At 42.8% G+C, this 72089-nt stretch overlaps 3 protein-coding genes across 3 annotated transcripts; 2 read left to right on the top strand and 1 right to left on the bottom strand.

Moving 5' to 3' along the window:
• Nucleotides 1-1401: 1401 nt before the first annotated feature.
• On the top strand, nucleotides 1402-5176 carry LOC141270993 (keratin, type I cuticular Ha4-like). Its single transcript, XM_073681089.1, has 8 exons — nucleotides 1402-1911; nucleotides 2132-2214; nucleotides 2300-2456; nucleotides 2886-3047; nucleotides 3132-3257; nucleotides 3767-3987; nucleotides 4283-4326; nucleotides 5082-5176. The coding sequence occupies exons 1-8, from the start codon at nucleotides 1402-1404 to the stop codon at nucleotides 5174-5176; spliced, it is 1398 nt and encodes a 465-aa protein (XP_073537190.1).
• A 2364-nt stretch (nucleotides 5177-7540) lies between these two features.
• LOC141270992 (keratin, type I cytoskeletal 19-like) lies at nucleotides 7541-12532 on the top strand. The gene is made up of 8 exons (XM_073681088.1): nucleotides 7541-8159; nucleotides 8477-8559; nucleotides 8690-8846; nucleotides 8967-9128; nucleotides 9573-9698; nucleotides 10302-10522; nucleotides 11066-11100; nucleotides 12471-12532. The coding sequence occupies exons 1-8, from the start codon at nucleotides 7593-7595 to the stop codon at nucleotides 12530-12532; spliced, it is 1413 nt and encodes a 470-aa protein (XP_073537189.1). The 5' UTR covers nucleotides 7541-7592.
• A 14121-nt stretch (nucleotides 12533-26653) lies between these two features.
• Nucleotides 26654-35299, bottom strand: LOC141270991 (keratin, type I cytoskeletal 19-like). The gene is made up of 8 exons (XM_073681087.1): nucleotides 34822-35299; nucleotides 33276-33358; nucleotides 32910-33066; nucleotides 32448-32609; nucleotides 32195-32323; nucleotides 31274-31494; nucleotides 30387-30418; nucleotides 26654-28580 (listed from the first exon to the last, which is right to left on the bottom strand). The coding sequence occupies exons 1-8, from the start codon at nucleotides 35287-35289 to the stop codon at nucleotides 28498-28500; spliced, it is 1335 nt and encodes a 444-aa protein (XP_073537188.1). The 5' UTR covers nucleotides 35290-35299; the 3' UTR covers nucleotides 26654-28497.
• Between the last annotated feature and the right edge of the window lie 36790 nt (nucleotides 35300-72089).

The raw sequence follows: 72089 nt of genomic DNA, 5'->3' as shown, positions 1-72089 counted from the left end.
AGGTAATGTCACTGTTGTGCCAAATTTAAGCCACTTTTTGATGACTGTCTTCACAGTGTTCCATGTTATACTTAATGCCTTAAAGATTTTTTTTACCCTTCTTCAAACTGATAACTTTAAACAATGAGATAGATCTCTTTGCTGTGTTTTAAGCTGTTTATGGACCATGACTTTTGCTTTAAAATATAGTAAAAATATGTCAGGAAAATCCTACTAGAACAGCTAAACTTTATATTGAGTTAATCAGAATCACTGTAAATGATGACAGCTATATACTGATCACTAATTTAACATGAGTTTAAATGTGATTGGCTAATTCTGAATAAATCCACATCCCCAATTATACGAAGATGTTCACATTTACGCAACCACATTATTTTAGTTTTATTATTTTTATTTTCCGTCTTAAAATGATTTCAGTTTGTTTCTTAATGGATTTATATACATTACAGATCACATTAAAGGTGGAAAAGGTTCTAACATGATTCTTCCTGGTATGATTTTTTTACATGAATAAAACCTGGCATATTTATATCCACTGTATAAAGCTCTGCCAATCGTTGACCATACATATGCAATTGTTTTAGTTGTTTTCTTATTTCACTAATAAATTGGTCAAGGATACATATTTATTTCAATAGGAAGATGGAAATATTGTAAGTTCCTTTTAAAACCCTTTTTATGTATGCATATCTCCCATAATGACGGAAAAATAAGACCCAATATTTTTTATCACTCTTTTGCCCAGTCTCTAAGCCATCTTTGGATATAAGGCTCCAATACACAGTTGGGTTTTTAGTTTTTTTTTGTTGTTTTTTTGTAAAAAAGTGGGACCTTACTGGTCATCATAAGAAGGCTCATGTTACAACAAGATTACCAGTGTAACCATATACAGAATTAAATAACATATATCTATTTAGCTGGTAACAGGGATTCTACATACTGTACATAGTCTATTGGTACTTGTATATTTGCTATAGCCATCATTGCTCAAATAGTTAAAAGGGATGTTTGTAATTATCAACCATTAGCAATATGTGAATGAAATCTTTGATGCGCTAAATACTGAAATCGATAGGGTGGGTCAAAAGTTTACTTTTTTTCTATTTTATATAATTAAGCTTTAAAGACAATTACAACAGAAGACAGTCATTGATGGCCATGCCTTTTTTCTCTGATGTTCTAAAAATTGTTAGCTAGTCCCAATTTAAGTAATTTTAAGTAATGTGCTGACATCAAGAAATGACAGAGAATTTTAATAATTGTATGGAAATTGCACATCTTTTTAAACACCCCATAGTGACCACATCATATAAAAGGGAGACCTGTACACGGCAAAACATCAACTTCTCTTCCAAGGAAGATACACCGAGGATCAATCAACAATCCAACTTCATCAACATGAGCCACAGCCAGCACAAGCAGACCCATTCTCTTTCTGGACACTTTAAATCAAGTGTTCATCTTAGTGGCCACTCTCCTAAGCTTCCCAGCCATATGTCCTCAATTCATCATGGTGGTGCCCATTATGGAGGATACCATAAGGTTCACCATGTATCTCATAGTGCTCACAGTGGACCGATTAAACCAATTGTCTTTTCCAAGCACTCTTCCTTCAGTCATGGAAGCAGCTATGGAGGTGGACACAGTAGCCATAATCTTGACAATCACTTTAACAACATTGGCAGTCATGGTGGTTGGAAGAATGAGGGATTTTTCAATGTCAATGAGAAGGAAACAATGCAACTTTTGAATGACCGTCTTGCTACCTATCTTGAGAAGGTCCGTTCTCTGGAAAAAGAAAATACTCAACTTGAGAAGAAAATCTGTGAGTGGTATGATAAAAATGCTCATGCATCACTACCTGATTTTCAGCATTACCACAAAACCATCGAAGAACTCCAAAATAAGGTAAGTGATATCGGCATCTGAAACTATTTATTGGAGGAGTTTTAGGTCTACTAACGATAAATATCCCATAGAATTAGTTCTCAAAATTTTAGTTGATGTAAATTAACTAGATATGCATCTCAGATATTTGACAGGTGGTGGGAAATTAAAGATTTGCTGTCTGTAATAAATCTTGTAAAATATACTACGTGAAACTTTGATCAAGCTTTCTTCATAACAGATCTCTGCAGCATCCGTTGAAAATGCCAAGATTGTCCTTCAGATTGATAATGCTAGACTAGCTGCTGATGATTTCAAGAACAAGTAAGTTCAACCAGATAGCTGTAAAGTGAAATAGTAAAAGAACTTTAGACATTCATTTTCAATTGCTTTTTGTGTTTCCCCCAAGATATGAGATGGAGGCTAGACTTAGAAACTTTGTTGAGACTGACTTGAATGGACTGCGCAAAGTTCTTGAAGGCCTAAACATAGAGAGAGCAGATCTGGAGATGCAATTGCAAAGTTTGCAGGATGAATTGCTTCAGATGAAGAAGCACCAAGAAGAGGTATGTTTAACAGATTACTCAATGTAGTTGAGGCATAGCACATTTAACAGGTGTTTACCCTTTAAATGGAAAATGAGCTTCTTGTGATGCCCTCATTTCCTCATCTATGCAATATTGAAGCCTGTGATGCTAATGGCTACATAACAACCAAAATGCCTGGAACTTGGAAGTTAGCCCTAGTTAGCAGTTGTAAAACTTTCTGCACAAACTGTTGGCTGGTTCACGACATCATAGCTTCTTTGTCAAGTCATGGGAAGCACAAACTTCACATACTAACTGCTAGAGGACATAAATGGATCTCCAAAATGCCTCCCATCCTTAGTATAAGCCAACCTCATGTAAATAAAAGCCGCTGAGTAAATGTGACTTTGGTCCTCATTGTTCTAAGGCTTTTGGGAAATAAGATTTCTTTATCTTGTGTCTTGGAAGGACATTACTTCTCTACGCAACCAACTAGGTGCCAGGATCAATGTGCAAGTGGATGCTGCTCCATCTGTTGACCTTAACAGAGTTTTGTCTGAAATCCGAGAACAATACGAAAACTTGATGGATAGGAACCTCAAGGAGGTTGAGAACATGTTCCTTGCCAGGGTAAAGTAACCAATGTTTCTTAACTTTTTAGAAATACCTTACTCTCATGCTGATCATTTGTGACTGTATATCAATTCTTTTTAGAGTGAGGAATTAAACCGTCAGGTGGCTTCTGGGTCCGAACAACTGCAATCAGTGCAAACTGAAGTTATTGACTTGAAGCGATGCCTGCAAACCCTGGAGATTGAATTGCAAAGTCAACTGAGCATGGTACAAATAGTTCTTCAAGAAAATACATAAAATAATTTGTCGATGTAAGGTATATTTATTGATAATAGAAGTTTATTTATTGACCCTACTAAAAAACGTGTCTGGGTGTAATACCGCTAGTTGATTTTCTTATGATGGTTGATTTGGTGGGTTCAGATATATCTAACCGGTATTACTATTTAGGCGTGTCCTATGGATTCCTGGTAGTTAGAGGTTCTCATGGTGGGTGCACCTTATATCATTACAGTTAAACTTCTCTAAAGACCACTTCTTTTAGAAGATCACTCTTCTAGTAGGACCAGATTTTCATGTGATAAATTATTAATCCCCTTAGATTTTAAAAATATTAGACTCTTCTTTAAAATGACCTCCCCCTTCTAGTAGACCATATTTCCAATGCAATTTTGGGTCTTGATGTGTGTGTAAATTCTGATGGATTCATCAAAAAATCCTGCTTAGTTAAAACAAGATTGGGCATTTTTAATTTAAATATCTTCATCTGTTTGCAGAAATCGGCACTTGAATGTTCCTTGGCAGAGACAGAAGCAACATTTAGTTCTCAGCTTTCCCATCTACAAAGCTTAATTGACAACGTAGAGGACATGCTCTCGAAGATTCGTTCAGAACTAGAACGCCAGATCCATGAGTACAAAATTCTTATGGATCAAACCACCTATCTAGAGATGGAGATCACCACATACAAAAGACTACTCGAAGAACAGGACATCCAGTATGTGAAATTTTCATAATGTCATATCATATCATACTGCTTCAAATATGAAACTACCAAAGAATTAATTTGCAAAGGTTTATCATAGGTTGAGGAAACTAAATAAGTACCTTCAGCAGATCATTATTTGATGAATTTACCTTGGAGAAAAAATTTAAAGTACTTTAAAACACCCCGACTAGCCAAATACTGAGGAATTAAAGACTGCAAATAAAATAATATTTACATTTTCTTACAATGATCTTGATGAATTTTTACATTGCACATTTCAAATATGAACTATTATTTGTTGCAGCATACCTGAGCATCGCCATCATGATAATAAGATCAGCAAAGAGCGTAAGTATCAGTCACGTCATATAAAAATGAACCTGTTAATGATAGCATTCCAGTTATTGCAAGTATGAACAATTTAATAATTTTATAGTTATTTCCATCTTTAGAAGTTATGACCTATCCGTTGGGTTATTACCTATCCTGATAACTAAAGATAGGCAAAATATTATAGAATAATAATAACTGATAAGTTCTGACATTGCATAATTAATAATTCTCATATAAAAGTTATAGTGATATTTATGGTCTTCAATTGGATCAGTACACGATAATATTTGACGCAGACTAGACTAATATTCAATATTCCCATACATTCCTCATATTAACAGTGTACACAAGACCTTCTTTCTCATTGTCATGGAAATCTGTTTGATAGGGCCCCCCCAATAAGACTGCTTTGTAATGTCCTTTGAGATAACTTTTTAAGATTCACCCTTTTTTGCATACTAGTCGCCATCAAACATTATACTTGAATGGAATTACTAAAAAACGTACAAGAAATATCCTCAAAAACATAACACTCGTCAGTACTACTGAACATGTTTTGTCCATCAAAAGAGTAACTTGAAGCCCCGGGACCTCAATGTAAAATCGATGTGTCCAGACTTACCATTTGTCATTAATCATACTGCTATTTTCTTATGAGGCAGATAGGCTTTGCTTCTTCCCCATGAAACTGTTACCTTTTAAATCCCTAAAGCTACACCACTGATGGTTATGATTTAACCATGCCGAAACCTTATTCATTCTCATTGCAGTGTCACTCAGCCTCTCAAAAAAACATGTCAGTTCCCATGAATCTGACCACGGAAAAAGTCACCAAAGCAAGGATCATGGTCACCAATCCAAGTAATCATCCAATCACGAGGATGCAACATAGAACAACGTGAACACCAGTCGGAAACCTGATCCAGTGTAGACTGAAGATGGGATGGGCTTTATTCTGTGAGCTTTTGATGTCCATGTACTGTATAATGGATATTTACAATTATTTGTGTTAGTATGACTGTCTGGTGAGTTTTACGTGTCTAGGGTCTTGGGGCTAAAGTTAAAATTGTCAAAGGGAAATAATTCTGCCATCCTCTCATCTAACAATATCCTTTATGATATCTTCTTACTTCAATAATAAGCTTTTAGTATTTGGCATATGATACAAATGGAAATATTTACAATGAATTTACTGCACAAGACTGACAACAGTCACCTTACTGTATACCAGTAAAATGATAGGCTTCATTAGCATTGTTAAAGAAGTTGTTTGGGATTGAAAAATGGCGCCACTCTTATTTAAAGGTAGTTTCTGGTATTGCAGCTCATCCTTAATCAAATGAATGGAATTGAGATATTATACTATACATAACCATGGACAAGAGTAGTCCATGGTTATGTTCTGATCCCAGACAATCCCTTTAATAGCTGAACCCACAAAATATCTGCTGTTTTGGGTATAGTTATCTAGCTCCTTCACTTATACATTCAAAATGATCATAATAGTACCCAATACTGGAAAAGCATGCTAGTGCATCATCAGTAACGGGAACTATGGCCTATTGTTTGCCTCCATGCCCTAAAGTCATTGATTATGTTATACCTAACTAGTATTTGTGTTGTATAATATTGTATATTGCTGCCATTTGTCCTTTTAACACTTCATAAATAAAAGGTTTCTTCTGCCTATTGCATATTGTTGTGTTGTCTGTTTGTTCTATGTTCCTATAGTTTCTGAATATAACAGGGTACAATTAAATAGGCTACATGAGATTAGGAAAAAAAGTAGAATACTTCAAAGTGTTAATTCACTTAAATGAATTCTGCAATATAAGGCACAGTCCGCATACAAGACTGGTGATGTTTTATGTCTACCTTTACTTTATAAATTTAAGTCAGAATTTGTGAGAGAATCTTTAGCAAAATTTGGTTTCCCCATATTATTGATTCTTAAGGGATCTTCTAGACTTCAACATGAAGATTTTGGCCCTCATAAATACATAAAAAGCAATGTGTTTAATCCATTTCCTCGTTAAAATAAAGTTCTACCTTTGCAGTTTCCTTAGTGTTGTCAAGAAAAAATTGCTCCTTTATAATGAGTGATTGTGGGAAATTTAAATTCCTCATGCCCTGATTTAGAAAATTCAATCTGTCGATTCAGTACCTCCATTTTGTCCTGACAGACCTTTAAAGGGACAGCACAGAATGACTATTTCCACTGCTCGGTGCATCACGGCTGGGGCAATCATTTACATACCTTCCCACCTGCTTGTTTTCCCTCAATCTTCACCCCTCCTTATTTGATTAACATCTCTGGCTTCATAGAGCCTGAGAAGGGAGCCGAGAGATGGAAACCAAGCAGGTGGGAAGGTGTATATAACTGATTGACCACGCCATGAAACATCGAGCGCCTGTACTTGATTTGAACAGTCATTTTGTGCTGACAGAGTCCCTTTAATAACAATGATCTATGGTATTTGAATAAAATTGCATTACACAGGTAAATTGTATACCCTCTAATTGACTTTTTACTGGCGACTATTGCCTCATTTACTGTGGCTGATAATTGGGAACAGGTAATGCTAGGAATGCTCATTTCTCGACTATCCGATTGTCTAAACAAGCTTAGAAATCATCGTTTTCGGCAGCATATTATCCTGTGAAACAGCAAATGCGCTGCCTAAAATATGATGTTCTATGCTCACAGAACGATCTACTAATGATCGTTCTGTGCAAATTGGAGTGTGATCGGCCTTTCTAAACGTGTCATTAAATGACTGTGAATCGGCTTGCACATACCCGATCGATGGTCGTTTAATGGCCAGTTGGTCTGTCTAAATGCAGTCTAAACTGAAGAAAAGGGATTATCTATATATTTGCAGCGACTTCATGTGAATTTTTTGTCCAAAGCAGTTTTGTAAATTTTCAGTTACCAAAAAATAATATTTTCAATATATATCAATAGCTACGAGGAGTCTTTCATGTGTCCATAATGCCGACTCCAAATCTTTTGTTCTAGCTCGATAGGTGTGGTGAATATAACGCTGTTGAACAGCTCTATAATAAACTTGTCACAGTCTCCACCTTCCTTATGATCTTTCTTAAGCAATCATACAAATGTCTTCTATATAAATCACATCAACCAGCAAATGAAGCAAACTATGATGCTTGTAAAGCATTTAACTTTCTGCAACACCCCCTGTGCTTTTTATAAAATGAGCTCTTACACTTGGGTTTTCGAAGAAGCTGTTGTGTAAGCTGATTCTTGCAGATCTCTCAACATGAGCCATTGTATTAAGTCAGGTCATTCAACAGCTGGGTCCATCAAGGGAACCAGCCTTAAGATCACCAGTCATGTCTCAACTCTCCACCATAAGCTTCATCATGGGGATTCACATAAAATATCCCATCATGGACCATCTCATGGGTCTCTTCATGGAGGATTCCATAAGTTACATCATGGGAGCTCAAGTCTTTCACATCATGGAGGTCACTACAGGACCCCAAGTGTCCATGGAGGATCTGGAGGGAAAGGAATCTCTATTTCCAAGAATACTTCTATAGGTCATGGATGCGGATTTGGAAGTGTGCATGGTCACAGCACTCACTTTGGCAGCTATGGAGGCCACAGTGGCTGGAAGGGTGATGGCCTTTTCAATGTCAATGAGAAAGAAACCATGCAACATCTAAATGATCGACTTGCATCATATCTTGAAAAAGTGCGATCATTAGAACAAGAAAATGCCCAGCTGGAGAGAAATATAAGAGAATGGTATGACAAGAACCAACCCAGCTCTATTCCTGATTTTAGCAGCTACTTTAGGATCATTCAGGATCTTCAAGGCCAGGTGAGGATTATATAATGTGTGGCATTCATAAACAAAGGCACATGCATTGTAATCACAAGTATTATAATATATATTGTAATTTTAAATAATATATTCTAAATGTACATGTAATACACCACTAGGAAGCTTTTAACAGTAAGTACCATCTATATATATTCAGACATAGAACTTGACTAAGGTGGCATGGAATATTGGGACACTATATAATTTTCAACAATTGACTGGCTGTACTAGATTATAGATCTATGATGTTAGGAGTGAAAATACTATGGAAGACCCCTACTAATCTACTATCATTTTTTTTCTATTTTTTTTAGATATCTTCTGCTACTATTGAAAATGCCAGAATTGTGCTTCAAATCGACAATGCCAGGCTGGCTGCAGATGACTTCAAGAATAAGTATGTTACTGACACAGTAGACTAAATCAGAATTGTTGAATATGTTAGTCATCATATGTAGATTCAGTTACTGGTGACCCTAAGGCTGTCCTAATCTTAATTCTGGAGTTTGTAATGTCCTTTTCTGTAGGTATGAGATGGAACTAAGACTCAGAAACAATGTTGAGTCTGATGTTAATGGCTTACGTCGTGTGCTAGAAGAGTTGAACCGAGAGGTATGTGACTTGGAGGGTCAAGTTCAGAGTCTACAAGAGGAGCTGCTACAGATGAAGAGGAACCATGAGGAGGTGATGGCTCACTTCTGTTTGTCATACAATGCTACCTTCTATGGGAAAATAAAATTCATCTGACAATAGACACAAGGATTCTTACCATTTTTCTAATCAGTATCTGTTTTTTTTTTGTAGGAAGTAACCTCTCTACGTGCTCAGTTGGGTGCTAGAGTCAATGTGGAAGTGGATGCTGCTCCATCAATGGATATGAACAGAGTATTGTCTGAGATCCGTGAGCAATATGAAAACCTGATGGAAAGAAACATGAGGGAAGTTGAGAGCATGTTCCTTCAAAGGGTATGTACTTTTTTTACTACAGGTCTAAAGATGTTTCATGCAAACTGAATGTGAAGAAACATGGCTAAACATAGCAATGTGAATGTAGCATGTGTTAGTTGCAAAACTGTGAGATAACAGGAAAATGAAATTGTTCATAATAAAACACCTACATGTTTTCTTGTAATTCCATGCCGAACCACTTGGTGTGCTGTTAATTCAAAACATCTCTAAGGACACAGCACATTCCTTTATTAGTAGTGCCATTATGCGGTAGAAATATGTAGCAAAATTATCTCAATTTCCTGGTCTGAAAAATACACATTATATGTTGCATATGTTTCTTGAACTCTACATTGCCCAACACATTACTATGCCATAAAGTTATATATATAGAATATACAGCATATGTATAAATATGTATAATGAGTATTCATTTAGCATTTTATGCATCCCATTTACTAGAGTGAAGAACTGAATCGTCAGATGGCATCTGGTTCTGAACAACTGCAATCTGTCCAAACTGAGGTCATTGAATTAAGACGCAATGTCCAGACCCTTGAGATTGAACTACAAAGCCAACAAAGCATGGTAAGTGTAGCACCACAAAATATCAGTAAGCAATTATTTATACCAGATTTAGGGTAGGCTCACACTGACGCAGGTTCTCTCATTCAAGAGAATCAGATCAATTATGCTAATGACACTCGGCTCAAACTCTGTCAGAGTATGATCCGAGTGTCATCTGAGTGTGATATGATTCTCTCGAATGAGAGAATCGTATCACAGGTGCGGAGAACACAGAAAACGTAATTTCTCCATCTTCTCGATTGTTTCTGTGAGCATACATAGGACTGTACTCGGTTGACATCCGAAAGCAGTCCAATGTTTCACACTCTCCCGTAGACTTGTATATAGCGGAGCCACTCGCAGCACGCTGGGATTATTTTGTCATGCAGAATCGGCAAATCTGCACTACCCCGTAGTAAAACATTGGGCTGAGTGCTATTCGATAAAACATTGGATAGCACTCGGCCGTGTTATACACCAGTGTAACCGAGCCCTTAAAAGCAGACTGGTCTATCAGAGTACTGGGGAAATCACTGGTAGGCCCAGGTCTGACACAATAGTACACCCAAAAGATCCTGCAGAAGACAATCTGCACCTCATTTCTGTCTTCATTTCATTCTACAGAAATCAGCTTTGGAAGGTACATTGGCCGAGACAGAGGCCACTTTCGGTTCCCAGCTTTCTCAGTTGCAAAGCATGATCAACAACATTGAGTCTGAGTTGTCACAGATCCGTTCAGACCTAGAACGTCAGAACCATGAATACAAGATCTTAATGGATCAGAAAACACATCTGGAAATGGAGATTGCCACATACAAGCGCCTTCTTGAGGGTCATGATATCCAGTACGTAGTAACAATTTTATTTTTACAACAATTTCTCATACTTAGGATATGTTGTCAGAATTCACAAAGCGAACTACATTCATTATTGATTAGATCTCTAAGCCTTGGTGATGTTGGTGTATTTTCTTTGGAAATTCATGTCAGAATAGCAATATATAATCCTTTATGCAAGTTTTTCTGCTGGATTTAAAATGAAAATTTTAGTCCAGCTCTAGCTAGAATCATAATATAATGATCCTAATATCAGAATTATATAGCCATGCCGATTGGGATTCTCAAAGTAAGTACACCTGCCTTGCCAGGTCAAAGGGGTTTATATTAATTAACAATGTATTGTGAAATCTACTGACAGATCTGTTTAATTCTGGAAGCTCTTCATATAGATGAATAATTTGATGTGTCTGTCCCTTTGAAACTGTATTTGAACTCTAAATATTAGAGGGTGATTTTATCTTATATGACTTATAGAACTGATGAATTGACTGTCCTTATTGAAGAGGTGGTGTATAAGATTTTGCCTAATTTCTATTTTACCCTTTCCAGTGTTTCTGGGCACCACCATTCAAGTGCCAAAGAAGGTAAGTTTAAAAAGAACTGCACTATATGGTGCCATCTGGGAACAAATATTGTATCTTTTCTTCTTAAAGGCATTTTTTAATTTAAAAAAACTTTTTCCCCCAAACTTAAATGTGACAATACATTTCCCATAGATAGTCATGTTAACTGACATCATCCATTCTTCAGCCTCTGCCTCCTACTGTAAGGCCCGTTCTCTCCTTCTCCAAGATGACTGCCACAGAGGCGCTGTAAAAAGACTGCACAACGCCTTCCCTGCCTTTCCACTGGTTTTGGGATGAGCCAATGCCAATGATGATGATGCTGTTTCCATCATTGGCATGGGAGGTGTGGCTCAGACTTTTAAAGGCATTCCCCACATATCTGCGGTGGCCATCTTGGAGAAATGAAGAATGGGACAGTGCGAGAACAGTAGCCACCAGATTGTGAATATATATGGAAAATGAATCATCATATTTAGGTTTGAGGGACCATGTTGGCTTTAAGCTATATTCTTACATTAGATTCTGTTCACATATAGTCAAAGGCGTACTACAGGTGCAGGGTTTGCAATCGCACTTGGGTGCTGGAGCCAAGGGGGTCCAAAAAGTCCCTTTGGTCCATATGAAAAGATTAATACTATTAAAGACTTGCAATAATTGGGGGCTCCATTGGAACTTTTGCATTGGGGCCCATGAGCTTCAAATTACACCACTGTATATAGCATGTATGCTTGAGCAAATAATCGCTAGGGTTCAATATCATAGATCCAGCGGACTTCATGTGCCATCTTAAAATGTGTCTGTGAGGGGTCATATTCTCCCTGGTAGTAATGTTTTTGGAGAGAATGACGTGACTCTGTATGAGGCACACAGACCTATAGTACTGGCCATTAAGTTTCTATATGTGCAAAGGCCTGAAATTAATGGTGGTCAATGTGAAAACTGTGTTGGAGGCGCCAAGAAAAATTGGCAGGAAGTTTGACCCAATACCTGAGCACTGGCATACCCAAACTATTTCTCTGTAGTTCTATTCCCACCCAATGACAATATTTAGAGTGACTTGCAACCCTTTGGGAAATGTAATTAAAAAAGTGCCAGTTAAGAATAGAGAATTTGCTCAATCAGGTGCATAATTTTAAGTATTTAAAGGGCTCTAAAAAGTGAGAGCTGAAATCTTATTGGTTGCTCAGCTTATGTAGAGGCAGCTTGACCCCGGGCTAAAGGTGTAACTTGAAGCAATTGTGTCCCCAAATATAATAATAGTGTCTGCTTATGTGGCAGAGGGGACTTTAGACCCGCTCAGGCACCAGGGCACACATGTAACAGACTTGTCTTAAAAAAATATATAAATGAAGAGTTAAATCCTGTCTTCTTATTTCCTTCTTCTACAGTGTCTCACCATTCTGTGAAGATCATCCACACTCCTGAGCATGTCCACCACACCAAATGTTAGCATCTCAATTGTCAGAAAGTCAACATTAGGATGAAGATTTCCTAAATGACAAAAGCGGGTGTCGTGATGTTGATATACTCATTGCGGAATTCTTTGCTTCTTCTTCTAAGCATTGTTTTGGGTTCTTTACTTTAATAAAGATCTTTCTTGTGCAAAACTAAATGTTGTGGTCAGTTATTTAAATGGCATTGTCACATTTATATGCAAGAAAAAATGAGCATGTTTATGTATGTTTTTCACAGACAGAACACGTACCCATTATAATCTATGGAGCTGTTTATATGTTGGTGTTTTTTGCGGACCGCGAGTCCACAAAGAATCAGAGACGTGGCTGTTTCAGATCCGCATCACAGATCAAAATTACCCATGCAAGTCTATGGGTCCATGAAAATTATGGACAGCGCAAGGACAGCATCATTGATAACATCACAATGAATAGGAGAAGATTGACAATTTATTTATCAATTTTTTCATGCGTGAAAAATCACTGATGGTGAAAACTGACTCACTGACCAAACACTGGTGGAAATCAGATGATAGCATTTTTTGCGTAGGTAAAAAAGTTACTGATATCTGAATGAGGCCTAAGGGAGGATTAAGTGCCACCATAAAGAAAACTTTTAATCAAGCAGAAACCCCCCCCCCTGGTGTTATCCCATTCCGCCCTCATAGTAGGCGATCAGCTGGACGAGTTTGCGCAGTTCCTGTCATCAAAAGAGGTCCGACTCCCTCAACCCCCCTCCGCCAGTGTGCACAACATATTCTCCCTCATACAAGTCTGACAGAAGTGTGCCAGTGAGTCTCCCAACCCCTCTCTGGGTGAGATCATCTGCTCCACAGACCTGTGAGTGCGATTGCAGAAAGACACTACCTGCACTTACAGATCTGTGAAGCAGAACGATCTCACCCAGAGTGGGGTTGGAAGACTCCCTGACACACTTCTGCGCTTTCAGGAATCTACTCCCTGTGCTGTCTGACGTGTGACGAGAATACGTTGTGCACACTGGGGGTGGGGAGTTGGGGGGAGTCGGACCTCTTATGATGACAGGAACTGCACAAATTCGATCAGCTGATCGTCCACTATGAGGACGGAATGGAATAATGACAGGGGGCGCTAAGGAGCATACATCAGAAAATAAAGGCTTGGTATTTATTGAGTGGAGCATAATTTTTAATAAATGTAAATTACAAAACCATTTATTTCCACCTTTTCTGCTTGGTTAAAAGTATTCTTTATGGTGGCACAACCCCTTTAAGGGTGCAAGATTTTTTGCTGAGTTTTCAGAGTAGAAACTCTCCAACTTTCCAATCAAAACTTGTGGCTTTTAAACTCCTAGTGGTTTTTAAAGAGTTTACCTTCCAAAAACTGAGCAAAAAATACTCAATGTGAAAACACCTCAAGGGCTCGTTCACACTGGGGTATAAATCAGACAAGTGCAATCAGACCAATGTTATTTAATGAGGCAGTGCAGATCTGCATATTTTTTTTCAGCTGTATTCGGTACAGTGCGAGAAAATAAAATTGCATGCCGCATGGACCATCAGTTTGGCGTCTGATTTTTACAGATGCATTACAATTCTGCAACATAGAAAACTGTAAATGGTCCTGTAAATGATCAATAGCTGCTGAGTAAAAAATCAGATTGTATACGGACAGCACACGGATGACAAGTGAGAAAAATTCATCCCACTCTCCTGGATGAGAATGGGACCGATTATTTATACGCAAGTGTGAACGAGCTCTAAATCTAGGCAAAACTGATACAGAGGGTCTAAGAGACCACCAGAGCTGCAAAGCAATAGTGCTAACCATGGAGCCACTTTGTTGTCAATGAAGATACTCTTTCTTTCATCCATTTAATCTTAGCGCCTCTTTATCCCTTAGCTCTTCCTGGCAGTAAACTCAGTAACAGAGCTCTTCCTGAAAATCTTTGAAAAAAACATGATATTGTCATATGTTGTCAGATCATATTTCTGATATTTCTGTCTATGGCTGCTGAGTGGTTGTGAATTGAGGAATGTGGAGACTTTGACTAGCATATTGAAATACTATATTGAATTGAAATCGTAAAAAATAGGATTCCTAAAGAGGTTCTCTGGAAAACAAATAAAAGATATAAATGAAAGTATCTTTGCAGATTAATTATTAATAGTGTTGAGCGAGTATTTTCTATTAACCCTTTCGCCGAGTATGCTGGGGCCGAGCTCCGAGTATTTATAGCTGCTCGGTGATATGGTTGAATCGCTCCCGTGTGCATGATTTGCAACTGTTTGACAGCTTTATTACATGTGAGGAATGTCTATTTCTTACACATTCCTCCCATGTAATAAAGCTGTCAAACAGTTGCAAATCATGTACACGGGAGCGATTTAACCTTATCACCGAGCAGCTGTAAATACTCGGAGCTCGGCCCGAGCATACTCGGACCAGAACATACTCGCTCAACACTAATTATTAACTTAGCAATAGATGTTTCTTTTGTCTCAAAAGTAAATTCTGTTATAAATAAAAAAGGCGGTCATTCCTGTGCACTCTGAGAGACCCTTTTTAGAATGTAAATAAGTCAGATTTGTTAGGAATTATGGCTTTGTGCTCCCATCTAGGAATGGATCAGGTCTGGTACTATGCTACTCGAGTCACAGGCGCCGCCAATGTCCTGACTCTAGAGGTGGAGCTACTACGCGTGCAGGGAAACCGTCCCAATCTTATGGAGCATCGCGTTCTGATGTAGGATGTGTGAGGACGTGGGATGCTGTGACTCTCACTAATTTCCCTGGTTGCCAGGTAATGAAGGACACTGTTGTGTTTGGCACTAGGCAGTGGTGGGATGTTTTTCATTCTGCTGTGTAAGCTAGCAGGGAGTGATTTCTGGGAATGATTGGGAGGTATTCAACACCTGATCATTAGGCGGGCTATTTAACCCTGTTCCCTGCTCAGTCCGTTGCTGTTTATTGCGGTTCCTATGTGCTGTGGTTGTGAGTGGAGCTAGCAGTAGTGTTGCCATCTTTTCAGGGGTTTTCTCATTTTCTCTTCTGGTTTTACTCCCCGGAGTAAGAGTTACTCACCTGGTCCTGGACTTGGCACCAACCACGTCACCAGACGCCAGCTGACCAGCGATAATGGGACTGGGAAGGGCTCTGCCAAAGTCCCCTTTCATTTACAGGGAGTTGAATGAAGAGTATTCCCGACTCTCAAGGGCTCACCTAGCTGGGCAGCTTGCGCGTCTGTGGCTGCTCCTTGGCTTGTTTGGTGCCAGTCTTGCTGTGTCTCATAACATAATAAATAGCCATATATACAGTATATATATATATATATATATATATATATATATATACAGTACAGACCAAAAGTTTGGACACACCTTCTCATTCAAAGATTTTTCTGTATTTTCATGACTATGAAAATTGGACATTCACACTGAAGGCATCAAAACTATGAATTAGCACATGTAGAATTATATACTTAACAAAAATGTGTGAAACAACTGAAAATATGTCTTATATTCTAGGTTCTTCAAAGTAGCCACCTTTTGCTTTGATGACTGCTTTGCACACTCTTGGCATTCTCTTGATGAGCTTCAAGAGGTAGTCACCGGAAATGGTTTTCACTTCACAGGTGTGCCCTGTCAGGTTTAATAAGTGGGATTTCTTGCCTTATAAATGGGGTTGGGACCATCAGTTGTGTTGTGCAGAAGTCTGGTAGATACACAGCTGATAGTCCTACTGAAGAGACTGTTAGAATTTGTATTATGGCAACAAAAAAGCAGCTAAGTAAAGAAAAACGAGTGGCCATCATTACTTTAAGAAATGAAGGTCAATCAGTCCGAAAAATTGGGCAAACTTTGAAAGTGTCCCCAAGTGCAGTTGCAAAAACCATCAAGCGCTACAAAGAAACTGGCTCGCATGAGGACCGCCCCAGGAAAGGAAGACCAAGAGTCACCTCTGCTTCTGAGGATAAGTTTATCCAAGTCACCAGCCTCATAAATCGCAGGTTAACAGCAGCTCAGATTAGAGACCATGTCAATGCTGCACAGAGTTCTAGCAGCAGGCTCATCTCTACAACAACTGTTAAGAGGATACTTTGTGCAGCAGGCCTTCATGGTAAAATAGCTGCTAGGAAACCACTGCTAAGGACAGGCAACAAGCAGAAGAGACTTGTTTGGGCTAAAGAACACAAGGAATGGACATTAGACCAGTGGAAATCTGTGCTTTGGTCTGATGAGTCCAAATTTGAAATCTTTGGTTCCAACCACCGTGTCTTTGTGCGAAGCAGAAAAGGTGAACGGATGGACTCTACATGCCTGGTTCCCACCGTGAAGCATGGAGGAGGAGATGTGATGGTGTGGGGGTGCTTTGCTGGTGACACTGTTGGGGATGTATTCAAAATTGAAGGCATACTGAACCAGCATGGCTGCCACAGCATCTTGCAGCAGCATGCTATTCCATCTGGTTAGTGTTTAGTTGGACCATCATTTATTTTTCAACAGGACAATGACCCCAAACACACTTCCAGGCTGTGTAAGGGCTATTTGACCAAGAAGGAGAGTGATGGGGTGCTACCCCAGATGACCTGGCCTCCACAGTCACCAGACCTGAACCCAATCGAGATGGTTTGGGGTGAGCTGGACCGCAGAGTGAAGGCAAAAGGGCCAACAAGTGCTAAGCATCTCTGGGAACTCCTTCAAGATTGTTGGAAGACCATTTCCGGCGACTACCTCTTGAAGCTCATTAAGAGAATGCCAACAGTGTGCAAAGCAGTCATCAAAGCAAAAGGTGGCTACTTTGAAGAACCTAGAATATAAGACATATTTTCAGTTGTTTCACACTTTTTTGTAAAGTATATAATTCCACATGTGTTAATTCATAGTTTTGATGCCTTCAGTGTGAATGTACAATTTTCATAGTCATGAAAATACAGGAAAATCTTTAAAGGAGAAGGTGTGTCCAAACTTTTGGTCTGTACTGTATATATATATATATATATATATTTTTAAAAATGAATCAAGTCAAGCAGCTTCCTGACCAGATGCAGAGTCTTCTGGGAATGTTCCAGGAGGGCACTGTGAAACAGCACAGTCAGACCTTGGCTCAGGGAGTTCCCCCCACACAGGAAAGTTCTAACCCCAGTCCTGCAGCGGGGGTCATTCCCATAGAACCAAAGGTGCCACTTTCTGATTTTTTTGGGGGCGATCAGAAACAATTTAATAATTTTAAGGAGGAGTGCAAATTATATTTCCAACTTCGCCCTGTTTCCTCTGGGAACAAAGGTACTCAGTGGGTCTTGTTATTTTCCTTCTTAGAGGGGATACCCAGTCTTGGGCATTTTCATTACCCTCAGGTTCACCCATACTCTCGTCAGTGGATGAATTTTTTAAGGCTATGGGAAGATTTATGACGAACTGGACCAGGTGGCCTTAGCTGAATCGCATCTTAAGGCAATGTGTCAGCAGGACCTCATTGCGGAGGACTACTGCTTCCAGTTTCGTAGGTGGGCCATAGAGACTGGGTGAAACGATGCCACCCTTCGTAGTACCTTCCTGTCTGGACTTAATGACCATATTAAAGGTATGCGAGTGCACCACTCTCCTCCCTGGTCGTTGGAGGCCACCATGACATTAGCTGTGCGACATGATTGGAGAAGGTGGGAAATATGTCAGGAGAAATAGTCACTCGGGTGGAGTTCATTCATACCGTCCGCCGGTCCTGAGGCTGAGGGAGAACCCATGCAGCTTGGTGGAGTTGGTACCTCTCGGGAGTCAAGGCTGCAAAGATGGCGTCGGAGACAGTATCTTCTATGTAGTTCCTTGCGCCATCTGGTTTGTGAATGTCTATGTCTGGAGCTGGCGGGAAACGACTGCACCCAGCTGGGTTCAGGGATCAGTTACACGCTCACGTACCCCAAGAAAAAAAATTACTCTTACCTATTGTTATCACATTTAGCGGTAATAGTGTGGAAGGTTATGCTTTTGTTGATTGCGGGGCTGAGATACCTTTTTTGAATGCTGTCATGGTCAAGGAGTTGGAGGTTGCTTTCATCTCCTTGGACGCTTCTATAACATTATCTTCTCTTGATAATTCTCTCCTTGCCCAGAGTATAGGGGTATCGCACCGCCAAACCAGGAGCTATTGACGCGCCCCCTGTGCCGTGGGGTACTCGGCAGCGGGCCTCTGGTTGCTGGGGGATATCACGGTAGCTGGTCCGGTCCGTGACCCAGGGCGGTCAGTAAAAAGGGGGAATATTTATAAGGTTTTTGGGAAAGTTCATAACACCACCTGTGAGATGTGGCTAAGGGGTGCCGCTGCTGCGGAGCAGTCCTCTGGAGCTGGTGTTGCGGCAGCAAGGATGGTGTGGCTCTCCACAGGTAGAGCTTGCTCCAGGGTAGCGTGGGGTGTAATGGATGGTGGTGCAGGGGAGAGACGGCAGGACGGTCCCGGAGGAAAGACGGACACTAACGCGGGGGTAAGCTTCAGTACCTTTACTGGTGATGTTGCAGGCACGGTCCAGGGTACTCCAGGTGAAGGGCGCACTTTTAGACTCTCCTTAGTGAGCGGGTATAGGGCCTCCTGATCCGTTGCTTTATTCTCTAAGCTTCTGAACTGCCTGGAGCTAGGCCTAGCTTGGTTACTGTCTCTCTTTGCACCTGCTGACCTGGTGGTAGGGCCTTCTCTTTGGAGATCACTCTCCCTGGATGCTGGGGCCTCTGTGACTCCTAGCCCTGGTACTGTAATCAGTGTTTGGTGAACCTGGGACCTGTAGTCCTCCAGGGGTTCCGGTGGTTCCTACTGGGTGTAAAGGGTCCCGGTGTCCGGTATATATATCGGGGTGAGCCTGGTATGCTCCTCTGCCCCCTCGCTACTTCTTCCTTTTCCTCTCGCCTTCGGCCACACTCGGGGCCCTCACTAGGCTTCAGTGTGTGCTGTAGGCCTCAACTTGCCTCACACAGCAGCCTGCGTGCTGCTCTCTCACTGAGCACACTCAACTCTAACCTAGAACTGAGCTGCCTGGCTCCACCCTCCCTATATATATATCCCTAACGGGCTCCCTCTGCTGGTCTAAGGTAATAGGGTGGAGGTGTGTGAATGTAGTGAGGGCCTCTTGTGGAGAAGTCCACCCATGCACCCTTCTGGGTTCTGTGGCACCAATGCGCAGCAGGGCGCCACACTATCACCACAGGCTGTCTGAATAAGGAAGAGGCATGCTTTTTTATTTTACAGAATCTTCCTACCGCTGTGGTGTTGGGTCTTTCTTGGCTTTGCACTCATAACCCTATCATTGACTGGCAAAGGGGGGGATATTGTTAAGTGGTCCTCCAACTGCCAATCCCTTTGTATCATCAAGCCTCCTAAGGTAGAAGGTTCCACCTTCCAAGTTCATATGGTAGAGTTCCCACAGGTGTTCTCCAAAGAGGCCTCCCAGAAATTATCTCCACATAGAACTTATGACTGTTCCATCCAGCTCCTTCAGGGGGCAAATTTACTTAAGGGCAAAATTTTAAACCTGTCAGAACCCGAGAGGCAAGTCATGAGGGAATATAAACAGGAAAATTTGAAAAATGGGTTTTTCCGCCCTTCTAAAACCTCGGTTGGAGCAGGGGTTCTTTTTTGTCGCCAAAAAGGATGGCGGTTTGAGACCGTGTATTAACTATCGTGAGCTCAATCGCATAACTATACGTAATCAGTACTCTCTCCCACTCATCCCTGACCTCTTTAACCAACTGGTGGGGGCAAATTGGTTTACTAAACTGGATCTCTGGGGGGCTTATAATCTGGTTCATATCAAAGAGGGGGATTAGTGGAAAAAGACCTTCAATACCCCCTAGGGTCACTATGAGTATTGTGTTATGCCCTTTGGGCCCTGTGATGCTCCAGCTGTTTTTCAGACACTTGTAAATGATATTTTCCATGATCTCTTGGGTGTTTGTGTTACTGATTACATCGATGATATCCTCATCTTCTCCAGGGATGTAGCTGCACATAGGGACCATGTGCGCACTATCCTGAAAAGATTCGAGGATCATTATCTTTATGTCAAAAAAGAAAAAAGTGTTTTCAAAGTGCAGGAGTTGGAGTTCCTGGGACTCAATCTGTCCCCCACAGGGTTTTGGATGGACCTCGAGAAGGTGAGGGCGGTGTTGGAGTGGGCACAACCTGTTTAGCTCAAGTGATTGCAGTGTATTTTGGATTTTGCCAATTATTACCGGAGGTTTATTAAGGGTTTTTCCAAGGTGGTGAAACTTCTCACCAATCTTACCCATAAGGGGGCAGACGTGTCTAATTGGGGACTGAAAGCCATTAAGGCCTTAATACACTTAAGAAGGCCTTTTCCTCCACTTAAGTTTTGGTCCAGCCTGATGTCAATAAGCCTTTTGTGGTGGAAGTGGATGCCTCTGAGGTAGGGGTGGGAACGGTGCTCTCCCAGGGTTCCACCACTCTAATGCATTTGAGGCTTTTTTTTCTTGAAAATTCTCTCCTCCAGAGCTCAATTATGAAATCGGCAATCGTGAACTTCTTGCCATAAAGTTAGCTCTGGAGGAGTGGCGGTATCTCCTTGAGCGAGCTAAGCACCCATTCACGATGCTTACTGACCATAAGAATCTGTTTTTTTTAGAGAATGCTAAGAGACTGAACTCGAGACAAGCCCGATAGGCCTTGTTTTTTTACCAGATTGAATTTTTCGATCTCTTAACTCCCTGGGACCAAGAATGTTCGGGCAGATGCTCTCTCTTTGTTCTAGTGAGTCTGAAATTACGGAACCTGATTTCAATCTTCCAAAGGACATTGTAGTCTCTTCTTTCAATTTAGCATAAGAGGTGGTTAAGGCTCAGGAGATGGCTCTGGCCAGCACACCTCATGATAAATTATTTGTCCTGGAGCAGTTACGGGTGGGCTCACTCAGAGAATGTCAGAAAGTATTGGTGGCTGTACTTGGATAAGGATGTTGAAGCATATATTAAGGCATGCGAGGTCTGTGCATAACAAGATGGGGTGCAGAGTGTACTTTAATGAGAAAAAAATTTACTTTTTAGAATTTACCAAGTGGCTGAAATGAAACAAAGAGTGAAAAATTTAAAGGCGTCTGAATACTTTCTGTACCCACTGTATAAAACCAGGGATTGAAGCTTGGAGAGGACAATTTGCATATTCCAGGTGCCTTCTGGGAAAAGCGAAGAGTCTCCTTCAGCTAGAAGATCGTTGGGTACAGCCGGGACCAGCTGCTTGGAAAGCATCGCCAAACCAGGGATTGAAGCTGGAAGAGGACAATTTGCATATTCCAGGTGCCTTCTGGGAAAAGCGAAGAGTCTCCTTCAGCTAGAAGATCGTTGGGTACAGCCGGGACCAGCTGCTTGGAAAGAATTTGTTTAATTTGTTTATCCTAGGGTATCACAAGAAAGAAGACAGACATCAAGTCAGCAGGGACAAGGAGCAGCATGGCAGATGTGACAACCTACATGGTGAGCTGCAACATGTGCTACATGTTCACAGATCGACCAGGAGCTGAAACCAACTTCACCTGCCAGAAGTGTAGACTACTGGCTCTTTTAGAAGAAAAGGTGCGGGGACTGGAAGAAAGAATTGCGACATTAAAACTCATCAAGGAAAATGAAGACTTCCTGGACAGAACAGAAGCGTCATTACTGGTCACGGAAAGTGAAGGAAGCGTCAGAGAACCTCCAGAGGCAGACAAGTGGAGGCAAGTGACCAAAAGAAACAAGAAGACCATGGAGACACCACCAACCACACAACTGAGAAACAGATTCCAAGGACTTGTGGAGGACGAAGATGGCACACCTAAGGATGAGGAACTACCAGCAAGCAAAAAAGAAAAGAGCACCCAGAAACACCCAGAAGCGACAAGAAAAAGGACAGCCAAGAAGGGAAGAAGAGTGGTGGTGGTGGGAGACTCACTACTGAGAGGATCAGAAGCAGCTATCTGCTGGGCAGATAGCTTTTGAGCAGCTGCCCAGTGCTGGGCAGCTGCTTAAAAGAACCCAAGGCTGCTGTTTTTTGGCACAAGTTTAGAGGAGGCTGGGTTTTTATAAAGCTGGGAAACTGGCATCGCCTGGCCTTTGCTAATGATGATAGTGAATAAGTCATAACCCTAACAGACTAATTAAGGTCTGAAACCTTAGTCAAAGTTATCTGAGCACACAAATCTCCAAGAGTGCCCAAACTTTTGCATCGGCCCATTTTCCTTTTTGTAATTTTTAAAATTAAAAAAAATTAATATATGTATATATATATTTTTGTCTAAAATACAAAGGAAATGTGTCATCCTTAATAGTGTTTAGCGAATTTGTTGGGCATTTCAAATTGGGGTTGGTGTTCTGGGTTCCGGCTTGTTTGCGCCAAAAAAATTGGCTCTGCCCATGAACATCCCTGATTTGCCACGCTGTCACGCAGATAACAGATAAAACTAAATTTAGTGTTTTAGACACTTTTTTCCAACTTGCTCAACACATGGAGTGTCTTTATGGGAAAAGGCTTGGCTCAATGGAAAGAGGCATGGCTTATGATTTGACGATGTGAACAGAATTGTAGCGCAAATTTCTGGCACAAAGTCAACTAATAATTGATGTAACCAGACAGTCTAAAAATACACCAAATTTATCAAGTAGCATGAATCACCGTGATAAATTTGATGCAGTTACAGACCATCTCGTCAAAATTTACATTACTTAAAAGTTGATAAATATGCCTTAGGCCTCTTTCACACATTAGTGTCTCCGGTACGTGTTGTGACAGTTTTCACACATACTGGAAACACTTACACACGTAGACCCATTCATTCTGCGCACATGTCAGTGTGCTTCCATGGACCATGTGTCCGTGGGCAAAACACACTGACATGTCCGATTTTTGCACACCGCATGGGCTGCAAAATGTCCCACACATGTGCACACTGATGACACACGAATGACATCTGTGTGTCATCAGTGTGACATGTACTGGCGCCTGGGAATCAGCGGTACAGTTAGTGCTGTTCCCAAGTGCTGGGTGCTGAAGGAATCTCTCATCATTGTCCCCTGCTGGTGCGGCTGGCACATGGACACACGGACACGGATATCACCTGTACTGGTTTTTCCAGTACCGGAAATATCAGGACGTGTGAAACAGGCCTTTGTAAATTCTCTTATAATTATTTTTCCATGCAACATTATCTGAAGTATTCACAAAATAAAATGAATCATATGGACACTTTCAGAAGTAGTCATTTTTATTAAAATAAATGACAAACTAATATATATATATATATTGTGATTTCAAATTTTCAAAGATTTAAAGGGGTTTTCCCACGAACAAAAGTTCATTTTAAAAATTGGGTGTGTCTGACCGTGTACGGAACATACCACAGCTCCTGTGCAGGGGAGGAAGCAAAAGAGTATACAGACATGGCAGCAGGGGATCACAGAGGATTCATTTTGTGAGGTAAAATATTTCACTGCCCTTAAACAATATTTTACTTCACAAAATCAATCCTCTGTGATCCCCTGCTCTAATGTCTGTACACTCTTTTCCTTCCTCCCCTGCCCAGGAGATGTGGTATGTTCTGTACACGGTCATACACACCCAATTTTTCAGATGAACTTTTGCTCAAGGGAAAACCCCTTTAAGGTAATACCTAGAAACTAATGTACAGTGTATTCGATAGAATCATTCATTAAAACCTTCCCAATTAATCATATCCTATATAAGAAACTTTTTTCAAGATCTCAAGTACCAGTGCTACATTAGTTTAAAATTTCTGGTGCTACAGTTCATTCAAAGACAGCAAAGAAGTCCAGATAAGTCGTCATCCCTCAGAAGAAAAGATTGTTGTACAATATTAAGTATATTAGCAATCCATAAGAACTCCATGACTAAGCCAAGCTGAGACATAATATAATTGTTTTGAATTTATACTTTGATATATAGTTAGTAGCTAATATATGATATCCTTATACAGTCATGGCCAAAAGTGTTGCCACCCTTGAAATTGTTCCAGAAAATGAAGTATTTCTCCCAGAAAATTACTGCAATTACTGTACACATGTATTGTTATATACATGTTTATTTTCTTTGTGTGTATTGAAAAAACAAAAAAAAAGATAAAAAAAGGCAAATTAGAAATAATTTCACAAAGAACCTCAAAAATGGGCCAGACAAAAATTGTTGGCACCTTTCCAAAATTGTGGGTACACAACTTTGTTTCAAGCATGTGATGCTCGTTCAAACTCACTTGTGGCAAGTAACAGGTATGGGCAATATGAAAATCTCGCCTGAAACCAGATAAAAAAGGGAGAAGTTGAACCAATCTTTGCATTCTCTGTCTGTTTGTGGCACACTAAACATGGAGAACAGAAAGAGAAGAAAATTGTCTGAGGACTGGAGAACCAATATTGTTGAACAATATCAACAATCTCAAGGTTAAAAGTCCATCTCCAGAGATCTTGATGTTCCTTTGTCCATGGTGCGCAACATAATAAAGAAGTTTACAAACCATAGCACTGCAGCTAATCTTCCTCGATGTGGAAGGAAGAAAAAAATTGATGAAAGGTAGCAACACAGGATAGTCCAAAAGATGGATAAGCAGCCCCAATCAAGTTCCAAAGAAATTTAAGCTGTCCTACAGGTTTAGGGTTCATTAGTGTGAGAGTGAAGTTCAACGTTTGAATGAAATGAAACGCTATGGCAGGAGACCCAGGAGGACCCCACTGCTGACACAGCATTAAAAAGCTAGACTGCAGTTACCAAAATGTATGTGAGTAAGCTAAAATTCTTCTGGGAAGGTGTCTTGTGGATAGATGAGACCAAGATACAGCTTTTTGGTAAAGCACATCATTCTACTGTTTTCCGAAAATTGAACGCGGTCTACAAAGAAAAGAACACAGTACCTACAGTCAAATAAACTGGAGGTTCAAAGATGTTTTGGGGTTGTTTTGCTGCCTCTATCACTGAGTGCCTTGACTGTGTGCAAGGCATCATGAAATATGAAGATTACCAAAGGATTGCGGGTCCCAATGTAATGCCCAGTGTCAGAAAGCTGTGTTTGCATATTAGGCCATGGGTCTTCCAGCAGGACAATGACCCCAAACATACTTCAACAAGCACCCAGAAATGGATAGAAACAAAACACGGGAGAGTTCTGAAGTGGCCAGAAATGAGTCTGGATCTCAATTTCATTGAATATCTGTGGAAAGATCTTAAAATTGCTGTTAGCAGAAGGCACCCTTCAAATATGAGAGACCTGGAGCAGTTTGCAAAAGGAGAGTGTTCCAAAATTCTAGCTGAGAGGTGTAAGAAGCTTGTTGATGGTTATAGGAAGCGACTGATTGCAGTTATTTATTCCAAAGGGTGTGCAACCAAATATTAAGTTGAGAGTGCCAACAATTTTGTTCAGCCCTTTTTCTTTGTTTTGTGTTGTTCCAATACACACAAAAGAAATAAACATGTGTATAACAAAACATGTGTAATTGCAATTATTTTCTGAGAGAAACACTTCATTTTCTGTAATTATTCCAAGGGTGCCAAAACTTTTGGCCATGACTGTATATGTGGTCAATTAATTGGTATCATTGTTTAAAGGGGATGTCTCACAAAGTTCGTTTTAATTAAGTTATCTTGGAATAAAAATCTATTTCACAATTGAATGTGTTAAAAAAATGTTCCTGTGCTGAGATAATCTTATAAATGTGCCCCTGCTATGTACTGTGTAATGACTCCGTCTTACCATGCAGGATCATGGTCTGATCGTACCACAGCTCCTGATTGAGAGGGAGCTAAAGGGAGTATACAGACAGGACAGTATGGGTTTGCAGCTGATTCATTCTGTGAGATAAAACATTTCCCTGCCTGATTAAAACAATGCTTTACCTCACAGAAAGCAGCTGCTGCAATCCCATGCTGTCCTGTCTGCATACTTTATTTTGCTTTCACCCCTGCCCAGGGGCTGTGGTATGTTCAGACCATGTTCCTGCACGGTCAGACACAACCATTACACAGTACATAGCAGGGGCACATTTATAAGATTATCTCAGCACAGGAAGATTTTTTGTAACACATCCAATTGTGGAACCTATTATTATTCCAAGATCTTTTGATTAAAATGTACTTTGTTCATGGGAAAACCCCTTTAAAGGAAATTTTTGAAACAGACTATAAACCAATAAGGAATGTCATAAAATTCAGCCCATTGGGTTCAGGTTTCGACTGAACTGTCCAGCAAAGGACCAAAGAATCCTATGATGTGCCTTAGCTTTGAAATTTTAGCAAAAGTCCCATAAGGTTCCGTACTGGACACGAGCTGATGCTGGACTACATTACTTGTATACATTCCTAATTTTTATCATGTGTTTTCAATAGTAAAAGGGTATATGCATGTGGTCTATAGAGTGGGATATAAAAAATGTCCTCTGATGGCCCAAATACATCAGTCTGACACTCAAAGTGGGAATCCACAAGTTAAGCCCTTCACAGATCTTAAAAATAAGCTGGTCAACCTTATATTAGTTGGGTGGTGGAAGCACATTAGACCTTACTTTTTCTGTAAACTTATGGGGCACAAACTTTGAGCCCTCTACCAACAAGACTTTTATGAGAAGTCTATATAACAGGAATAAACCATCCTTAGACTCTCAAAAATTAACATTCTTTATCTTTCAGTATTCTTGAACCTTTCAAGGCTATCCTATTGCAACCACTCTTGCCCACATATAACTAGTGGAAAGATTTATGATGTTCTTCGTGTTTTAGTGTACACAGTATATAATTTATCTTTACGTGTATCAGGGTCTGACTGGCACAACAGAATACCAGAGAAGGGACCATCAGTCAGACAAAATAATGGGCAACAAAGGTCCGTCAAAAGGCAATGCCCATTGGAGGTGATTCAATCATTTGCCTTTAGGGTCTGATTTCTGTGGGTTGGTTGACAAATAATTTATATGGCTTTATTTATGCTGTATGATGTGTGTGGTGATAATAATAATTAAGTAGATGGCTTAATTATAAGTGGATGTACCCATTTGTTATTCAGATGGAAGGTGAACCCTCAGAATTAATTGCTTCGATGGTTAAAAGGAACATTAGTCCAAAACTACAGTTATTATATTCTGGAACATAAACTTGTCAAAGCAACTGCATAATAATTAACAGGATGAAGTGTAATAATAAAGGGATATAATGAAAATGTAATAATAAAATAATGATGCACAAATTTACCAGTGTTCTCCACAAAAATCCAGTTTTCTAGTGTCCTAAAGGACGCAGTATGCTACCTACTCACTATGATGTGTAGAGTAAATGTGTTTTTTGTTAGCAGTGCAGATTAGATGGTTACTATGTCTTGGTCCATAATTTCAGGATAAAAGTGCACTAGTGACAATGACAGATATAATATATAGTAAAAGTCACTCCTTGTTTAAGTTGCCACCCATCAGCAGAGTCATGCCTCTCATAATTCAGCCTCTCCCATAGATCAAACTATACTCATAGTAATGATGCATTTAATGGATATATGTGTCGTCGTAATTGAGATTCTGTCACCTCATAAATATATTCCTAAGAGAGTAATGTGAGATGACTATCCCCATCTTTATAATACAAAATATATATTGTGTTAAAGGAGAAATGACACCATTTAGAATAAAGTATTGTCTGTCAGCCTTGGTTGTGACAAATGAAGCCAACCTATGAACAGGATAGGACTGGCCCACCAGTGCATTCTCTGGTAGACCCAGGCATTATCACACTAATGAGCCTTATAAGTCTAGAAAACCCCATATGGTGGAGGTGGAGGTGACTTTGGAGCCAAATAGTTGCCACTTGGGTCTATTTCTTATGAGTTGATCACAAATAACCCATGTGTACAACGAGAACACCAAATATTATAATGCAATTAGATGTGTACACTACAGACAGTGGCCATCAAAAGCATTTCTTCTGGTCATTCCAAGGAACCTCAGTCTGACATGAAGTGGCAAACATTTCTAATAATTTTCTCTTGGCGACATAATTTTTCTGCTTTCAATTTCTTCTGTTACGGAGACAACTCTTACAAGCTTTGGGCGAACTAAAAAAAAAATAAATTTTATTTAAATTGAAAAAGGTTTTTTAAGGCATTTTAGATGCTATTAACTTGTTTATTCCTTCTATTAAGGGTTTTTCTCAAGTTATAAAAATTGCTTTAATTAGTTAGACAGCATGGAAATAAGCAGGTCTACAATTAACTTGCTCTTTCTATCTGCTATCATTCTCCTGCAATGAGAGCTTTTATTTTACATAGTGTACAGTTGGTTAACATACAGCTCAACCCCCAGTACCTGGCTGAATGTGTGCAGTAGTTACATTCCAGGAGAGGAGTTAACTCATAACATCCCAGCTACCCCTATACGGCCTATTAATTTCTATATAGCACCTGCCTCCCCCTCTCTCAGCTCCTGACAAGATGCTCTTATTAGTTCTAGGTAATCATAATTCCCTGGCATCCAACATCACGGCTTTCACTGTCCAGAGCTGTATGCTTGTTAAAAATGCACTGTTACATGTATTTGTAAATACAGTGATTGCAGTGTAGACTCAGGAACAAACACTGATGGCTGAATGTGTTACAGCAGAACTTGTGCTGAGACTTCTAGTTCTACTATAGCTCTGCTACTCACTAGAACTTTCATTCAAGGAGGAAAGCCCTCCCTGCTAGAAATCAAGAAGTGAGGAGACTAAAGAGACTACATACCTCTGAGCTTCTCATGAGACAATTTAAGAATACCAAATTAAATTTTAAATATTCCCCTCTCGTAATGGTTGGAAAATAGCAGCCACCTCATGCAAATACTGGGGGCAAGAATCTTGATTGGTAACACTAGTGAAACATAATACTATAACTTTTATAATATAAAAGATGACCAGGGTAGTTAATGGTTATCTTCAAACTATAGGGATCTAGGTCTTTGATTGCATAGACTATGACTAAAGTTTTTCCATTAATATTCCTGCTTTCAAGTTATCCACAAAATTGTATTTTAGCATTTGTCATTTGCGTCTTTCTTTTTTTTTAACTTGTTTCCTTTTTCGTTATTTTAATTTCCTTTATCTTCCTCATTATAATCTTTTCCTCTTAGTATCTACTATCTATCATATCTCTCTTCAAATGTTACAAAAAGGAATGGAAGAGAAAACTGGATGGTGAAGGCCCCTATGCGACTTGTCACTTTTGCCTTCTCTATGATTCAGCTTTGATACACTCAGTGTGGTTAAACCCACTCTTGCAGTGAAGATATTTTTTCACCCTAAAGAAATCTGTCACCAGGTGCTTGCTACTTAATCTGAGAGCTGCATAATGTACATATAGAGACCTATATTCCAGCGATGTGTCATTTATTATGCTGCTCTCCATAAATTTGAAAAAATAAGTTTTATCAGCAGCAGATTATCACTAGAAGACTAGTAAACCTGTTGCCATTTAGCCTTCCAAATTCATGAGCTCTGTATATCCCTGCCCCCACCACTGATTGGCAGATTTCTGCCTATGCACAGCGTATAAATAAAGCTCTCAATCAGTGGTGTCGATGGGGTTACATAGAGATCAGCATTCAAAGTACTGGTAGATCTGCAGCAGACAAAACCATGATTTTATCAAAACTGCAGCAGGCAGCACAATAACTAATACATCGCTAGAATCAGTGTCTAGGCTTCTACATTATGCTGCTCTCTGATGATGTATCAAAAACCTGATGACAGATTCCCTTTAAAATAATAACCGCCTTTAGACTTTCTTTTGGCAAGCAAAAACAAGCTAACCTAACCATTTTCTCATATTGTATAATATGTATGGCCATTAACAGTAACATTGTAAAGCATATCAGTTGATTCTACTCACCTTCAGATACAGGTGGTGAAAACTTTGTTGCACTGCAAAACAAATCAGAATGTGTATTAGAAAACATTATAATTGATCCTTGGGCTACATTATATCTCTTCTATGTTATGTAAGTATTCCAGGTAGAAAAGAGCGAATCGTTCACTGGCTCCAGCGAATTTGAACAGGTTTGCTATTCAATTTGTGTAAATCACCATAAATGCCTGCTGCTATTTTACATAATGCAGAAGGTTGCACCAGATGAACTTGGGCAGGACAGGGACGGGCTTCCCAATAATGCCTAGCAGCCAGCACATCACATAGTATTCTATAACCATTACACTGGATAATACATAACATAATATAACACAGCTTATCGTAGCCTGTATAAAAGCCAAGTCAAGGAATGCAGCATAGCTACCATTTTGGAGTGAATCTTTTTAATAATAATAATAATTTTTATTTCTATAGCGCCAACATATTCCGCAGCACTTTACGTTTTAGACAAGTATGAGCCAAATATACAGAACGTTTGTGAATTTGAATCCTAAGCAATGTAGAAAAATCAAATCTACTCTCAATATTGATAGTGATCATAGTAGTAGAATTGAGAGTAATTTTCGTAATTGAATTGATAACTGGTCCACGGAAGAGAGAGATGTAGTTGAACAGTTGGGTAGGAAGGGGGAATATACGGTAACTTGTAATACAGGTATTACATTGTATTTATTGTCTATAAGTACTGGATTTTTGGTAAATGAGGGCAATTTCATACTATTTATGTGATTTTGAAAAAAAGAAGGAAACAAATGTTATTAAAAAAGTTAACTTCAAAGCAGCTTAATTTCTTATTTCATATTTTAAATACATTGGAACAGTAAAAAGTTAATTTAAGATTATTCACTTACTGTGTGTCCTGATTATCAATTAGTAGTCGATATGTAGAAATTTCTCTTTCCAAGTGTGTAGTAATATCCATTAAAGTCTTGTGGTCTTCATTTTGGCATTCCTGCTTGGCTCGTATCTGTGACAGATTTGCTTCCACCTGGTTGATGAGGATTTGTAACTGTGACAGCTGGGATCTATAACTGGCTTCTTTTTCCGATAATGTGGTTTCAAGTGCTAATTTCTATAATGGTAAAAAATTGTTTATTGATAACACATTTCCAATAAGTGTTACAAAAGTATTCTTGCTTGGCTTTTTTTGGAATGCTCATAGATATAAAATGATAGCAGAGCATCCTCTCCATTCTCAAGACATAACCACAAAACATAGGTTCAGTCTCGAGATAAATGGGATCACAGAGGTAGGAAGGAACCCAATTTATTAGCCATTTGTGGCATATCATGTGGATATGCTGTACACATGTGAGATGGACTAACTTTTTAAAGGCAAACAAACCTGGTATTTATTGGCATTCTGCTCTGCACATAAATATTGCAGAGCATAATATTAGTCAAGTCAAGACAACAGCGCGTTCACTGCGTTATGAGTGGTAACTGTTACAGCACCCTGCAGCGTCCTGATAACTGGAAACGTGTGGCTGCAGGGAGAATATGGCTTCATTTTCTCCCAGAAGCCTCACTTCCACTTGGACACCTGTTCATGTTTAATGGTATTTTTTTTAATATTACCACTATGTCTGCAGGTAGATACCATTTTTTTATTCACAGGTCCCTTTAAGGTTAATTTGTAACCTGTATGCACTCTCTAGTGGCCGAATGCTATCTTTCATTTACTTCTAAGGGTTTGGATTTGTATTTCCCCTTGATTTTTTCTTACTCATCAACTCTGTTATGTGTCAATATATTTCAGGTTTAGAATTTACCATGCTTAGTTGGCTTTGTAGATCAATATCCAAAGTCTGAACCATTCTTTTCAATTCTATGGCCTCACCCTGGAAGGTAGGAAGGTGTTCAGAAGAGCCAGATTCTACATCCCGTTTCAGTTCTTCACTCTAGAAATTGATAAACAGGGTTGAAAAGTCTTCAGATCTCTTATAAAGGCTCATATTATTTCTTATATTATACCTATCACTAACTAAGTGAATATGTTTTAATAAGGTGAAGAATAATACAAACTTTTGCCAGGAACCATTTTTCTGCCTCTGCTTTGTTATTTTCCATCAGAACTTCATATTGATGACGAATCTCGGATAACATTTTGCTCAAATCCATTGTCTCGGGGGTGTCCACTTCCACAGTGACTCTAGCACCGAGCTGATTGTAAAGGCTGTTTATTGCCTGTTAGTACATAGAAAAAAGTAAATGTGTTATCTAAAGAACAGGTAATAAGCTGGTAGGACCATGCACCCCAAAATGTTAAAACAGGTGTAATATCAAACTCATTTCCACAACCCACCAATTTAATTTTCATTTTTTGAAGACTACATCTATTTTGTCTAAGTCTTTTTCCCTGAAATGACTTGATTGTAAAACCAATGAATTTAACAGACATTTCTTGGTTCCAATCTACAAGTTCTTTATAAATATATTTTGCCTGATCAATATTGTAGTCCCTAATATTTTACAACACTACATTACATCTTGATTGGTCTTCTTCTTCTTAAGCATGTCTTGCTGAAGGTTTTGATGGTAAACGTCAAGATCTTCAACTTCTTCCTTGATAGCCTCTAACTCAAGGCGAAGAGCCTTCACATCCAGTTCAACATCAGTTCTTAACTTGACCTCCAACTCATATCTTGGAACACATGAAAGAAAAACAAAAAATAATGATTTATTCCTTCAAAGAAATATGTATATTGAAATAATGGTTTAAAGTATTGGCCTCCTCATATGTGACATATGTACCTTTTGGGGGCTGTGAATGGCTTCTACCTCTGCACCTCAAATAACTAAGCACTTATGCTGGTCCATGATTAATATGTATAAATATAAAGATATACTTACTTATTTTGGAAATCATCCACAGCTAAGCGAGTATTGTCAATCTGTCGAGAAAGCCTTGTGTTGTCCATTGTGGATTTGAAAATCTGAAAAAAAAATCTATTCATTTGTCTTTTACATGTCATAATTTAGCCCCAAAGGGCACAAGTCTTTAAAGAATTGCCATATTATATGACTGATTTATCCAGACACTTTATACAACTTTTAAGGTACATTCATATCAATTTAAGGATAAGATCTGGTAAAATTTCATCCACATTGCTGGTAATCTGAAAAACTCTTAAAGTAAAAGAAAAGTTTTGTAGATACAAATTACATTCTGTAAATCGAAAGAAAATGTTCCCATAATGCAATGACTTTATGTCATCTTCATTATAATTAGTAACATCAGTTCCTGAGGAGAGGCTTACAGTCTACTTTCCTTATTTCAGAAACTAGGGCCATTTTATTTATCAAAATGTTTCTCGGATATAGGCGAAAACACAATTGCAAACAGGGAGAACAGACCACCTCCATGCAGATATTGACCTAAATTGCACCCACACTCAGGACCCTATTGCTCCAAAGCAACAGTGCTGAATATACCTAAATATAAAATTATCTTTATTGGAATCTAAAAATAATAGAACTTTTAAGATTTATTTAACTTTCCATTTTGATTAAACAGTAACACTATCACTTGGAACTATTTTTATTTTAACCATCACCTAAGATGTGTGTTAGCTGCACTTTGTCACAGAGTTTTTTGAGGTGTATCTTGTAGCAGGAATGCTCCAAAAATGTCTGAAAAATTGTATAAAAAGCACTTGAAAAACATTTCCTATTGAATTTCTATTGTATAACCATTTTGCTGTTTTTATGTTCAGCATCTTGAGTGTTTTTTTTCTGCTTCAAGTTTTGAAAAACTTATGGTGAGAAAACAGAAAGTTTATGTCTTTTCTTTGAGTAAAGACTGGCATGCACTCAGTCGTGGTTCAAGGTTCTGTTGGAACGGGATACACAACCCCTTTAGCAAGGCAGGAGACATTCTGCCAGACTTAGGTACAGGAGTGCCTTATGGATCATAATCTCCTAAGCGACATTGTGATAAAGACCCTGCAGGGGTCGAAACATCATCTATAACATTGTTGTAAATCTCCCAGCACCTTTTGCTTTTTTTCCATTTGTCTGCTTTCACTGATAATAAAGCTTCTTTGCATCAACTGAAACAAGAGTGTGGGGTGAATTTCTTCTGCCTATCTCTTCTTTCAAGCGGTTCCTGATGGAAACACTCCACACTAGACACTGTCTAATCAAAAGACTGCAAATAACACTATAGGGAAAAAACTCTTACAAGAAACTTCAATACCACATGAGGAAACTAAAAGCTTCTCAAAAAACTCCTCTAAGAAAGATCATTTGCCTAAAAGGTTTCCACTAGAATACTCAATCAAACAACTTCTCATACCTTCCTAACTTTTTATTGACAATGCCATTTAAAAAAAAGGAATTTTAAAATATACTATCTGACTAGTACACCAAAAAAAGAGCAATGTTAAATTTACCTTACCTTGCTTTGAAGCTCTTCAACTGCTCCAAAAAAGTCGTTAAAATCAGGCAGCATCTGAGGATGATTTTTATCATACCACTCTCGAATTTTCCTCTCCATATGAGCATTCTCTTCCTCCAAGGAACGCACCTTCTCCAAGTAGGTTGCCAGTCGGTCGTTCAGAATCCTCATGGTATCTCTCTCATTTGTGGGGAGTAAATTATGTTTCTTGGGGTCTCTGCTAGGAGATCTTTCCCTAATGAGGCTTCCATGTCTTTGCCCAAAGGTAGAACAAACATGAGTAAATGAATTGTGTTTGGTAATGGGACTTCCAGTAGGTTTTGTTCTGAAACTAATTGGTCTCCAGCTACAGGCAGTAGTGGATTTACTGAAACCTCTGAGGTTAAGTGAAGTTATCTGATTGAAGATATGTGGGGATAGACTCCCTTTGAGTTTTGCTGGTTGAGACTGTTTGGAGTTGTGGCTCATGGTGTCAGTATAGCAAATATTATACTTGGCAGGCTTGACAGTACAAAGAATGTTTTTACAAATTTAAGACCTCTTTTAAGAAGCATGGTAATGGGTGTGATAACAACGCATCTTCTTTACAGGCAATGTAATCTGATCATTTCCTTTCTTAACTCGGTAAGTGGATTTGTCAGACAATGTAAAAAAACATCTAAGAACATGGGGGTGGCAGGTCAGATTGTAGACATTTACAAGTTTAAAATGCTTCTTAGGTGATACTTTGACACACCCAACTAAGCAACATGGTAAAAAATATCATCTTTAAAGCAAAGAGGCTTACACACCTCCCATAATATCCATAATTGGTAGACTGATTATCACAAGATACATAGACAACACGCATCTAAATAGCAGCTCATAGCACAGTGATTCAGAAAAAAAGTACACATAAACCTACAAATTAGGCCTAAATCTGAAAATGTTCAAGTCATTGAGTGAGATACAATCAAGTTTATAGTGTAGGGGTTTAGAATTAAGTGAGCACTAGCCATTTGTTTAGCTTTTTTGTATCTTACATGTTTTTATGTGCAATGTGATACGGTAAGTATGTGAGGTAAGAGGAATAGGTGGCTTCTTGGGTTATGTTGAGGGTTGTTGTTATTGGTTGCCGGGATTAAATAAAAAAATTGAATGACTTTAGAGAACTTGCATACGTATATTACAGTATATAACATAGACCTACAAGGTCATCCATAATCTGTCTCTTCTGCTCCTCTGTATATCTCAGAACTGATCTCCCAATATCTTCCAACACGTAACCTCCAGTCCTCCCAAAACCTCTACTTCTCCTCCGCACTATTACGTTCCTCACTCAGTCCCCTCCAAGGCTTCCCCCGAGTAACCCCCATCCACTGGAATTATGTGCCCCAACACTTACGATTATCCACTCCACCTTATTCTGAACTTTCAGACAGAACTTGAAAACGCATCTCTTCAAGAAAGCTTACTGCCTGCAATAACCCACCCACCACCACCAGAGCTGCCGCAACCCCCCAACCTACTGTCTCCGATGCGATCATGTGTTGTGTTCCATGGTGGAATGCATAACTTATGGTTTGTCACTTCCGGTGGCTCAGCTATAATTACAGGCCAGTGGCTGAATAAGCCGTACCAGGGACACTGACCACGGGCTGGATTCTGCTTGGACCACAGGACACTATGCCACCAAGCAATCCTGCAAGCTAAGTCATTTTGAAAACTACCAGCTAATTGCAGCATACAATTAACGTTTACATGCTTACTGTCAAAACAAAGTTAACTAATTGTGTATAGATTACATTGTTAAGTAGAGTGCAGTTTATCTAATAGTGCACAATCCATGTATGACAAGTAACACTGAGCACTTTATTGATCAAATTTGTGAGATATTATACACCTGAGACAGCACAAAGCACATTATTACATGCAACAGAAATTGTCAATGTAACTATATGAAGTGTTCATTGTTGTGACAGTACACTTTAGTTGGGTATTATTATACTAGATGGTTGCCCGATTCTAACGCATCGGGTATTCTAGAATATGTATGTGGCCGACCGGGCGCGACTAATCAGCGAAGCAGTGTTTAAATGGGTTGTGCACTACTTTAAATTAACCCCCCAATGTATCCCCCCGGGGCCCCTAATGAATTTTGTAATTACGTCATGTTGTCAATACTGCTTGTGACAACATCGCTGACCACGCACAGCCAGCACGTAATTCCCCCGGCTGCAGCCGACTCTTGCTTCCGCTTACATCACGACTATTTGCGGCTGCAGCCAGGGGTCTCCTGTTCCGCGTACCACGGTGAATGATGGGCTGTAGGCGGGGTTATCCCCCATCGGGAGCGGCGCTGCCTGTGCGGGTACTTCCGCTGCGAGCAGCCGGGAGATGACCGGCTGGCGCCGGTCATCTCCCGGCTGCATCGCTGCTGACCTCCATGCGGCTACCGTCAGGAGATCAGCGGCTAGGGCCGCTGATCTCCCGATCGGCAAGTGTGAAGGGAGGACCGGGGAGCGGCGCCGCCTAGGCCGCTGGTCGGGGTACTTCTGCTGCGAGCAGCCGGGAGATGACAGGCTAGCGCCGGTCATCTCCCGGCTGCATCACCGCTGACCTCCGTGCGGCAGATGAGCCACTAACGGCCGCCATCTTGTTCTGAAATCCCGCGTCGCTGATTGGCCGCGGCCGGACCAATCAGCGAAGCGGGATTTCCTGGACGGACAGACAGACGGGATAAGCCGATTATATAGTAGGTTCGCTTGTAATTCCTGATGAACCTTTGAAAACCATCAAAGGGGAAACGCGTCGTTTTTTCATTACATGTTTTACCACTAGAAAGTGTGGCGTTTAGAGCATTTAATATTGGTTGTCCCAGAGTAAAGTTACAGGCTTCTAACAGACATTGGTATACAAGGTTGCTTAGATACCAACTGTGTTGTCTTTGGTTTTAACCATAGTATTTTCTGACTTCCATTCCTCTCTCCATTTACAATTATCAGGTGTGTTTGTGGTTACAAATAGGGCCTACTAGGGTCAGAGTAGGGTCAGACAACGTTGAGCAGGGACACCATTTGCACTTTTAGGGTGCCAACCTCTGCGACTAGGCAGAGTATAGTTTCTCATTAGGGCACCATAGGGCACCCTAGGCTACATTCTCCAAACTTGTCCAAGAGGGGTTTCGGACATACCTAGACAGATATCTAGATCTTATCTCTATTTTGGTCTACCTAGTAGACTTTTAATGCATATCTTACAAACTTTAGGTTTTATATGTAATATTTTTTTCTTCCTGTGAACTATATTTAGGAAATTAGCCAAAGATACCTGGAAAGGGCTTTGAATGGGAAATAAACACCAATCACTTCTATCTTCATGGTCATATTTGCCACTAAACAGTGTTCCAGTGCCTTGAGTGTCAGTTAGCGGAGGGTGGCACAAGTGTGAAAAATATTTTTTTTATCTATTCTTCCCATCTCCAGACCAAATAGCAAAAACATCATTTTTGCAGACAGTGGGGGAAGGTGTGGTTTGGAGGTTCCTTGTATTTATTTGTATTCATTATAGATGAGAGGATCTGGCAAAATTCTAATTTGCCTAATCACCAGATTTTCACAGTAACGTTGCTGCAGTGGACACCTCTTCATCTTACTGCTCACGTTGCTGCAGTTCCACAAAGGCGGCTAAGACACAGGAAGCAGGAGATGGTAAGCACTCTGCAGTAGAGCTGTAGATACAATATACTTTTTCCTGCAGACTTGGGGGGTTATCATTAAGCTAAGTGAGTAACTGTGTGAGGACACTGCATGTGAGGAGGCAGCAATCAAAATAAGGGATAGTATGAGGGCACAGTATGGGTAGGAGGCAGTATAAAGAGTGAGGGACAATGTGAGGGCACCATATGGGAGGGGGCTGTATACAGAAGGAGGGATAGTGTGAGGGCACCACATAGGAGGGAGCACTATAAAGACGAATAGTTTGAGGGCACTGTGTGTGTGGGCAGTATACAGAAGAATGACAGTGTGAGGGCACATTATGGGGGCCAATATACAGAAGGAGGGATAGTGTGAGTGTACAGTATATGATGAAGTGTGCAGAAGGAGAGCTAATGTGAGGGCATAGTATATGAGGGAGTCAGTATACAGAAGGAAAGATAGTTTGAGGCAGAGTATGACAGGGGATAGTATACAGAATGAGGATAGTGTGAGGGCACAAGATGGGGGTGTATACAAAAAGAATGACTGTGTGAAGGCATAGTATGGGGAGGTTAGTATACAGAAGGATGGACAGTGTGAGGGCACAGTTTTGGGGCAGCATACAGAGCAAAGAATTGTCAGAGGGCACAATATGGGAAGAGTGCAGTATACAGAAGAAGGGCTGGTGTGAGGGCAAGGTATGGGGGCAGTATACATAAAGAGGGATATTTTGAGGACACACTATTGGAGCAGTATATTGAAGGAGCTATAGTGTGAGGGAAGAGTATCAGGACAGTATACAGAAAGAGAGACAATGTGAGGCCATAATATAGAAATGGGGCAGCAATGAGGAGACAGTGTGAACATGGGCAAAGTATGGAAAGGGGGCAGTGTGGGGGGTGTGCAGTGTGAGAGGATAGTGAGAAGAGACAGTTTAAAGAAGTGGCACAGTTTGTAGAGGGGGCAACATGATGGATACTGAAGATCGGGATAGCATGAAGGGTGACAGCATGAGGGAACAGTTTCAAGATAAGGATAGCATCAAGCGGAAACAATATAGGGGTGTTAAATCAGAAGGGAGGATGTTGTGGCATGATAGTTCATAAATCATAAGAGGGGCAATGCGGGGATCGTTTTTTATGAAGGGAGCACGGTGAAGGGCAATTTTTTATTCATGGGTGCAGTGTAGAGCTTATTTAGGGCACTGAACTTTAATCAGGTGGCACTATAATGGCACTGTTGTATTTAAGGGCACTATGTCGGGATGTGCTACAGAAGACCAGTGAAGAGAGAAATCTGTGAAAAAGTGACTGTGAAAAGTCAACTTGTTATCTGGATCAGATGAATTAGAAAGGGATGATAACGAATGCAATCAGAGAAAACGACACTTATAAGATACCTCATTTTGTGCACATAAAATAGCATTGTTCTCAGACAGGAATGCACACACAGTGGCGAAGAGATGCAGTAGAAAGTCATAGACTTCCTATGCGTTTCTGTCTCCTGAGCTGTGCTCTTCTAAAAGGTTTTTTCAGTGATTGGTGGGGGCTTCAGGACCCAGAAGCCCACTACTCTGCTGAGAATTAAAGGGCTTACAACTAGTGTTGAGCGATACCTTTCCGATATCGGGAAATATCGTATTGGATTGGATCGGACCGATACCCAAAAAATATCGGATATCGCCGATTCCGATACCGGAAACCAATGCAAGTCAATGGGACACAAATATCGGAATGAAAATAAACCCTTTCTTTCCTTGTAGGTTAATTCTACATGAAGGAAAACAACTAAGAATAATGTAGAATGTATTACATGAAAAGCCGGCAATTCAGCAGCAGCATACACCGGTACCCGACAATTTAGAGCAGAAAGAATAGAGCATCACACATAGATTAGATAGATAGAAACATGGCAGTCACATATATATGAAGTACAGTGACAGTATTGCTTACTGTACTTGTCATTTAGTGTTAAAGGACATATTAAAAAAAATAATAGTGTTTTCATGCACCGTCTCTTTAAAAAAGCCGGCCGGCAATTCAGCATCGGTACCCGACAATTTATAACAGAAAGAATAGAGCATCACACATAGATTAGATACATAGAAACATATCAGTCACATATATAAGAAGTACAGTGATAGTGTTGATTACTGTACTTGTCATTTAGTGTTAAAATAAAGGATTTATTAAAAAAAAAATTGGTGTGGGGTTCCCCGTAATTATAGTCTCTAGCGGAGGTTAAGCAGACGGCTGGGGCAGATGTTTGAAGCCTGGGAAGGGGGTAATACCCACGGAGCTTCCCAGGCTACTAATATCAGCCCCCAGCTGAATACCTAGCCTTTACTAGCTATTAAAATGGGCGACCCCCAAAAAAATGACGTGGGGTCCCCCCTATTTTAATAGCTAGCAAAGGCTAGGCAGACAGCTGGGGGCTGATATTAATAGCCCAGGAAGGGTGCCATGAATATTGGCCCCCTCCCAGGCTAGAAACACCAGCCGTCAGCCGCCCAATAAATGGCGCATCCATAGGATGCGCCAATTCTGGCACTTAGCCTCGCTCTTCCCACTGCCCTGTAGCGATGGCAGTGGGGTAATAGGGCTGGGGTTGATGTCAGCTTATAATGCCAGCTAACATCAAGCCCAGGTTAGTAATGGAGAGGCGTCTATAAGACACCCCCATTACTAATCCCATAGTCAAAGTTAAAAAAAAAAACACAGCACCCAGAATAAAGTCCTTTAATTGAAATAAACACACAATTCTTTATTGTTCTAAATTAAACCATACTTACCATCACACCCATTCCAGCTGAAGCCAACGATCTCCAGCAATAAGAATAAAATAATAAACCAACATCATCCTTACCTTTCCATGGTTCCCAGTGCGGCTCTAGCTCTGCTACATTGACATGACAGGCTGGATCGCAGCCGAAAGCTGTCATCCAGCTTGCCATGCCGCAGACACCGAGAGGCGCAGCCATGCTTGCGCTCCTCAGTGTCTGGCTGTGATGGCATCCAGATAAGCTGAGATCATGTCCAATGAACTCAGCTCACCTCATGCACGTCACTGACAGCGTGGGAGAATTCTCCTGTGCTCATGGCAAGCGCAAGCGCAGGAGAATTTTCCCACGCTGTCAGTGACGTGCATGAGGTGAGCTGAGTTCATTGGACATGATCTCGGCTCATCTGGATGCTGTCACAGCCAGACACTGAGGAGTGCAAGCATGCCTGCGCTTCTCAGTGTCTGCGGCATGGCAAGCTGGATGGCAGCTTTCGGCTGCGATCCAGCCTGTCATGTGAATGTAGCAGAGCTGGAGCCGTCCTGGGAACTATGGAAAGGTAAGGATGTGGTTGCTTTATTATTTTACTTTTATTGCAGAAGACATTGGCTTCAGCTGGAATGGGCGTGATGGTAAGTATGGTTTAATTTAGAACATTAAAAAATTGTGTGTTTAATTCAATTAAAGGACTTTATTCTGGGTGTTGTGTTTTTTTTAAATACTTTACTAGAAATTCATGGCGGTCATGTCTAATATTGGCGTGACCCCATGAATTTCGGGCTTAGGGCCAGCTGATAATACCAAGCTGGCCCTAACACCTTTATTACCCAGTGAGCCACCGCACCAGGGCCCTGGATGAGTTGGGTACAGCACCAGAAGATGGCGCTTCTATGAACGCGCCATTTTCTGGGGTGGCTGCCGACTGCAATTTGCAGCGGGGGGGGGGGGCAGAAAGCTTGGGCCACCCTGCACTGTGGATTCCAGCCCCCAGCTGCCTAGTTGTACCTGGCTGGACACAAAAATAGGGCGAAGCCCCACGTATTTTTTTTTAAATTATTTCATAAAATTCATGAAATAATTAAAAAAAAAGGTCTTCCCTTTATTGTTGTGTCCGGCCAGGTACAAATAGGCAGCTAGTGGTTGGGGGTAGCCCGTTCCTGCCTGCTGTACCTGGCTGGACACAAAAATAGGGCGAAGCCCCACGTCAATTTTTTTTAAATTATTTCATACGTGTACTTCTTATATATGTGACTGACATGTTTCTATCTATCTAATCTATGTGTGATGCTCTATTCTTTCTGTTCTAAATTGTCGGGTACCGATGCTGAATTGCCGGCCGGCTTTTTTAAAGAGAGTGTCTTCTGAGCAGTTTGTCAGCTTTTGGAAAAAAGAATTGATTAAAGTGCTTTTCTCTGGAATCAGACCTCTGCTATGGGCCATACAGGTATGTATAGATTTACTTTTCTATACCCTGTATGGCCATATTAGAGGTCTGATATCACCCAGGGGGGTGACAGATTCCTTTTAATAGTGTTACTGATTGCGTCTAATCAGTACTGTCGTTCCTATATGGCCTGCAGTCTGATGATGGCTGTTATCAACAACTTACAGCATCTTCTGTTAAAAAAACACTCCTCCCATCAAACTTTTTATCCTCTTAATATATTGTAGTCATCATATTATATACAGTACAGACCAAAAGTTTGGACACACCTTCTCATTTGAAGATTTTTCTGTATTTTCATGACTTTGAAAATTGTACATTCACACTGAAGGCATCAAAACTATGAATTAACACATGTGGAATTATATACTTAACAAAAAAGTGTGAAACAACTGAAAATATGTCTTATATTCTTGGTTCTTCAAAGTAGCCATCTTTAGCTTTGATGACTGCTTTGCACACTCTTGGCACTCTCTTGATGAGCTTCAAGAGGTAGTCACCAGAAATGGTCTTCCAGCAATCTTGAAAGAGTTCCCAGAGATGCTTAGCACTTGTTGGCCCTTTTGCCTTCACTCTGCGGTACAGCTCACCCCAAACCATCTTGATTGGGTTCAGGTCTGGTGACTGTGGAGGCCAGGTCATCTGGCGTAGCACCCCATCACTCTCCTTCTTGGTCAAATAGCCCTTTTGGTCTTTACTGTAGCAGTGTGTACTTACAATTGCTCATTTTGCCTTTTTACCCAGTTAATTCTTCTCTTTTCCATTAGGTTTATGACATCACGTGATTAACCCCTTAATAACATCTGACGTACTAATACGCGTCTGTGCCCTGGGACTTAAGAGCCAGACCCGTATTAGTACGTCATATCTTTAATGCGGCACCGCGACTTAAGTCGCGGTGACAGCATTACAGTTACGGTGCCATCTTACCTCCTGGTAGATGGCGTCATCATCCCGGGGGCTGTCGCCGCCCCCCCGCACCAGCGATCGCTGTGATTGGCTGTTCAAATCTGAACAGCCAATCACAGCATTTCTCACTGTTTCCGGCAATGTGATTGCCGGAAACAGTGATCTGCAGCCTAGGATCGGTGCTCCTATTAGCACCGATCCTAGACTGTTGCTAGGACACCCCAGCCCTGGTCCCAGACTGCTATGATCGGTGCGATCGCCGATCACATCGATCGCACCGATCGTAGCGCGACCGCGCGGTGACAGGGCGGTCATGGGGCGGTGACCGGCTTGTGACCTGCCTGTCACCACCCCATGACCCCCTGTAATGTGATTTAAGCCCCCAGACTGCTGTGATTGGAGCGATCGATGATGACATCGATCGCTCCAATCAGAGTACCTGAATACAGGTGACCAGGCGGTCCCAGGGAGGTGTCACCCCTCTGTGACCCCCTGTGGTGCGTGCTCTGCTCCAGCCATGTCTGATTGGTGCAATCAGTGTCACCAATCAGATGGCTGGGGCACAACATGCACCACAGGGGGTCACAGAGGGGTGACACCTCCCTGTGACCGCCTGGTCACCTGTATTCAGGTACTCTGATTGGAGCGATCGATGTCATCAATGATTGCTCCAATCAGATTACCTCCACCTGTTACCACCCCATCATCACCCTGTGACCACCCTGCAGACCCTCACATTTGGTGAGGATTTCTACAGAGCGATCACATCTGATGTGTCTGTGCTGGGCCTTGTAGTGCCACAGAATATTCTGTGACACCACAAGACCATCTTCTCACTGTTCCAGTCGCTGCTGCTGCCGCTGCTCCTGGATCTTCTGTTCCAGCGTCCTGGATCTTCTGCTCCAGCTCCTGGATCTTCTGCTCCTGACCTGCTGTGGTTCCTGCTCCAGAGCCTGTTGCTGATCCTGCAGAGAAGACTTTGGTAAGTCTGTTCTCCCCTCATCCACCCCAATCCCCCCTCCCCCCTCTTTTTACCCCCCCTTACCTTTTTTTTCTGCGTCCTGCAGCGGTCTCCAGCTCTGGTCCGAGTCTCCAGCTCCACTCCCGGTCACCAGCGCCGGGCTCCTGGTCACCAGCGCCGGGCTCCTGGTCACCAGCGCCGGGCTCCCGGTCTCCTGCTCTGGGTCTTCTGTTCCAGTCCTGCTGACCCTTTGGTAAGTCCATCTCTGATCTCCCCTCATTCACCCCAATCCCCCTCTTCCCACTCCCCTGTCTTTTTACCCCTCTTCCCACTCCCCTGTCTTTTAACCCCCCTTCCCACCCCAGTGTCCGTGTTAATTCTTTTGCTTCTGATCTCCAGCTCCAGTACCGGTCTCCTGCACCGGGCTCCTGGTCTCCTGCACCGGGCTCCTGGTCTCCTGCACTGGGCTCCTGGTCTCCGGCACCGGGCTCCTGGTCTCCTGCACCGGGCTCCTGGTCTCCTGCACCGGGCTCCTGGTCTCCTGCTCCGGGCTCCTGGTCTCCTGCTCCGGGTTCCTGGTCTCCTGCTCTGGGTCTTCTGTTCCAGTCCTGCTGACCCTTTGGTAAGTCCATCTCTGATCTCCCCTCATCCACCCCAATCCCCCTCTTCCCCCTCTTCCCACTCCCCTGTCTTTTTACCCCTCTTCCCACTCCCCTGTCTTTTAACCCCCCCTTCCCACCCCAGTGTCCCTGTTAATTCTTTTGCTTCTGATCTCCAGCTCCAGTACCGGTCTCCTGCACCGGGCTCCTGGTCTCCTGCACCGGGCTCCTGGTCTCCTGCACTGGGCTCCTGGTCTCCTGCACCGGGCTCCTGGTCTCCTGCTCTGGGTCTTCTGTTCCAGACCTGCTGACCCTTTGGTAAGTCCATCTCTGATCTCCCCTCATCCACCCCAATCCCCCTCTTCCCACTCCCCTGTCTTTTTACCCCTCTTCCCACTCCCCTGTCTTTTTACCCCCCTTCCCACCCCAATCCGCCTCACCCCAGTGTCCCTGTTAATTCTTTTGCTTCTGATCTCCAGCTCCAGTACCGGTCTCCTGCTCCGGGCTCCTGGTCTTCTGCTCCGGGCTCCTGGTCTACTGCTCCCGGGCTCCTGCGCCGGGCTCCCGGTCACCAGCTTCGGGCTCCCGGTCAACAGCGCCGGGCTCCTGGTCTCCTGCACCGGGCTCCTGGTCTCCTGCACCGGGCTCCTGGTCTCCTGCTCCGGGTTCCTGGTCTCCTGCTCCGGGCTCCCGGGCTCCTGCTCTGGGTCTTCTGTTCCAGTCCTGCTGACCCTTTGGTAAGTCCATCTCTGATCTCCCCTCATCCACCCCAATCCCCCTCTTCCCACTCTCCTGTCTTTTTACCCCTCTTCCCACTCCCCTGTCTTTTTACCCCCCTTCCCATCCCAATCCGCCTCACCCCAGTGTCCCTGTTAATTCTTTTGCTTCTGATCTCCAGCTCCAGTACCAGTCTCCTGCTCCGTGCTCCTGGTCTCCTGCTCTGGGCTCCCGTCTTCCTGCTCCGGGCTCCCGGTCTCCTGCTCCGGGCTCCCGTCTTCCTGCTCCGGGCTCCCGATCTCCTGCTCCGGGCTCCCGGTCTCCTGCTCCAGGCTCCCGTCTTCCTGCTCCGGGCTCCCGGTCTCCTGCTCCGGGCTCCCGTCTTCCTGCTCCGGGCTCCCGGTCTCCTGCTCCGGGCTCCCGGTCTCCTGCTCCGGGCCCCCGGTCTCCTGCTACGGGCTCCCGGTCTCCTGCTCCGGGCTCCCGGTCTCCTGCTCCGGGCCCCCGGTCTCCTGCTCCGGGCCCCCGGTCTCCTGCTCCGGGCTCCCGGTCACCAGCGCCGGGCTCCCGGTCACCAGCGCCGGGCTCCTGCTACGGGCTCCCGGTCCTGAAAGAACAGAGAGGACTTTGGTAAGTAATCTGATCTCCCCTCATCCAACCCAATTCCCCTCTTCCCACTCCCCACACATTTGTGCGCACATCCAGCAGCCGCCGAGTATTGATCGGTGGCATAGTTCACCAATCCACACTCGTGCTCGCTGTTTGCACCACATACAGTATTTCCTTTTTCCACACACTCTAAATAAAGTACTGACACACACACACTCTCAAAGAATTGACACACACGCACCACATACATAACAAACAATGTCCTGCTCATCCCAAACTCATTATTCAGCGGAGGAGGCTTGCGCTATTCTTGCCTCCGACACTGACAGTGAGGGTGAGGATCCCACATTTCTTTGTTTTTCCGACTCCTCGTCGTCTTCCTCCTTCTCTTCTTCCTCCTCTTCCTCAGGTTCTGCTGGCCCGCCCCGCCGTCGTCGCAGGAGAGATGTTCCAGCGCCCCCCACTACTGAGCCTATATGGACTTCGCCCCCCGAAAATTATGAGTCGCTGATTCCTGATTTCGTAGCGGAATCAGGAATCAAGTTTGACACCACCGGCCTCACAGAAATAGACTTTTTCAAAGTCTTTTTCTCTGAGGATTTTATAAACCTCATGGTGGGCCAAACTAATTTATACGCTCATCAATTTTTAGAACAAAACCCCTCTTCATCATTTTCTAACTGGTCTCATGTAGATGCAGTAGAAATGATGAAGTTTTGGGGCCTGGTCCTTCTTATGGAGATCTTGAAGAAGCCCGAGCTTCGGCAATACTGGAGTGTTGACGTTTTGTATAACACTCCAGTGTTCCAAATGGTCATGCCCCGGACACGTTTTCAGGCCATCTACAAGTTCTTGCATTACCAAGATAATGCAAGGTGTCCTGCACGTGATGACCCGAACTTTGATCGTCTTTTCAAAGTTCGGCCGGTCATCGAACACTTCAACAACAAGTTTGGTGAAGTGTACGTGCCCCAAAGGGACATTTGTGTGGATGAGTCCTTAATTTCTTTTAAGGGGCGGCTTGGATTCCAGCAGTACCTGCCCAGTAAGAGGGCAAGGTATGGGATCAAGCTGTATAAACTTTGTGAGAGTACCTCAGGATACACTCACAAGTTTAGAGTTTATGAAGGGAAGGACTCCCGGATTGAACCCCCTGAATGCCCCCCTGTTCTGGGAGTGAGTGGGAAAATTGTGTGGGACTTGGTGCACCCACTGCTTGATAAAGGTTATCACCTCTACGTGGATAACTTTTATACAAGTATCCCACTCTTCCAGTCCCTCTCTGCGCGACGTACCGCAGCCTGCGGTACTGTCCGCAAAATTCAGAAAGGCCTCCCAAAGACGCTAATTGGGCAGCTGCTCAAAAGGGGTGAGAGCAGAGCCCAATGTAGCGACCACCTGTTGATGGTCAAGTACAAGGACAAAAGGGATGTCCTTTTCATTGACCACCATACATGGTGATGGCAGCACACACAGCACTGTACGAGGTTCCACTACACAGGTCGTCAAACCAGACTGTGTAGTGGGGTACAACAAGTATATGGGGGGAGTTGATCTCTCTGATCAAGTCCTCCAGCCATACAGTGCTTTGAGAAAGTCCAGAGTGTGGTACAAGAAGCACAAAATTTGTTAGCGGACACCATGTTGCATTTAGAGAGCCGCTGTGTGCCCAAATATTGGAGCTCCCCCACAAGTGACCCCATTTTGGAAACTAGACCCCCCAAGGCACCTATTGAGATGCATAGTGAGCACTTGGAACCCTCAGGTGCTTCACAAATTGATTCATAAAAATGAAAAAGTGTTTTTTTTTTTCACTTTTTCATTGTTACGAATCAATTTGTGAAGCACCTGGGGGTTCCAAGTGCTCACTATGCATCTAGATAGGTGCCTTGGGGGGTCTAGTTTCCAAAATTGGGTCACTTGTGGGGGAGCTCCAATGTTTGGGCACACAGGGACTCTCTAAATGCAACATGGTGTCCTCTAACAAATTTAACGGAAAATCGTCTCAAATTGTTAGCGACACCATGTTGCGTTTGGAGAGCCGCTGTGTGCCCAAACATTGGAGCTCCCCCACAAGTGACCCCATTTTGGAAACTAGACCCCCCAAGGCACCTATCGAGATGCATTGTGAGCACTTGGAACCCTCAGGTGCTTCACAAATTGATTCATAAAAATGAAAAAGTGTTTTTTTTTCACTTTTTCATTGTTACGAATCAATTTGTGAAGCACCTGGCGGTTCCAAGTGCTCACTATGCATCTAGATAGGTGCCTTGTGGGGTCTAGTTTCCAAAATGGGGTCACTTGTGGGGGAGTTCCAATGTTTGGGCACACAGCGGCTCTCCAAACGCAACATGGTGTCGCTAACAATTTGAGCCGATTTTCCGTTAAATTTGTTAGCGGACACCATGTTGCATTTGGAGAGTCGCTGTGTGCCCAAATATTGGAGCTCCCCCACAAGTGACCCCATTTTGGAAACTAGAGCACCCAAGGCACCTATCTAGATGCAAAGTAAGCACTTGGAACCCTTAGGTGCTTCACAAATTGATTCATAAAAATGAAAAAGTGTTTTTTTTTCACTTTTTCATTGCTACGAATCAATTTGTGAAGCACCTGGGGGTTCCAAGTGCTCACTATGCATCAAGATAGGTGCCTTGGGGGGTCTAGTTTCCAAAATGGGGTCATTTGTGGGGGCGCTCCAATGTTTGGGCACACAGGGACTCTCTAAATGCAACATGGTGTCCTCTAACAAATTTAACAGAAAATCGGCTCAAATTGTTAGCGACACCATGTTGCGTTTGGAGAGCCGCTGTGTGCCCAAACATTGGAGCTCTCCCACAAGTGACCCCATTTTGGAAACTAGACCACCCAAGGCACCTATCTAGATGCATTGTGAGCACTTGGAACCCTCAGGTGCTTCACAAATTGATTGATAAAAATGAAAAAGTGTTTTTTTTTTCACTTTTTCATTGTTACGAATCAATTTGTGAAGCACCTGGCGGTTCCAAGTGCTCACTATGCATCTAGATAGGTGCCTTGTGGGGTCTAGTTTCCAAAATGGGGTCACTTGTGGGGGAGCTCCAATGTTTGGGCACACAGCGGCTCTCCAAACGCAACATGGTGTCGCTAACAATTTGAGCCGATTTTCCGTTAAATTTGTTAGCGGACACCATGTTGCATTTGGAGAGCCGCTGTGTGCCCAAATATTGGAGCTCCCCCACAAGTGACCCCATTTTGGAAACTAGACCACCCAAGGCACCTATCTAGATGCAAAGTGAGCACTTGGAACCCTTAGGTGCTTCACAAATTGATTCATAAAAATGAAAAAGTGTTTTTTTTTCACTTTTTCATTGCTACGAATCAATTTGTGAAGCACCTGGGGGTTCCAAGTGCTCACTATGCATCAAGATAGGTGCCTTGGGGGGTCTAGTTTCCAAAATGGGGTCACTTGTGGGGGAGCTCCAATGTTTGGGCACACAGGGACTCTCTAAATGCAACATGGTGTCCTCTAACAAATTTAACAGAAAATCGGCTCAAATTGTTAGCGACACCATGTTGCGTTTGGAGAGCCGCTGTGTGCCAAAACATTGGAGCTCTCCCACAAGTGACCCCATTTTCGAAACTAGACCACCCAAGGCACCTATCTAGATGCATTGTGAGCACTTGGAACCCTCAGGTGCTTCACAAATTGATTGATAAAAATGAAAAAGTGTTTTTTTTTTCACTTTTTCATTGTTACGAATCAATTTGTGAAGCACCTGGGGGTTCCAAGTGCTCACTATGCATCTAGATAGGTGCCTTGGGGGGTCTAGTTTCCAAAATGGGGTCACTTGTGGGGGAGCTCCAATGTTTGGGCACACAGCGGCTCTCCAAACGCAACATGGTGTCGCTAACAATTTGAGCCAATTTTGCGTTAAATTTGTTAGCGGACACCATGTTGCATTTAGAGAGCCGCTGTGTGCCCAAATATTGGAGCTCCCCCACAAGTGACCCCATTTTGGAAACTAGACCACCCAAGGCATCTATCTAGATGCATAGTGAGCACTTGGAACCCTCAGGTGCTTCACAAATTGATTCATAAAAATGAAAAAGTGTTTTTTTTTCACCTTTTTCATTGTTACGAATCAATTTGTGAAGCACCTGTGGGTTCCAAGTGCTCACTATGCATCTAGATAGGTGCCTTGGGGGGTCTAGTTTCCAAAATGGGGTCACTTGTGGGGGAGCTCCAATGTTTGGGCACACAGGGACTCTCTAAATGCAACATGGTGTCCTCTAACAAATTTAACGGAAAATCGGCTCAAATTGTTAGCGACACCATGTTGCGTTTGGAGAGCCGCTGTGTGCCCAAACATTGGAGCTCCCCCACAAGTGACCCCATTTTGGAAACTAGACCTCCCAAGGCACCTATCTAGATGCATTGTGAGCACTTGGAACCCTCAGGTGCTTCACAAATTGATTCATAAAAATGAAAAAGTGTTTTTTTTTTCACTTTTTCATTGTTACGAATCAATTTGTGAAGCACCTGGGGGTTCCAAGTGCTCACTATGCATCTAGATAGGTGCCTTGTGGGGTCTAGTTTCCAAAATGGGGTCACTTGTGGGGGAGCTCCAAAGTTTGGGCACACATGGGCTCTCCAAACACAACATGGCGTCCGCTAATTATTCAAGCAAATTTTACAATCAAAAAGTCAAATGGCGCTCCTTCCCTTTCCGAGCCCTGCCGTGCACCCAAACAGTGTTTTTTCCCCAAATATTGGGTATCTCCGTGCCCAGGGGAAATTGCACAACAAATTTTGGGGTCCATTTTTTCTTGTTACCCCTGTGAAAATAAAAAAAATTGGGTCTAAAGTAACATTTTTGTGAAAAAAGTTAAATGTTCATTTTTTTCTTCCACATTCAAAAAATTCCTGTGAAGCACCTGAAGGGTTAATAAAGTTCTTGAATGTGGTTTTGAGCACCTTGAGGGGTGCAGTTTTTAGAATGGTGTCACTTTTGGGTATTTTCTGTCATAAAGACCTCTCAAAGTGACTTCAAATGTGATGTGGTCCCTAAAAAAATGGTTTTGTAAATTTTGTTGGAAAAATGAGAAATCGCTGGTCAACTTTTAACCCTTATAGCTCCCTAACAAAAAAAAATTTTGGTTCCAAAATTGTGCTGATGTAAAGTAGACATGTGGGAAATGTTATTTATTAACTCTTTTGTGTGACATATCACTCTGATTTCAGGGCTTAAAAATTCAAATTTTGAAAATTGCAAAATTTTCAAAATTTTCGCCAAATTTCCGTTTTTTTCACAAATAAACGCAAGTGATATCGAAGAAATTTTTCCACAATCATGAAGTACAATATGTCACGAAAAAACAATCTCAGAATCAGTGGGATCCGTTGAAGCGTTCCAGAGTAATTACCTCATAAAGTGACAGTGGTCAGAATTGTAAAAATTGGCCCGGTCATTAACGTGCAAACCACCCGCGGGGCTTAAGGGGTTAAAAACTGACTAGCTGAATCCTTCTAAGCTCTATGTATAATCAGGAAGTCAATTTTCCCTATATGACTCATGAGTCACTGCAAAAGTCCCTAGCAGGGGAGGAGGGAGCAGCTGGTCAGGAGTTGAAGAGGGGAATGATTTTTGAAGGGAAAGAGACTTCCTGTTTCTACACAGAGAAAAGTGAAGAATTTACTAGGTAGAAAGGCAAAATGAGCCACAGTGCCATATAATATGATGATTGCTATATATTAAGAGGATAAAAACTTTGATGGGAGTGCTTCTTTAAAGATATACTAGGAGTAGCAAATTCATGCGATACAATTGCATTTGGTGGGGGCTGACCAGACATTGAAATTGATCATTTTACTTAGATTGGTGCTGTATTCATGCACTGATTTCGGTTCTGTTGCTGTACTCATATACTGATGGTGGTTCTGGTGGTGTATTCATAGACTGATGGTGGCTCCAGTGATATTTTCATGTAATATTAATGGTTCTGGTGGTGTGCTTATATACTGATGATGGTTCTATTGCTGTATTCCTATATAGATGCGAGTTCTGCTGCAGTATTAATGCACTGATGATGGTTCTGCTACTGTATTCATGGACTTATAATAATAATAATCTTTTTATTTATATAGCGGCAACATATTCTGCAGCACTTCACAATTCAGACAATTTACAGACATTACAGCACTGTCCCCATTGGGGCTCACAATCTACATTACCTAGCAGTATGTCTTTGGAGTGTGGGAGGAAACCTGAGAACCCAGAGGAAACCCACACAAGCAAGGGAAGAACATACAAACTCCTTGCAGATGTTGTCCTTGGTGGGATTTGAACCCAGGACCCCAGCGCTGCAAGGCTGCAGTGCTAACCACTGAGCCATCATGCCGCCCATGATTGTTCTGTTGCTGCATTTATGATGGTGGTTCTGGTGATATATTCATGTGCTGATCATAGTTCTGGCATTGTATTCATGTACTGAAGGTGGTTCTGGTGCTACATTTATTTACTGATGGTGGTTTCTGGTGTTAAATTCATACTGATGATAGTTCTAGTGCTGTATTCATGTACTAACAATGGTTTTGGTGCTATATTCATTCAATGATTATGGTTCTGGAGCTGTATACATGTATTGATGATGGATCTGGTAATGTATTCATGTACTTATGATGATTTTGATGGTTCATTCACTTACTGATGATGAATCTATTGCTGTATTACTGTTTTGTTGCAGTATTCAAGTTGTGATGATGGTTCTGGTGCTGTGTTCATGTAAGGGTGATGGTTCTAATGCTGTATTCATGTACCGATGTGGTTCTGGTGATGTATTTAGGTACTGATGGCAGATCTGGTGCTGTATTCATGTACTGATGAGAGTTCTGGTGCTATATTCATGTACTTATGATTTTTCTAGTGCTGCATTCATGTATTGATGGTGGTTCTGGTGGCATATTCATGTACTAATCATTGTTCTGGTGTTGTATTCATGTACTGGTGGTGGTTCTAGAGCTGATGGTGAGTCTGATGCTGTATTAATTTACTGATGGTGTATTCTTGCAATGATCATAGCTCTGGCATTGTAATCATGTATTGATGATGGTTCTGGGGTTACACTCATATTGATGGTGGCTGTGAGGCTGTATTTGTATACTAACGATAGCTCTGGTTCTGTATTCATGTACTGATGACACTTCTGGTGTTGTATACATGTACTGCTAATGTATCTGGTAATGTATTCATATACTGATAATGGTTTTATTGCAGTATTTTTGCATGGTTCTGTAGCTGTAATAATGTATGAATTGTAATTGTAATCTTGTATTTATGGACTGATGGTGGTTCTGGTGGTGTAAGCATGCACTAATGATGGCATTAGTGCTGTATTCATTATTGATTGTTCTGGTACTGTACTCACGTACTGATGGTGGTTCTGGTGCTATATTCCTGTACTGATGATAGTTCTGGTGTCCTATTCATGTACTGATTTTGCTCTATTCATGTACTAATGGTTGTTATGTTGCTGTATTTAAGTACCGATGATAGTTCTGGTGCTTTTTCATGTACTGATGATGGTTCTTGTGTTGTATTCATGTAGTGATGATGGTTCTGCTGCTGTTTTAATATACTTGTTAAAGACTCTTGTGCTGTATTCATGTACTAAAGATGGTTCTGAGGAGGTATTCATGTAAAGATGTTGGTTATGATGTTGTTTTTATATAGTTTTTGTAGGTGTGATGTAATATTTATGTACTGATAGTGCCTCATGTGCTATATACATGTTCTAATAATGGTTCTGGTTCTGTATTCATATACTGATTATGGTTATTGTGCAGCATTCATGTACTTATAATGGTTCTGGTACTCTACTTTTGTACTGATGATGGCTCTGGTGGTGTATACGTGTACTAATAATGGCATTAGTGATGTATTCATTATTGATGGTTGTTCTGATACTGTACTCAAGCACTGATGGTGCTTCTGGTGCTATATTCCTGAACTGATGATTGTTCTGGTGTCCTATTCGTGTACTGATTCTGGTTCTGGTGCTCTTTTCATGTATGATTGGTGGTTATGTTGCTATATGTAAGTACTGATGATGGTTCTGGTGCTTTTTTATGTACTGATGATGGTTCTTGTGTTGTATTCATGTAGTGATGATGGTTCTGCTGCTGTTTTAATGTACTTGTTAAAGGCTCTTGTGCTGTATTCATGTACTAATAATGATTCTGGTGAGGTATTCATATAAAGATAATGGTTATGGAGATGTATTCATATACTGATTGTGGTGTTGTATTTATGTACTGATAGTGCCTCAGCTGCTACAGTTGCGTATTCACCCCTTGGCTTTTTACCTATTTGGTTACATTACAACCTGTGTTTAAATATTTTTGTATTCCGATTTGTGTGTGATGCAACTGCACTAAATAGTCTAAGATGGTGAAGTGAAGTGAGAAAATTATAGGCATAAATTAAATTTATGGGATCAAATAACAAAAATTGGCATGTGCATATGTATTCACCCCTTTTGCGATGAAGCCCTTAAAAATTTCTGGTGCAAGCAATTACCTTCATAAGTCACTTGTTTAGTGAAAGGAAGTCCACCTGTGTGCAATCTAAGTATCACATGGTCTATCCGTATATACACACCTTTTCTGAAAGGTCATAGAGACTGCAACACCATTAAGCAAGAGGCATGACTAAGCAAACAACACCATGAAGACCAAGGAGATGTCCAAACAAGTCAGGGACAAAGTTGTTGAGAAGTACAAGTCAGGGTTGGGTTCTAAAAAAATATCCCAATCTCTGATGCTCCCCCAGAGCACCATCAAATCTATTATCATCAAATAGAAAGAACATGGTACCACAACAAACCTGCCAAGAGAGGACCGCCCATTAAAACTCTCAACCCTGGCAAGGAGGGCATTAATAAGAGAGGCTGCACAGAGACCAAAGGTAACCCTGAAAGAGCTGCAGAGTTCCCAAGCAGAGACTGGAGTATCTGTCCATATGACCACCATAAGTTGTACACTCCATAGTGGTGGCCTTTATGGAAGAGTGGGCAGAAAAATGTCTTTACTTACACACAAAAATTGTAAGGTTCTTTTTGAGTTTGCCAAAAGACATGTGGGAAACTCCCCAAATGTATGGAGGCGTGGTCAGATGAGATGAAAATTGAACTTTTTGGTCACCAAGGTAAGAATGCTATGTCTGTCGCCAAATCAACACAACTCATTACCCCAAGAACAGCATCCCCACAGTGAAACATGGTGGTGGCAACATCATGTTGTGGGGATGTTTTTCGGCAGCATGGACACGGATAAGTTGAGGGGAAGATGGATGGTGCAAAATACAGGGATATTCTTGAGCAAAACCTGTTTCAGTCTGTCAGTGATTTGAGACTGAGACAGAGGCTCGCCTTCCAACAAGACAATGACCCAAAGCAAATTGCTAAAGCAACACTTAAGTAGTTTAAGGGGAAACGTGTAAATGTTTTGAAGTGGCCTAGTCAAAGCCCAGACCTTAATCCAATTGACAATCTGTGGTCAAACTTGAAGATTGCTGTTCACCAGAGGAAACCATCTAATTTGAAAGAGCTGGAGGAGTTTTGCCTTGAGGAATGGACAAAAATCCTAGTGGAAAGGTGTGGAGAGCTCATAGAGACTTATCCAAAGTGACTTGCAGCTGTAATTGCAGCAAAAAAGCTCTACAAAGTACTGACTTTAGGGGGTTTAGTAGTTATGCACATTGAAGTTTTCAATAAATGTTGTCCTATTTGTTTGCTTCACAATAAAAAGAAAACCAAATGTTCATAGTTGTAGACATGTTCTTTACATGAACTGATGCAAATCCTCAAAAAAACAGTGAAATTCCAGGTTGTGAGGTAGCAAAACACGAAAAATGCCAAAGGACTGAATACTTTCGCAAGCCACTGTATATACATGTTCTGATGATGGTTCTGTATTCATGTACTGATGATGGTTCTTGTGCAGCATTCATGTACTGATAATGGTTATGGTACTATAATAATGTACTAATGAGGGTTCTGATGCTGTATTTGTATTCATGCACTGATTGTGGTTGTGATGTATATATGTACTGATTGTGGTTCTGGTGCTGTATAAGTGTACTGATGATGGTTCTGTATTATATCACAATGGTTCTGGTCCTGTATTGAAGTGCTCATAATGGTTCTATTACTGTACTCATGTACTGACAATGGTGCTCGTGTTGTATCTATATGCTGGTGGTGTTTCTGGTGCAGTAATTATGTATTGATGATGATTATATTGTTCTATTCATGTACTGATGGTGGTTTTAGTGCTGAATACATCCAGTGATTGTGGTTCTAGTTCTGTATTCAAATACTGATGGTGGTCCTGGCATTGTTTTAATGTCCTTATGGTGAATCTGGTGCTGTGTTCATGTATAGTGATGAGCGAACACTAAAATGCTTGGGTACTCGTTGTTCGAGTCGAGCAAATTGGAATGCTAAAGTGCTTGGTCCAAGTAACGAGCCCAATGTAAGTCTATGGGAAACTCGAGCATTTTTCCGGCGGCTACCCCCGGCGGTCTGCAGAGGGCCTAAAAATTGCCTAAATCGATGGGAACTTTGCTCAAATGACATGAGAACAGTATGGGGAAGACCCCTGGAAGCATTTCTGACTCCCAGGTCAATGCTGTGAACAATGTTGTCAGAGGTATTACGCCACTTTTACGGACTCACAATAAAACATACAAAAACTAAACCAAAATGGATTTTCCTGGGAAATATTTTAAGAAACATCCATTCCAGGCTGACTTGTATATAAGGCAAAGTAAATATACAAAAACAAAAATGCTCCTCCACACCTTGGGCTATCTTCACACGTAGCGTTTTTGATGCGTTTTTGCACTTTTGCATTGCTTTCAACCAAGACAAATGCATTCACCAGGAAATGTAATTTGAACATTTTACAACCTTATCTGGCCATGTGGTGTGTGACACATCATCAGAGACATCCTGCTTCATTTATGATGGAGGGACTCTGAAAGTCACAAAGTCTATTTTTATACGGCCATCAGGCGGCCCTCGCTGTTGTTAGAGAGCCATCAGCCGGCTATGCTTTGTTGTTCCAATTATTAACGAGTGGGTCTTCTATATTGTTATTGCATATACAGCAACTGCTAGGGCTGCCAAAAATTTGGACGCAACCCAATACCCCTTTGAAGAGACATAGAGGAGGGTGTCAGTAAAAAAAATGTTCCTATTATAAAGGAGCGGGTCTCCTATAGTGGTAATGCCCATGCTGTGACTGCAAGGGCTGCCAAAATTTGGGAAAAACCCCTCTATCAATTTAAAGACACATAGAGCCGGGTCACAGTAACAAGTACAACATGTTCCCATTAGAAAGGAGAGGGTCTGCTATTCAGTTATAGGGTATGCAGAGAGTGCAACGACTGCCAAAATTTAGCAAAAATCCTACTAACAATTTAAAGACACATAGAGCTGGGCCACAGTAACGACATGTTCCCATTAGAAAGGAGAGGGTCTGCTATTCAGTTATAGGGTATGCAGTGAGTCCAACTGCTGCTAAAATTTAGGAAAAACCCCACTAACAATTTACGGACACATAGAGGTGGGTCTCAGTAGCAACATATTCTCATTAGAAAGGAGAGGGTCTCCCATACTGTTTGCCTATGCAGTGAAGCAACGGCTGCCAAAAATTTGAAGGAACTCCAATGCCATTTGCAAGAGACGTAGAGGTCGGAGGGCCTCCTGAAAACAATGTTCCCATTATTAGGAAGTGGGTCTCCCATACTGTTTACCTGTTCAGTGAAGCAACGGCTGCCAAATATTTGGAGGAACTCCAATGTCCCATGCAAGAGACGTAGATATGTTGATATGGTACATACAGTAGGGTGGTGATATGGTGGTGGAGGATGAGGATGCGGAGAAGAGGAGGAGAAGAGCAAATAGACAAAATCAGGAAGCGTATACCCATGTCTGGGTGTGAAGACAGAGGTGAATGGGAATAGAATTAGACCTCCCAAAACAAAGACACTGTATTTGAGTTTATGTTACGCTGCTATCATTCGGTGGTGTTGAGAGGTCTGGCCCAATCGAGTCCTTGTTCATTTTTATAAGAGTCAGCCTGTCAGCATTTTCAGTTGACAGGCAGATGCGCCTATTGGTTATAATTCCACCGGCGGCACTAAAAACCCAATCGGACAAAACGCTAGTGGCAGGGCAGGCCAGGACCTCCAAAGTGTAGAGACAGTTCATGCCACGTGTCTAACTTGGATACCCAATAATTATAAGGCACAGAGGACGTTGGTATGGTCAGCAAGGTACTCCCTCAGCATCTTCCGCAACTTTTCCTGCCTTGGGAGAGTACCCCGCGCATCAGGGCTTGTGCAATGGAAGGGTCTGAGAAAACTGTCCCAGAACTTTGACAGTGTTCCTCTGCCTCTGCTGGATTGCATTTGTGTCTCTCTTGCCTGTACTCCTTGGTTGTCCAACGAACTGTGACCTCTGCCACCAGCGTTTTCAGATGGGAATTTTTTAAATAATTTCGCAATAAGGGTCTTCTCGTACTGACCCATTTTATTAGGCCTGTCCTCTTCGGGAATAAGAGACAGAAAGTTCTCCTTGTAGTGAGGGTCTAGAAGTGTCACCAACCAATAATGACTGTCACCCAAAATTTTAACAATGCGAGGGTCACGGGAAAGGCAGCGTAACATAAACTCAGCCATGTGTGCCAGACTGCAAAGAGGCAAGACTTCCGTGTTCTCACCAAGAGGACGACTGAACATGCTCTCCTCCTCATCCTCCTCCTCCCCATCCTCAGGCCATCCACGCTGAACAGACGGTATGACATTTGTGCAGGTAGTACCATCTATAGCACAGGAAACTAGCTCCTGTTCTTCCTCCTCCTCTTTCTCATTGTCACCCGATCCACGTTGGGATGAGATGAGGCTGGGCTGTGTGAAATCACCCTGTATGGTTCCTTGCTCAATCTCATCGTGCTCCGCCTGCAATGCATCCTCTTTAATTGTGAGCAGAGAGCGTTTCAGGAGACAGAGAAGTGGGATCGTGACGCTAATTATGGCGTCATCGCCGCACACCATCTTAATGGTGTCCTCAAAGTTTTGGAGGATGGTACATATGTCTGACATCCATGTCCACTGCTGAGGTTTTATGTGTGGAGTCTGAAATAAATACCGATGGCCTTGTCGATGCTCACAAATCCTTCCCAACATCTGCAATGTAGAGTTCCAACATGTGGGGACATCGCAGATGAATCGGTAAGCTGGAAGCTGCAAACGCTGTTGAAGCACGGCAAGGGCGGCGGAAGCTGTAGCTGACTTTCTTAAATTTGCACACAGGCGGCGTACTTTGACAAGCAGATCTGGCAGATCTGGGTAGGTTTTGAGAAATCGCTGAACAACGAGATTAAGCACATGGGCCAGGCATGGTACGCGTGTGAGCCCGCCTCGCCTCAGAGCTGCCACCAGGTTCCGGTCATTGTCACACACGACCATGCCTGGCTGTAGGGTCAGTGGTGTCATCCACAGATCTGCCTGCTTTCAGAGCTGTCCACAACTCTTCAACGTTGTGCAGTTTGTCACCTAAGCATATTAACTTCAGCACAGCCTGTTGGCTCTTGGCTGAGGCAGCGCTTCAGTGCTTCCAGCTTGTGACTGATGTGGTCATTTCGGAGATGGAGGCTGAACATGAGGAGGAGGAGGTGCAGGAGCTGTAAACTGTGGGGGCAACCCTGATTGCCAAGGGCCCGCAATCCTCGGCATCGGGACGGCATGTTCCATCCCAAGGTCCGGCTGGGTCCCGGCTTCCACTATATTAACCCAGTGTGCTATCAGCGAGATGTACCGTCCCTGCCCACAAGCACTTGTCCACGCGTCTTGGTTAGGTGAACTTTCTCAGTAACGGCGTTGTTGAGAGCACGTCTAATGTTGTTGGACACGTGTTCATGTAATGCGGAGACGGCACACCGGGAGAAATTGTGGCGGCTAGTGACCGAGTACCGAGGGACGGCCACCACAATCAGGTTGCGGAAAGCTTTTGTCTCCACGAGCCTAAAAGGCAATATTTCGAGCGCAAGCATTCGCGAAATGTGTGAATTTAGTAGTGTGGCCTGTGGGGCATTGGCTGCGTATTTGCGCTTGCGTTCCAAGGACTGGGGTAGGGACAACTGAACACTGCGCTTGGACAAGGACGTGGATGTGCTTGCTGATGGTGCTAGTTGAGAGTGTTCAACGACAGGCGCATGGCGGGAGGCATCTTGGCATGCGCCATGGACAGGAGATTGGTGTACACGCACAACAGCGGAACAAGCACTGGTGTCACCCACAGATACCCTGAGGTTCGGCCCACTTAGTCGGGTGCTTTGCTGCCATGTGCCTGATCATGCTGGTGGTGGTCAAGCTCCTAGTTTTGCTACCCTTGCTGATACTTGCCTGGCAAGTGGTGCAAATGGCCTTTTTGGGGTTATCTGCAGAGTCTTTAAAAAATAATCAGACTCGGGAAGACCTAATAGTTGTACTGGCAACTTCCGTCGTGTTGGCGTTAAAAGGAACGCTTTCCCGCCTTGTGTCTGCGGCCACCACACTGCTTCTTCCTGCCTATTGTGGTGCTACGCCTCCCTCTCCCTATGTGTTGCTCTCCTCGCCTTGTATGTACCCCTGCCAGGTTGGGCCAGTTACCATATCATCCACCACCTCGTCTTCGACTTCCGCGCTCCTGACTTTCTGGCAATTGTGTCTCATCATCATCATCATCCACCTCTTGCGACAGTAATTGCACTTTCCCAATATGCAGTCCAGACTCACGGCTACTGAGACTTGACAGTGTGGAAAACAGGGTGGTGGTGGCTAAGTGACTGGAAGCATTATCTGCTATCCAACCAATAACCTTTTCACACTGCTCTGTGTTCAATAGTGGTGTTCTGCTGTCCCTTATTAATTGGGACAGGAAGGTCAAGCGAGAAGATGTGGGTGTTTGTTGCGGCACAATTTCAGCTTGCCCACGGCCTCGGCATCTGCATGCACCATCACCACCACGTCCAGTTCTCTGTCCCTTGCCACTTGCCTTGCCCATTTTAAATGGAGGATAATATCTTCCATGCTCACTACAAGTGGCTGAATTTGTAGAAAACTTATATGTGATCCGTGTGACGGACAAACCACAGTTTTAAACAGCTGGCCTGTAGGTAACTATTTTTAACAGCAAACTGGTGTCAATAACTTCGCTGACACACTGAAACAAAATTTTAATGGAGACCAGAAATGGCAGAATTTTCAGCGCAATTATATGTGATCCGTGTAACGGACAAACCACAGTTTTAAATAGCTGACCTGTAGTAACTATTTTTAACAGCGCCTACCTCGTGTCAATAAGTTCACTGACACACTGCAAAAAAATTTCAATGGAGGCCAGAAATGGCAATATTTTCAGCGCAATTTTATGTGATCCGTGTGACGGACAAACCACAGTTTTAAATAGCTGACCTGTAGTAACTATTTTTTACAGCGCCGACCTCGTGTCAATAAGTTCACTGACACACTGCAAAAAAATTTCAATGGAGGCCAGAAATGGCAATATTTTCAGCGCAATTATATGTGATCCATGGGACGGACAAACCACAGTTTTAAATAGCTGGATTTTTAGCGCTGTAATATGGAAAGGACCTGGCTGTATTCTGCAGTGCCAACAAGCAAATGGCGTAGAAAAACAATGTTCTCTAGATTGCTTTTTAAGCAAATAATCAGGATTAAGATTAACAAAAAAAAATTTCCTGGCCCCTGATACCTGGGGCTATTTCTACAAATATCTGTAAAAGCACCAGCAGACAGAACTGGAACTCTTTTTTATTATAAAAATACAAAACATAAACACGAACATCATATAGAGAAACTGAACCACAGCAAAAAAAAAAACAACAACTCACAAACCTCGAAAGTCCAAAGTCCAGCCCCTTTTCTTTTAACCCCCCCAGCAAGGGAAGAAACCTTAACTTTCCACCATATTGTCAATATGCCCAAAAAAATCAACATCCAAACACATTCATGCCCTCACATTCACACCTAAACCCCCTGATATATACTTAAAAGAAAACCAAAATCTGGCCCATTGCCTAAAACAAAAGGAAAAATTAGGCCACCTGGCCAAAACTTACCATTAACACACATATATATATATATATATATATATATATATATATATATATATTATTTTTTTTTTCTTCCCCACCTAAACTAAACCCTTATACCAACACCCAAAGGTCCCACGAAAGTTTGTGACCTATCACACCCCGCATACCACACTAAGGTCCACGAAAGTTTATGGCCTCTCCTCCACAAGCAAATAGGTCCTCTTTGCGCTCCCGGCATCCCGCAGGACGTCCATTTTTTCGACAAACTGCCCCCCCTTCTCCCTGAACCCCTCCACCCCACCTAAACTAAACCCCCCACAAGCATCACAGTACACACATATACAAAAAAAAAATATGCACAAACTTTACAATAGCAATCCTTACAATAACAAACCTAACAAATGACCAAGAACATGACAAACTTACCATAAACCACAAAACTTATCCAGACCCAAGCTTGGTGCTTGCAAGCCCTATACTCAGGATTCCGATATTACAAAACAAAAAGCTATAAGTGAGGGTAACAGCCCACCACCAGTAACTGGAGACCAAAGAGGCTCTCACCCTAATCTACTGCACATCACCCTGTCCCTCTCTAACAAAGAAAAATAAAAACTATCCCTACTGCACTACCAGCCTATCCCTATCTTTCCCTATCTGTCCCCCACTGGCCCTCACTACCAAACCTAATACTAACTACCTGTCCCTAAAGACTATCCCTATCTGTCCCTGTCTGTCCCTACACATCAATCTGACACTACCAAAATAAAGACAAAAAAGACAAAACTCACCCTATCTCAAGCACACGGAAATCTAACTCTCCTTAGGGCACATTAAAAGAGAACCCCCTCCATAGGAGGGAGGCCCTCCCTGCACCCAGCCTCTCAAATAGTGTTGAGCCACCCCCGTAGTGTTCGGGTTCGGTTCAGTTCATTGAATACCGGTATGTTCGCCGAACTGTTCGTCGAACGGTTCGTCGAACACCGTCGAATACCGTTAAAACCAATGGCAGGCAAACAAAAACACATAGAAACACATAGAAAACACATAGAAAACACCTTCAAATGTGTCCAAAATCTGACAAACTGCTCAGAAGACACAACTAACACATGGAAAAGTGACAAGTACATATAGTCATGCGAAAAGAAAAGAGGTGGAGGAGTAGACACAGATATAGGCATGTCATGCCCTTCTAAAATCAAGAAAGGCTGGAGTAAAAATCTAAAATCAGCCTACCAACACCCAGACGTTGTGACAATAAAATTAAAAAAATATATATCTTTATGTAGAATGGCGGTTCCATTCAGAACACTTTCCTTACAAGACATAGTGGTATCCCCGTTGGGAGTCGTGCCAAAAACGGAACCCAATACATTCGGACTAATCCACCATTTGTCATATCCAAGGGGCAGGTCAGTAGACGACAACATCGACGCAGAACCAAGTACAGTAGTATATACTGTACATCCTTTGACAAGGCAATCAGGCGGGTCAAGAAGTTGGGAAGGGGCACCCTAATGGCCAAAACAGACATTGAGGGGGCGTTCCGGTTACTTACTACCTGTGCCTCCGAATAGTGTCCGCCTATTGGGCTTCTTCTGGGAAGGAGCATACTATATAGATCGCTGTTTGCCCATGGGGTGCTCCAGATCCTGCTCACTATTTGAGGCGTTTAGTTGCTTCCTCGAATGGGTCGTCATGGACATTTCTAAGGGGGCATATATTATCCATTACCTCGACGACTTCTTATGCCTGGGCCCAAAAGATTTGCCACAGTGTGAATACATGCGGTAGTCCACCTGTGAGAAGGAGAGAGCAGGAGGGAGAGCGGACACCACAGAGCCGAGGCGTTAGATGGAGAACGGAAGAAGGAAAGAGGGCAAGGGAGGTAAAGCTGCTGCAGTTAAAAAGCTTTTATAAGGATCGAGCTTGGCGGTCCGCCGCAAGGCATGCTACCGCCAGTCCCAGCCCCCTTGCCTTGGGGCGCCTCCCCAATGCTCTTCACTGAGTGTCCCGGGGGCCCGAAGCGTTTCATTTGAAAAAATTAAGTGTCCAAACCACAGGTGGTGTAGCTTGCTTAACAGCTGGTCTACTCCACTGACTAGCAGACACTGCTACTAGGCCCAAAGTATTGCCTGGGCTAGATGCCGTTAAAAATTTGTAATTAGATCTACAGGCGGTGTAGCTTGCAAAACAGCTGGGCTACTCAGCTGACTAGCCGACACTGCTACTAGGCCCAAAGTATTGCCTGGGCTAGATGCAGTTAAAAGTTGTTATTAGATACAAAGGCGGTGTAGCTTGCTTCAGATGGGCTACTCCACTGACTATGAGACACTGCTACTAGCCCAAAATGATTGGCTGGGTTAGATGCAGTAAAAAATTGTTATTAGATACAAAGGCGGTGTAGCTTGCTTCAGATGGGCTACTCCGCTGACTACGAGACACTGCTACTAGCCAAAAATGATTGGCTGGGTTAGATGCAGTACAAAATTGTTATTAGATACAAAGGCGGTGTAGCTTGCTTCAGATGGGCTACTCCGCTGACTACATGACACTGCTACTAGCCCAAAAAGATTCGCTGGGTTAGATGCAGTAAAAAATTGTTATTAGATACACAGGCGGTGTAGCTTGCTTCACAGCTGGGCTACTACGCTGACTAGCAGACACTGAAGCTTTGGAGCAGACCTCTGATTCCCAGGCTATAGTATGAGTAAACAGCTCTTCAGACTCAACCATCTGTGTTACCCCAAGCCATAGTGTATGTAGTTTATTAACTACCTGGAATTGACGATGCCAATGTCATGTAAAACACAGCAAGGGGACTCCAAAAAGAGTTTCCATTTTTTCCAAAAATTGTGGCACAGACACCACTTAAGTGGCATCAATTGCCCCAGAGTTGCTTAAAATGGTTGGTGAGGTGATTTTCCAAAATCCTCAAGCTTTTAGTCTCCCCAGGATGACACAGGGGTAGAGAAGTCCTTGCGGATCCATGATTTGTTCATCTTTATGAACGTGAGTCTGTCTACATTCTCAGTGGACAGCCGCGTGCTCTTATCTGTCAGCACACTACCAGCAGCGCTGAACACACGTTCAGAGAGAACGCTGGCTGCGGGGAACGACAAGATCTCCAAGGCGTGAGTGGCGAGCTCAGGCCATTTTTCCAGATTGGAAGCCCAAAATGAGCAAGGGTCCAGTGACACAGTCATGGCTTCGATGTTCACTTGGAGATACTCCTGTACCATCCTCTCTAGGCGTTGACTATGTGTCAGACTTCTTGTCTCCTGTGGCCTTGCAAAGGATGGTCTAAAAAATTGGTGAAACGATTCCACAAAATTGCTGTTACCAGCAGATACGGTGTTACTGTTACGGTTTGAGTGATGAAGACTCGACAGTCCCACGGTTGGCAAGTTAGAACTGTGAGATTCACTACATGCACCACTGGTGTTTTGTGGAAAAGCACATGTAAGATTTTATAACAGCCTCTGCTGATACTCCTGCATGAGTGAATCCCTTTCTATGGCAGGAATTATTTCGGCAAATTTACTTTTGTACCGGGGATCTAAGAGTGTGGCAACCCAGTAGTCGGGATTACTTCGAATTCTGACAATCCGAGGGTCATGTTGCAGGTAGTGCAGCAAGAAGGCACTCATGTGTTTTGCGCATCCAGGAGGACCAAGTCCTTGTTGTGTTGGTGGCAAGGTAAGAATCATGCTTCCTTCCTCTGCCCTCTCCCCCCAACCTGGCACAACAGAAATGGGTTTCACAGGTGGGCTACTCTGCTGACTACCAAACACTGCTACTAGGCTCAAAAAGATTTCCTGGGTTAGATGCAGTAAAAAATTAGAATTAGATACACAGGCGGTGTTGCTTCCTTCAAAGGTGGGCTACTCTGCTGACTACGAGACACTGCTACTATGACCAAAAGGATTTACTGGGTTAGATGCAGTAAAAAATTGTTATTTGATACACAGGTGGTGTAGCTTGGTTCAGATGGGCTACTCCACTGACTACCAGACACTGCTAATATGCCCAAAAGGATTTACTGGGCTAGATGCAGTAAAAAATTGTTATTAGATACACAGGTGGTGTAGCTTGGTTCAGATGGGCTACTCCACTGACTACCAGACACTGCTACAGGCCCAAAAGGATTTACTGGGTTAGATGCAGTAAAAAATTGTTATTAGATACACAGGTGGTGTAGCTTGGTTCAGATGGGCTACTCCACTGACTACCAGACACTGCTACAGGCCAAAAAGGATTTACTGGGCTAGATGCAGTAACAAATTGTTATTAGATACACATGTGGTGTAGCTTGGTTCAGATGGGCTACTCCACTGACTACCAGACACTGCTACAGGCCAAAAAGGATTTACTGGGCTAGATGCAGTAAAACATTGTTATTAGATACACAGGTGGTGTAGCTTGGTTCAGATGGGCTACTCCACTGACTACCAGACACTGCTACAGGCCCAAAAGGATTCACTAGGTTAGATGCAGTAAAAAATTGTTATTAGATACACAGGTGGTGTAGCTTGGTTCAGATGGGCTACTCCAATGACTACCAGACACTGCTACAGGCCCAAAAGGATTTACTGGGCTAGATGCAGTAAAACATTGTTATTAGATACACAGGTGGTGTAGCTTGGTTCAGATGGGCTACTCCACTGACTACCAGACACTGCTACAAGCCAAAAAGGATTTACTGGGCTAGATGCAGTAAAACATTGTTATTAGATACACAGGTGGTGTAGCTTGGTTCAGATGGGCTACTCCACTGACTACCAGACACTGCTACAGGCCCAAAAGGATTCACTAGGTTAGATGCAGTAAAAAATTGTTATTAGATACACAGGTGGTGTAGCTTGGTTCAGATGGGCTACTCCAATGACTAACAGACACTGCTACAGGCCCAAAAGGATTGGCTTAGCTACATTAAGCCAAATGCTGTGAAAAACACTTGCACAGCACTGGCACAGACCTGCCTGGCAAAAAGTGCTAGTAACTGCTGTAACCTAGCCCTCAAAAGGGCTGCAATTACAACTAGTCCCTACTCCCTAAACCTATCTCTCTATTTAACTGCAAATTCGCTCGCAATTCACACAGTTATACTGTATAGAGTCCACAGCAGCAGCGGTGCCGTCTAACACTCAGCTGTAGCAGTGAGAAAATGGTGGCAACGGGGAAAATGGCTGGGTCTTATAGGGCAAGGACATGTGACATACACAGCCAATGACACATGCCCTTGCTTGTGTGAAAAAAAAGCACTTCGCTGCGTGTGTGCGCTGCTGATAGGCTGACAGACTGCACCCCCCCACTGTAAATGCGGGAAAGAAAAAAAAAATGGAGATCGGCATTATTTCTGCAGAGATCCATCCCCTGCCCCTCCCCCCGCTCACTCTACACTGAAACTGTCTATTAACATTGATTAACAGTATTACTGTGAAAAAATCCAGTTACGCTTTTAGTGCACGAACAGTTATCGAACATAACCTCAAACAGCCGAATTTTTTGCAAATCGTTCGGGTTCGTCGAACGGCTCGAACACCGCCCAAAACAGCTCGAATTTGAGATTGGCGAACAGTTCGAGTCGAACACCGCTCATCTCTACTCTCAAACTCCAGAGAGCGCATTTTTGCCAGGTCACCCAGGATGTTCCTAATCACCTCTTCCTGGGGGAGTATTTTCTGCTGGGTGGACACTAAACACCGTGCATTCCAAGTGTAGAACCTAGTCACTAAACTAACTAAGAAAACAGTGCCCTGATCTCGGCCACCAAGGTACCTGAATGCCCCATAGGCCCACTCCGCATAGGAAAGGCCTGGCAGCCTGGGCCAGCCAATGGAAGTACCCACTCTGCTGTAGACCTCTGTGTTAAAAGGGCACCAAAGCAGGAAGTGCTCCATGCTTTCAAGCATGCCACCACACTCCTCGCGGGGACAATCCCGGTCATCAAAGTTCCTGTACTTCAGGTTGTCCCTCACATACAGTCTCCCATGGAAGCAGCGCCAAGCCAAGTCCCAAAACTTCAAGGGGATCTGTTTAGAGTTTAATAACCCGAGCCCAACCTCCAGATCCTGGCTTGGGCAATCCTTGAGCGCCAGGGGCTTCTGAAAGTTGGTCAAGGACCTTATTGTCAAGAAACCTCCTCAACATGGTCCTGATCTCCCATACTCTCAGACCCCACTGGCGCATTACCTTCAGAACCGGGGTAGCATAAGCCGGAAGATATCCATGAGGCTTTCAAAGGTCCTTCACCTGCCCTCCTGTCTCCCATTCCTGGAAGAAAGGCCGAAACCACCCCCTACAGGAGAATACCCACGGAGGAGCCCTCTCTAACCAGAGGTTGGCGATCTTTGCTTTAAGAAATGTGTTTACTAAAAACACCACCGGGTTGACCATACCCAATCCTCCTAGTCTCCTCGTGTGGTAGGTGACCTCCCTCTTGATTAGGTTCAGCCTATTCCCCCACAATAATTGGAAAAACAGGCTGTAGACCCGTGTCCAAAGAGGCTGCCCAATTATATTAACAAAGGGAGCAAATACCCTTTAGCCAGGCCAAGCCTTTCCCTCAGGGTCAAGGACCAACCCTTCCACTGATCCACCTTCTGGGCGGCGATCTTGAGTCTGCCCTCACAGTTTTGCTGGGGATAGTCCCCCAGGGCCGAAATTGATGCCTAAAATTTTTGCTGTGGCCTGAGGCCCTGGGAGGGTGTCCAGGAGATCAAAACTTGGATCTCCCCCTCCCAGCCAGAGACTCTCACACTTGTCCCGGTTGATCATGGACCCAGATGCCACCGAGTAGCGCTCGACCTCAGACATGACCCAATCCGCCTCCTCTCTCTCGAGGATACGAAAAGAGAAACATCATTGGCGTATGCCACTACCCTCAAGGTGGCCTCTGGCTCTGCCCGGTCCATCCCGACTCCCACCAACGGTCCACGCTCCACCCTCCTTAAAAGGGGGTCGATCGCGAACACGTATAACAGTGGGCTCAGAGGCAGCCAGACCTCACCTCAAAAGGGTGTCCGACCCAACCGTTCACGAGCAGAAAAGTCTCTGCCCCATTGTATAAATCTCTTAACCAATCAACAAACCTCCCAGACAGACCGTACCTCAGAAGGATGGACCAGAGGTACTCATGGTTAACCCAGTCAAAGGCCTTCGCCTGGTCTAAAGACTGCAAGTACCCCTTCCAGTGACCTGCCCTGCTCTGTTCCACTGCCTCCCAGACACCAAGCACAGCACTAAATGTACTGCGGCCTGGAAAAGAGCAGTGATGGGCCCCCAAAAGGAGCCGGGTGCAAATTTCACAAACCAATTAAATAGCACCTTTGCCAGAACCTTTCGGTCCGTATTGAGAAGCGATATTGGACGCCAATTCTCAATATGGGACTAGTCTTTACCCTTTGACAGGATAATCAGGGCCGACTTCCTCATTGAACTGGGCAAAGCGTCCTAGGAGAGACACTCATTAAACACCTCAGTCAAGAGGGGGACCAAAGAGTCCCTAAAAGTCTTGTAAAACTCGGATGTTAACCCATCCAGACCAGGCGACTTTTTGGGCCGGAACCCATCAATCGCCCGTCTCACTTCCTCTTCCCTGATTGCTTCTGCCAAAACAGGAAGAGAGAGGTCATCCCCCAGGTCAGGGATGGTTTCAGCCAGAAAAGCAGACATCTCATCCCGATCAGGATCCCTCCTCCCCTAGAGGTGAGAATAGAAGGATCTGACCACCTCCACGATCCCTGATTTGGATCTGTTCAGGGAACCCGTACTGTCGATCAGTCCTGTTACCACCTTACAAGTCACTGACATCCTAGAGTTCCTGTAAGGGTCAGCCGAGCGGTACCTCCCGAAGTCCTCTCAAAAACTAAGGATGTGTGCCTATCATACTGGCACCCCTTGAGCAAGGCCTTCACCCTGGAGATTTCCTCACGGTCCCCTCCAGTCGAGACGAGCTGCTCGAGTTTCCTCCCCAGATCCCGATACAGGCGGTACCTGTTCAGGCCTCTAAGGCTCGACGGCTGACGGAAGAACCTTGCAACCCTTTTTTTGAAGATCTCCCACTACTCAGACTTACTGCCACAGAGACCCAAGAGTGGTAGCTGGCTCTGAAGAAATTTCTCAAGAGATTGTCTTACTTCTGCTTCTTCCAGAAGGGACAAATTCAACTTCCATAGGCCTCTCCCCATCCGGGGAGTCTCTGCAACATTCAAGGTAAAGAAAATGAAACAGTGATCGGAGAACTCAACCTCAATAGCGGACACTGCAGAAGAGACGGCTTCCTCCTACCTATCTATCCTAGACCTACTGCTACCCCTATGAAAGGTGAAACCCCCGTGACCTGGGGTGTGCCGGATGTGGACATCCAGCAGGCGAGCTTCGCTAGCTATGCTATTAAGAGTATTACTATCATAAGTCAGCCGGTCTCTGGGGCCTCCCCTATCACGGGACCTGATTACGGTATTAAAATCCCCACCAAAGACCACCAGCCGGCTCGTAAAAAGATAGGGCTTGATCTTCAGGAAGAGACACTTACGGTCCCACTTGGATTGTGGGCCATAGATGTTAATGAGCTGAAGCTCCTGTCCCCTCAGGAAGACGTCTAAGTTCAAGTACCTCCCCATTTCTATCTCAATCACCCGTCAGCCTTCCACCGAAGCGGCCTTAAAAAGGACCACTACCCCGCTATACGGCTCGGCCGCAAGAGACCAGTATGAGGGCCCACACCTCCACTCCCTCTTCGCTTTGTAAATGGACCCCATGTACGTTAGTATGGTCTCCTGCAAAAATAAAATATCAGCCTCAACTCGGGTGAAAAAATCAAAGGTCGTAAATCTGGCCGCATCTGACTTTATGCTGGCGATATTAATCGACGCCAGAGTCAACGGGGTAGGTTCTGCCATCATGGGTGATTAAGTTAGACGGCCTTCTTTTTAACCGCACCCTCCGATTTCCTTTCTCCCTCTGAGGAAGAGCCAGATTCACCCCTCCTCTTTAGATATACTGAGGTATCCATACCCTCATTCCCAGCACTGGATTCCTCGCCTCTGGACCCCAAAGTAGTCTCCCCCCAGAGTAAAGTACATCCCCCAGAGGACGGACCTCGCCACTCCCTGAAGTCACCCCAGATGTTACCTCCGGCCCTCATCCCCGACCTCCGACACAGCAGAGTCATCGAGGGCTTGGAACCGGTTGGAGAGGGGGATCAGAGGGGAGCCGGTGAGCCCTTCCGTAGGCACCTTAGTGGCCAGGGGGGCTTTAGATTTTTTAGCCCTGTTCTTCCTCCTCCTCCGACTCTTACCGGTACTATTGCCACCCGTTTTTTTAGGCTGTTCCACAACCTCCTCATCCAGATTTTCATACTGGGAGGAATCATCGCAAGCAGCCAACTCTTCCCTCTCCATCCTCCTGATCTCCTCAAACACCGCC

The sequence above is a fragment of the Phyllobates terribilis genome, unplaced genomic scaffold (assembly GCF_046119375.1).
Source record: "Phyllobates terribilis strain yellow unplaced genomic scaffold, ASM4611937v1 Scaffold_5__5_contigs__length_657084704, whole genome shotgun sequence".
NCBI classification, from domain to species: Eukaryota; Metazoa; Chordata; class Amphibia; order Anura; family Dendrobatidae; genus Phyllobates; species Phyllobates terribilis.
The sequence above is the reverse complement of the archived record's forward strand: the minus strand, read 5'-3'. Positions and strand labels throughout refer to the sequence as shown.

What these genes read in the sequence shown, in the direction of transcription:
- LOC141270993 (XM_073681089.1), top strand. Translation starts at nt 1,402, where the DNA reads ATGAGCCACAGCCAGCACAAGCAGACCCATTCTCTTTCTGGACACTTT. An exon ending in TCGAAGAACTCCAAAATAAG is followed by an intron (nt 1,912 to 2,131) that starts GTAAGTGATATC and finishes TCTTCATAACAG; the next exon opens with ATCTCTGCAGCATCCGTTGA. An exon ending in TGCAAAGTCAACTGAGCATG is followed by an intron (nt 3,258 to 3,766) that starts GTACAAATAGTT and finishes ATCTGTTTGCAG; the next exon opens with AAATCGGCACTTGAATGTTC.
- LOC141270992 (XM_073681088.1), top strand. Translation starts at nt 7,593, where the DNA reads ATGAGCCATTGTATTAAGTCAGGTCATTCAACAGCTGGGTCCATCAAG. An exon ending in AGAGCATGTTCCTTCAAAGG is followed by an intron (nt 9,129 to 9,572) that starts GTATGTACTTTT and finishes CCCATTTACTAG; the next exon opens with AGTGAAGAACTGAATCGTCA. An exon ending in CTTGAGGGTCATGATATCCA is followed by an intron (nt 10,523 to 11,065) that starts GTACGTAGTAAC and finishes TACCCTTTCCAG; the next exon opens with TGTTTCTGGGCACCACCATT.
- LOC141270991 (XM_073681087.1), bottom strand. Translation starts at nt 35,289, where the DNA reads ATGAGCCACAACTCCAAACAGTCTCAACCAGCAAAACTCAAAGGGAGT. An exon ending in GTGGATGATTTCCAAAATAA is followed by an intron (nt 33,067 to 33,275) that starts GTAAGTATATCT and finishes ATGTGTTCCAAG; the next exon opens with ATATGAGTTGGAGGTCAAGT. An exon ending in TTCACCACCTGTATCTGAAG is followed by an intron (nt 28,581 to 30,386) that starts GTGAGTAGAATC and finishes TTTTTTTTTTAG; the next exon opens with TTCGCCCAAAGCTTGTAAGA.